This window comes from Oxyura jamaicensis, chromosome 14, assembly GCF_011077185.1.
Source record: "Oxyura jamaicensis isolate SHBP4307 breed ruddy duck chromosome 14, BPBGC_Ojam_1.0, whole genome shotgun sequence".
Lineage (NCBI taxonomy): Eukaryota > Metazoa > Chordata > Aves > Anseriformes > Anatidae > Oxyura > Oxyura jamaicensis.
In genome coordinates this window covers 3,995,907-4,060,981 of record NC_048906.1, presented here as the reverse complement: position 1 = coordinate 4,060,981, position 65,075 = coordinate 3,995,907, and the positions used below count along the sequence as shown (strand labels likewise).

The 65,075-nt window shown below is 45.8% G+C and overlaps 2 protein-coding genes across 4 annotated transcripts in view; both read left to right on the top strand.

The window, feature by feature from the left end:
- Positions 1-6,960: 6,960 nt before the first annotated feature.
- Positions 6,961-53,522, top strand: FOXK1 (forkhead box K1). Of its 2 annotated transcripts, none has more exons than XM_035340093.1 (9): positions 6,961-7,545; positions 32,160-32,357; positions 42,753-42,909; positions 44,110-44,256; positions 46,007-46,200; positions 47,143-47,309; positions 48,019-48,300; positions 50,069-50,296; positions 52,489-53,522. In XM_035340093.1, the coding sequence occupies exons 1-9, from the start codon at positions 7,106-7,108 to the stop codon at positions 52,719-52,721; spliced, it is 2,046 nt and encodes a 681-aa protein (XP_035195984.1). In that variant the 5' UTR covers positions 6,961-7,105; the 3' UTR covers positions 52,722-53,522. The 2 variants fall into 2 exon arrangements, with proteins under 2 accessions (XP_035195984.1, XP_035195985.1); XM_035340094.1 differs by having other exon boundaries at positions 6,966-7,545; positions 50,072-50,296.
- A 10,629-nt stretch (positions 53,523-64,151) lies between these two features.
- Positions 64,152-65,075, top strand: part of AP5Z1 (adaptor related protein complex 5 subunit zeta 1) — a 9,500-nt gene continuing 8,576 nt past the window's right edge. Inside the window, exons 1-3 of one of the 2 annotated variants that reach the window (XM_035340091.1) lie at positions 64,152-64,309; positions 64,433-64,570; positions 64,963-65,075. The exon at positions 64,963-65,075 is cut by the window's right edge and continues 74 nt beyond it. In XM_035340091.1, the coding sequence (XP_035195982.1) occupies positions 64,269-64,309; positions 64,433-64,570; positions 64,963-65,075 (292 nt within the window). In that variant the 5' untranslated portion in view covers positions 64,152-64,268. The remainder of the gene's footprint in view (positions 64,310-64,432; positions 64,571-64,962) is intronic. The other variant, XM_035340092.1, reaches the window with a different exon arrangement.

Genomic DNA, 65,075 nt, shown 5'->3' with positions numbered 1-65,075 from the left:
AGGATGCCCCAGCAATCCCAAAGGATGCTTGGAACCCACAGAAAGTAAATATATTTTACAGGTGCCTTTGCTGGCCCCTGTTTAATAACCCAGAGAGAGCCAGACCTACAAACAGGTCCCAGTGACTTCAAATCTCCTCTGTGGGATGCGGTGCAGTGGCTGGAGACCAGGGCAGTTCCCATGCAGGCCCCTGGTCACCTCGGCAGGTCGGTGTCAGGACATTGCACCCTTCACTTCTGCCCTCGGTTCCCTGGCCATTATTGGAGAGGAAGCAAAGCCACATGAAGAACAGCCACCACGTCCTTCCTCTAGGTCCGACCCAGCCGTTTTGTCTTTGTTTTTATTTTAAGGATGCTTAGAGCCAGCAGCTTGGGTGAGAAAGGCTGAATCCAGACATTTTCCTTTTCTCTTGGCATGCCTTTACCCAGTGTCGGTTTTATGTTTTGTTTTTGTTTTTCCGTTTCAAGGGAATCTTTTGGTGTCCAGCTCTTCACCAGCAGGCTGATGGCTGATTAAATTAAAAAGGAGGGAGCTGATTAAAAAGAAGGTTGTCCATTGCTGGAAGGGGGATCTGCTAAAGAAGTGCTTGAATGCAACTGGTCCCAATGCCTGGGGTAACAGTGTGGAGGTTGCTGGGTTGTTCACGGCAGAGAGGTCATGAACGCTTTCCCTGCCCATGCTGTGGGTCATGGATCTGATTTCAGATCACCCAGACCTTCCGTGTGGGCTCTGCGCCTGTAAAAATGCAGGAAGGAAGCTGGGATCAGGTGTGGCCGCTGTGGTTTGGGGCAGCGCGTGGCACCCGCTTTACAGAGCTGTGAATCACGAGGGACGTTGGGACAGCAAACATGCAGGCCCTGGCCTTTCTGTTTAAATGTTTTGTAATGATACAGGGTAAATTCTGTAGCTTTACTGGCTTCTCCAGCTTCTCGGGCAGGTTGTAAAGCAAGATACTTCAGCTCAGCTGCTTCCAGCCCTCCAGACACTGCACAGAGCTTGTTTTCAGCAGCAGACAGGCAGTATATGCTACAGTTGCTCATAAAAGTCCAAAAACATATTCCTTTCAGGCTGAAATGTTTCATGTTTGATATCAGGTTTTATATTTATTGGTTCAGTTGTTTTTAGCTGCTGAGGAGTTTGTGTTTTATTTTTCTTTCTCTGTTCACATTGATGGAAAGCGAGAAAATGAGATCACTCAAAAACGGACCAAAGCAAATAATTCAGAGCTGGCTTGTGTTATATATTTCACCGAGGCCTGAGTTTCAAGCCAAACTGAAAGAAAGTTAGCGGAGTGGGTTTAAAGCTCAAAACACACATGACAGTGCAAAGTTTATGAATTATTTTAACTGCAACCTGTGAAATTGTATTGCTTTTGTAAAATTATCTCGACAACAAATGGTCTCGTTCAAGGCTTTCCAAAATGGGTGATCGTACATCAGGCAGTCCCTGGCATGGATTCTAGAACAGCGACAGCATATCTGCATTGGGAATGAGCAGATCATATAATATTTTAGGCAACAGCAGAGTCTGGGCATCAGATGTTCCTGGGTCTTTATTGTGTTTCGGAGAACTTGCTGTGAAAATACATTTCTGATAAGTGTGATTTGAAAAAAAAAAAAAAAAAAAAAAAATCCCTCCCTGAAACCTAAATAAGCTGTGAGAGAAACATTTCCAGCATCATGGAGCTTACAGTAAATAGATGATTTAGAGGAAAAAAAAAAAAAAAAAAAAATATTACGATAGAAAGAACAACCTCCCTGGGTGGTGCTGCTCCCGGGAGGGAGCTGTGGGATGCAGCATCTCATCGAGCCCCATCTCGCAGGTGCTGAGCCCTGCTCAGCCCCCAGCCCCTCACAGGGGGCAGCCCTGGCTGGGGGGTCTGTGCTGTTCAAGGGGCAGGTCCCACGGTCTGCCCACCTTTTTCTGTCTCTGACACTGCTCCCTTCAGCCTAGCAGCCTGCTGGCATCAGGAGAAATGGCGTTTGGCACCCCTTGTGAGCTTTTGGGACCGTGAGTGTTCCCAGCACATCGCTGAATCACCAGTGTTGTTTGCTTCAGCCTTGTGCTGATTAAAAGCTGTGCAGGAAAAGAAAGAGCCCCTGTATCAATGTATCACCTCCTCCACAGGCAGGCCCTTTCTTATCAGCCCATCTGGATCAAACCCCAGCTCAGATCCACTGTGAAAGATTTGTAAAGCTGTTCTGGTTGAGGAGGGGTACCTGTCCCCGAGGCACTCAGGGCTCTGCTGCTGTCCCCAGACCCTCAGCAGCAGGTTGCATCTTCTCTGCAGAATTCACAGGTCAGGCATCCACACTGTGGCTGAAGTTTCTGCAGATGTATGAGTGCTGTCCCGGGTCAGGGCTGGGGGACATCACTGGGGAGGTGCGCAGGTCAGGGTTAAAAGCACAAACCACTCAACAGGATTGAGAAAACAGGTACAAATCCCATGGGAGGCTGGGGCAGGCACCATGCCTGTGTGTGGGACAGATATTCTCACGTGTTTCAAAACAAAACTGGCAGCCCAAATTCAATTTGACTTCTTGCAACAGCTTGGTTAAGAAGAAAATCCTAACAAAGGAGCATGAGAGCAAACCCCCTTTTGCTCCCATGTCACAGTGTTGTGATTTCAGAGACAGGAAAGGGAATTAAAACCCATCCAAGTGGAGAAAGTGAGGCTGCTCCCGCACACAGGTGTGTAAGGGAAAGCTGTTCCCCACTTACAGGGCATGGTGCTCATCACCCGCATCTGCTTCCAATCAGCTTGGACAGAAACCATAAAAGTGTTTAAAACCTGCTTGATGGCTGAGAGAAGGGAAAGGGAAAAAGGTTGTGGGGAGCTGTGCAGGAGCAGTCAAATTGGAGGGAACGCTGCCCTCTTCTTTATTTCATCTAGGTATGTACGATGGTCCCAAAGCGTCTGCTTGCTTGCTAACGATGCACGCTTTACATCCCCCTTAACCCGATCAGGTTGAGAAATGCTGGACTAGGCTTGCACGGAGACAGCAGAGCCTCTTTTACTTGGAGTAATTGCTTTCCTTCGCTCCTCTCCTCCTCCTTCCCTGGGTCAGGGCTGCACGCGTTAGGCTGGCTTTCATTGTTAGCATCAATGTGTTGTCTAGCTGCTGGGTAAATACATCAAGCGGCTCATGCCCAGCATGCAGTTCACATCTTTCCTCTCTGCTGAGGCTGCTTTTCAATTACGCTTTGGTCTGGGGGTAGAACAGATTTCCTGCAGTGTTGAAGCTGGGCAGATTCTCTGCTGAATTGGGGCTTGATAAATATGTATTCTGTCTCGTGCATCAGGATGGCAAGAAACAGCCACACAAACTGCTTGAGAAACGCAGCATTTAACTTACAGAAATTAAGTGTTTCTAAGCAGATGCCAGCCAGCAGATAGATCTAGAAATATAGTCCTTTATCACTGTTTTTATGAGATTTCTGTTTGTCCACTGCAGTGGTATCTGGGTGACCAGAACAACCCATTACATTAATTTGCTCACAACTGATAGCCCAAAGCAGATTCCTGCTGTATGTCGCTGCACGAAGACAGTCAGCAATGACACGATGCTATGCAAACATTTGACAAAGGAAAGTTGGGCTCTGCACGATGCTGGGTCTGTCCTCACTGCTTGCAGTCCTTTTCCCTTTCCCAGCTGCTTTGAGCATTTAATTTCCCCTCCCAGTTGGGGCTGGCCTATTGCACAGGGGTGGTGGCTCAGGGCAATGCCTCAGAATGGCTCACTGCAAAGGGTTTCACCTGCAGCAGGTTATTTCTGCCTGTGCACAGGCTGTCTGTGAAGGCAGGGTGTGGGCATCCCACATCTGGCCAGTCTGGAGCACAGAGAAATAGCTGGAGATGGCACATTCTTGGACAGCACCAGTTCCTGGGCACATCGCTGGGGTGGCACAGGGACCGTGCTGTCATCCCCCCCGCCCTGTCCCATCCCCAGGGGCTGCAGCTTCTCCCCCTGGTTTGTGGTATCCAGCTGGTGGCTCCCGGCCACCTGAACATTTTGGTATGCAACTTGTAGAGTCAGGAAGTTTGGCCACACCTGCAGACCTATCCGTCCAAAACCTGCCGAGGAAAATGAACCACTTTAAAGTCAATCCAGCCATACGGAATGAGATTCATTCAAACAATTCTGAGCGCATTTACATCAGGTATTTACACCGGGATAGCCGGCTTGACTTTAAGCAGGATTAGGCGATTGGAGGAGCGCAACGCGTTTCCTTGTCTGAAGGGCCCTCGGTTTGATGCTGTTGCGGGGTGGATTAGAGCCGAGCAGAGCGTCAGAGGCTGCCGAGCACAGCGTGCTGCTGCTCGCCGCGCAACGAGCTCAGGGAATGGATGCCGCAGGCAAGCGGGCTGGTGAGACGCAATGCGAAGCACAACCCGCCAGGCAGCCAGGAGGAATCCCATGTCTTCATGCCACCTGATTGCGTGAAGTTGGGATTTATCTCAGCGGCGCTTCCAGCGTAAGCAGCAGATTCCACTCGGAAGAAATTTTCAGGCAGAAAGAAAAAGATTTATCGAAAGAAACGCAGATGCACGGTGGCTGATTCATGCAGCGAGAGTGTCTCGGTGGTGGGGGGTGACTGTGACACGTGTGAACGAGCCCTTTGGCATCCCCAGCTCCGCTCTCCTGGTGCACAGATGCTGTGTGCGAGTTATTCTCTGACTGGAGCTGCAGAAATCTGTAGCCTATACCCAGTGTGAGGCAGGTAATGGGATGCAGCCCTTGCAGCGACACGTCTCTTGGCTGTACATCAGTTGTCCACGTGGGTCCCCAGGGCTGCTGGTACCTCCTGTGTGTGCAACCACTGCACCACAGCCCATTTTCCTATGCAGCTTTGGAAATATTTACTGACACTGTGCTAACTGTCTCACCCTAGTTCTGATATTTTCGGAGCCCTGCCAGATGAATGGCACAGTGCTGGGTTCTGGAAGAGCCTTAGACACGAACTAAAATCCACAGCCCTCCAGTGCTGCTTTTTCTTTCTTTGGGCAGCTCAACGGTTGCTCCAATATAGCGCCTGGTTTCACTTTGCCTGTTTGCACATGCACGCCTACCAGCTTGGGGCCATTTTTAAGCACACTTAGCAGTACTCTCACCCGGGTGCGAACAGACAACAGGCATGAGCCAGCTCTGATGTCAGGCAGCGTGTGACACTGGCTCTCACCTACCATGTGGCTACGTTACTTGGTGGCCACGAGCATTTGCTGATGCTGAGCAATCTGGGGCAGGACAGGAGCTTGCATGCCTGAGAGGAGCAGCTGCCTGCTGGAGCCCAGGTTACGCAGCACATGCCACTGCTGTGAGCCATGCCCTCATTTATTTGTTCCTCGATGTCTGAGAGTGCTATTTTAGCAGTAATTTAATTCCAGGCCTCCAGGGAGGCCACTTCTGTCCACCTCCCTCCTTTCCCTGTCCCCTCTGGGGATGCCTTTCCTTCTTCTCCTGCCCTGGAGACTGTGATCCTTTGCTGTGTCAGGCTCAGCTGAGTCCCAGAAAGCAAACACTGCTGCATAGGAAGTGATATTGGTTGGGTTTTTTTAGGTGGCACTGGTCTTTCTTCCTCTCTACTGGTATTGAACTGTAGTGGCAAAGGGCACTCTAGCTGAAGACAATGTCTCGGGTGAGATGTCTAACTCAGGTCCCGACTGCTCAGTAGTCATTAAACATCTCAGGGAAGATGTTCCAGGAACGGGGATGTTAACCTTGTTGTCCTGGACCAATTCCAGCTCGTTTAATTACAGTCTTCATATCTGAAATTTGCTCTGCACTTTTGACCGGTTATGGGATTATTTTTTCCCATCTCCTCTAAGCCGTTGAGCGGCCTTGCTAAAAGCTGCCACACTTCCCACGTGAGCCAAACCAATAAGTAATTATGGCTGTTCCGTCTCTCAAGATTTTCAAATGTATTGTATTTTCTGGTTACTTAATAATTTGGGATTCTGCAAAGTGTCACTGGTTTGCCTATGCAGAAAAGTTTTACCTTTTCAATCTCAATATCCTAACCAGTAGAGTATGCATGATCCAGAGATGTGGTGTTGCAAAGAACATGACCTTTATTAAGTAGGTAATATAAATAACTTGGGGAAAAATAGAAAATAAAAGGTAATTTTAATTAGTAGTGTAATGAAAGCTTAAACAAACCCCATACACACACACTCCCTTACACTGAAGAACTGTGTGTGTATAAAGCCTAGTTTTTAAACTCCCACCTCAGTGTACCAGGGATGTTTCCCCCTTGGCAGACAGTCCAGGGGATCACGATTGTGTTGGAATTAAATCCCCGTGTAGCTGTATAATGGTTAGGGGTGATGCCGGGCAGTCTCACCAGGTGTAAGCCAGCCTGAAGTGTGGCAGCCCTCTGGGGGCCCAGGGCCATGCGAGGCAGGGAAGGCCAGGGGGGTCCCCCCCTACACGGGACCTCTGTAGGAAACCGGGGGCCCCAAAATGGACATGGGCAGCCCCTCTGGGTGCTGCTTCAATGCACGGAGCCCACTGTTGGCGTTTTTTCCTTGTCATCCTCTCCAGGGGGAAGAAATAGGGGGATGAGAGCGGATGGGGGGTAACCTGAAGGAGGTCTGAGCTACCTGACGGGGGATCTGAGCCCCCTGGGAGGTGTCTGAGCCACCTGAAGCAGGGGGGGCTGAGCCCCTTTAGGAGTGTCTGGGCCACCTTGGAGGGGACTGAGCCACCTGAGGGGGGATTGAACCCCCTTGGGGGTGACAGAGCCACCTGAGGGGGGGGGTCTGCGGCCCCGCACCCTCCGCCCCCCGGGCCCTAAAGCGGGCCCCGGGCCACCTGCCCCGAATAACGGCGCTTCGGGGCCCTCTCCCCGAGAGGCACCAACCGAGGCCCGGCAGCGATCGCGCCGGGGCCCTGCAGGCGGCGCTGCGAGCCCCCTCCCGGCCTCCACAAAGCGCTGTGGTGCCGGGGCCCGGCCCGGCCGGCGGGGCTGGCGGGGAGGCTGGGGAAGGCAGGCAGCGGGGCTCGGCTCGGCTCGGCTCCCGCTCCGCCCCGCTTCCCCTCCTCCCGTCCGCCCCGCCGGCTCCGCCCCGGAGGCCGGCACGCTGGCTCGCTCCGTGCCTGGGAACATGGCCGAAGTCGGGGAGGACAGCAGCGGGGCGCGGGCTCTGCTGGCGCTGCGCTCGGCGCCCTGCAGCCCCGCCGCGGCGCCCCCTCCCGGGCCGCCGCCGCCCCCGGCCGGGCCGCCCGCTGCTGCCGCTGCTGCCTCCGCCGCCTCCTCCTCCTCCTCCTCCGCCACCACCACCTCCTCCTCCGGGCCGGTGCTGGCTCGGCTGCAGGGCCGCGAGTTCGAGTTCCTCATGCGGCAGCCGGCCGTCACCATAGGCCGCAACTCGTCGCAGGGCTCGGTGGACGTCAACATGGGGCACTCCAGCTTCATCTCCCGGCGGCACCTGCAGCTCAGCTTCCAGGAGCCGCACTTCTACCTGCGCTGCCTCGGCAAGAACGGCGTCTTCGTGGACGGAGCCTTCCAGCGCCGCGGCGGCCCGGCCCTGCTGCTCCCGCCGCAGTGAGTGGGGCTGGGCCGGGGGCGGCGCCCCCCCGCGGTCCCCTCCGGGAAGCCCGAAGGGTCGGGGAGAAAGGGGGAGAGGGAGAGGGGTCGGCCTCTGCGGGGTGAGCCCCCTTGGGAGGGTCCTGAGGGGGTCCCCGCCCACGTGGAGGAGGTGAGGGAGGGTGGGCAGGGGGCTCTGCCCCGCCTGGGGTCTGCTGGGGAAGGGGGGTTGGGGTGGTGATGAGAGGGGCGGCCTCTGTCCGAGGTGGGGGTCTCGCTGCCCGCTGAGGGGCTGCTGCTGAAGGAGGTGGTCTTGAGGCTGTCTGCAGCTTGCAGGGGGTGTGAGGGGGTGGTGAGGGACCCCTCGTGTCAATAAAGCTTCGAAGGGTGAGGGGCACGCTACGGGTGTCCTCACCCACCTGATGGGGGACACGAGGTGGCGGTGAGGGATGTCCACCCACCGAAGAGCCAGGTGACAGGGCAGCAGGTCTGCAAAGGGTGTCCTCGCCTTCCTGGGCATCTGCAAGCATGAAGGGGGACGTGCATCAGGGTCACTCGGAGGGAACCATGTCTGGGGATGAAGCATGACCCCGTTGTCGTAGGGTGCCTCTCCCCCCCATGGTGGTTCTGCCTGTCACCAGGCTCACGTTCGACCGCTGGCCTTTCAGGGTCTCCCAGAAGGTAAACTGGGAGGCTCTCACCAGTGGGCTGAAACTTGCTACGCTCAGGGTTTGTCTTCCCTGGAAAAAGTTCTAGTGGAAAAAGTTGGAAAACCGCTTCGCCTAAGTGCTTATTTTAGGGTTGGCAAGTTGTGTGTTGTTCTCCGTGTCTCTACGGGGCAACAGCAAAACAGGGAGTGGTGTCCCGTCCCACAGGGCTGGTGGCCAGGGGTGGTGCTGCCCACCGGGACCCCTGGAGAGCAGCTACCTCGGGTACCTTTGCTTTGGTTACAACGGAGAGAAGGCTGCAGGAGTGGTTTTGGTGCTAGCGGGGAGGTTGTTGTTGTCTGCGTTCTGTTTCAGATAAGCTTTCTTGTTTGGGGAAAGCACAGAAAGAAGGATGAGGTCGACGCCGATCTATTTCTTCCCCTGAAAACACTGTTTACGGTTGCTGAGCACTGTCCAACTACTGCAGCGCTTCACCCCGGAGGTGGCAGCGTGGCGGCGGTGGGTGATGTAATTCCTGCGTGCATCTCTTCAGGCCCCGCTGGGCAGGCTGTGTCTGCTGTGATCCCCGAGCAAACCCCCCCTTAAAGGCGGGGAGCGATATTTCTGTGCCTTTTGTTGCTTGTATAAAGCATCTGTTTTCAGCTGCCAGCGTTTGGCTTTGGTACCGCTCACCTCCAGCGCAAGGGTCCCGGAGTTATCCCTCTCTCGCCAGCCTGTTGCTCAGGGGAGGGTTTTTTAATTACTCATTTCCTCTGCAGGCTGCTTCATTTTGTACTTAGTAATTTAGTTATAACTCCCTAGCTGCTCGCTCTCCAAGGCGTTTTGGTTTGTAACGTGTTTCATTTTCTAAAAGAGATGTCCTTTAGTGTCTGTTTAATTAATCTTGCTTTGTAAAACAAGACCACCCAAAGCCCAGGGCAGTTCTGTTGTTTTGTTCCCTCTGGTCCAGGGTTTATTTGTGCAAGCTCTCTTCTCCCTGTCGTTCTGTTTCTTCATTTGGTTAATCATAAGCATTGTGCTCGAAAACTCTCTCAGGCAGCAAATTGGTTGCTTATTCCCCCCGCTTCCATTTGCTCACGACTTCTGGTGTGGGAATGGCAATTTTCCTTCTTCATCAGTTCAAAGGGAGGAGTTCAACGTGCAGTTAGGAACACTGCTCAGTAAGCCATCCTCTTTGCTTGGTCACTGTTTGAGCTACATAAATAAACTCCATGCCCCTCCCTTTCTGAGTTCTGGAGTAGGAAAATGTTTTGCATCAATCTAAAGGAATTTGCCCCCTTGCTTCTAGCAGGTAAACAACTCCTTTTCTTTTCCTGGCTGGGCAAGGGTTTGTAATCAAGACCAGGGAAAAAAAAAAATCCTATCAAATCTTGTAATACACAGCTTCTATTGAGGCTTAAACCTATTCTCCTGTCCAGTGCTATCCCGGTGTTTGAAAAATCAGACAACTCCCTCCCAGTCACACCCTCGCTCCCCCCACGAACACACACCCACCACATAAGCAAAACAAAGCATTGGTCGCTGCCATTTCTTTTCTGCAGTCCGTATGCTTGTTGCTAGCCAACTAATGTTGTCAAAGATAGGAGGAATAAAAATAAGGATGGGTCTCAGTACACAGACTTTACAATTCAAACTACACTTTTTTTGTGAGTATCGTTTTCTGGTAACATTACAGTCCTGTTTGGTGCAGCCACGTATCTCCATCTGCCCGTAGAATGTACAGTTTATATTAAATTTTAGAAATTAATGGCTGCTCAACTCAGTGACTTAGATGGGAGCCCCTTGTGATACGGGGAATGCTTGCTGTTGAACTTTGAAGAAATGCTTGTTTGAATAGCTGTCCCCTTTTTTTTTTCACCTTCTAGTAAAGGATAGCAAAAATACACAAAGTCCAATTTCTTCTCTGAGTACAGCCATTGCTTTGATATTACAAGCAAAGGAGATGATTGTGGATCACGAGATCATGAATGGAAGCAGAGGATTCCACGGAAAAAATGTCTTTCAGATGTAATTCATACTATACAAAATAAATCCTGGACTCGCAAATTCTGTTTCTTTCCATTTCACTCACTCTGCATAAACATTTCTGTGCTGTCAGCCCTCTGGTGAGTCTAGAAGTAATTATTCCTGAAATTTACAGAAGATTTTGCAGGGAGGAGTGGGGAAGGGAAGAAAGAGGAAGAGTTCTGAGATGTTTCTTTCTGAAGACTCTCCGTACCTCCTAAAACAATAGACCCGTTCGAAATCAAGGGCCTTGGAAAAGTTTCGTATCACTTCCTCCATCCCCGCGCTGTGTACGTGTAATAATCTGTGAGCAGCATTTCACTGCCGGGCAGGAGTGTCGTGTTGCACAGCTGTGTTGTTATGGAAGATTATATTTCGCAGATGTGATGACATAACCGTGAAGTGTAATTAAACAGTAACGACCAACAAGAAGGGCATTTCCTAGAGGTTAATGACAGATAGAAACAAAGCGGGTAGAAGAGTGGAGGGCCGGCAGTCCAGCCAAAGCCCCCTTCATCTATTTAATTAACATGAGTGTCGCACTACAGCAGGCATTACAAATAAATCAAGATGAAATCATGGAAGTACTTACACTGAGAATAAGTGCTTTAAATAAAAGTAAGGATCGCTAGAAACTCCTTTTAGCTATGCTAGTGGAGGCTGGAAATCTGTAGAGAAATGCTGGTGATTTTTATATTAAAAAAATCAAGACTATCAGTTAGGGTAAGCACTGGATTTTTAAACTATTGATACAAGCAAAAACTTGAGATAAAGCTGAAATCACTGGCTGGAGTAATTTTTCCTGCTGAGGACAATAATATTGTCAAAAATAGGAAGGGAAAAAATAAAGATAGGTGTTAGTGCACAGACTTTACAATTCAAACTGTACTTTTTTTCTGAATATTATTTAATGGTTACACCACAGTCCTGTTTGGTACAGCTTCAAATTTACCGTGTAATCATGTGTCTGCAGGATCAGGCTGACATTGGATTGTTTAATTTTTCTTTGCAATCTTCAGAAATGACTCAATTTTTAAAAGAAGTGACAGTAAGAAGTTAGAGACTTCCAATAACTAAAATAAGCGTCTTCCACCCCAAGAAGCGAAGGAACTGAAACAGAAGTTGAAAGTTTAAGCTTGCTAACCTGAATTTTAAGCAGCTATGGGTCAGGTTTTCAAATGCTCCGAAGTACAAAAGTCCTATTGACTAAAAACTGCAAATGTTGATCGAGCGTAGCCCGATAATAGCACTTGAGCTTTCTGAACTGGAAGCTCAATAGATTGGAAAATGGTGCTTGTCTGCGAGCGTTTCATGGGGTATTTGCTTATTGCTTTTGCGCCCGTTCTGTAGCTTTGCCATAGAGCTGTTAATGGAGCTGCAAGTTGGTGTTTTTCGGTGTAAGCTGATATTTTCAGCCTGAGATTTATAAGCGTAAAAAAGTTTTAAAACCTGAAGTTCTTGTAGCATTTAGGAAAGGGTGAATGGAGTATTTTTTTATTTTTATTTTTTAGTCGAAGAGTAAAATACAAGGGAAGTAAATATATGGATGTATAAAATTAAACCGTGGAGTTAAAAATAAAATCTATTATGCGGATGAGCCCCATTATAAATTGAAAACTTACTCTGCGTGCTCTTCGCATGCTGCTTTATTTATAATGGCATTTTGCTAGGCACTTAATAAACTTGACACAAATAAATAGCGCAGTGCTCCGAGCAGATATCGAGGTGCTGAGCCCACAAAATGCTGTGGGCAGCGGCGGTGTTGCTGCGGTTGGGGTCCAGGAACCAAAAACTGAGAGCTGGATCCAGCAGTCTTCCCATTCCCCCTCCTGAGGGAGACGGGGCAGGCTGTTAGCCAGGAACCCGAGGCTCCGGTTCAAGTAAAAATTGACCCGATCTCAAAAAATGGAGATGTGCACAGCGTGTCAGTGTTTTGATGACCTCACTAACCACTCGGCCTCCATTCTTGTGGTTAGGACGATGCCATCACGGTGGGTGCGAGTGTGGGTATCCTTACAGCTCGGAGGGAACTGCGAGCCCTGCGTTCGCGTGCCAAGGAAGTGCTTTGACCACATAACCACGGCTGCAGAACTGCTCGTTTCTGAAATGCTGCGTGTCTGTTGGCTCTGTTAACTCCTCATGCACTTTTAGTTCTTAAAGATTGCGTAATCTGCATTTACAACAGTATTTTTTCCTTTGTTCTAAATGCATCGTTTGCTTTGCTACAGCTAGTGGATGGTGGTTTTGCTCTTGCTAGAAATTCTTAAAAGGTTTGCTGTCTTGGTTCTTTATCTGACATTTCTCATGTGCTGATTTCAAAGACGGAACAGGTTTTTTTTGTTGCGCAGCAAGGCTGTGATAAAGGGCTGCTTTATTTTAATTACGGAATTAATGTCGAGTAATAATTCCTAGCTACGCGCCTCAATTTGTCGTGGGTTATATTAAATGTTTAAGGAAAGTTTCTCATTAAGTGAGACTGGTGCTCGATTTGTTGATTCAAAAATAGCAGTGCTGGAAGTCAGGCTGCGAATGTAAACTAATGCCATGCAAAACTCGGTGTCTGCTCTCTTGGGGATTCCTTTAAACCAAGCTGGGTTCAGTTTAGCTGATGTGTTGATGATGAAAAGATTAATCTAACCAGAACACGCCGCGCTTGTCCTGTGTGTTCTTGTGCAGATCTCAGCTGTAAAGGCTGAGGCTGTAACATGGATTGGAGTTGTGCTGGTGTAACTTCTGTGTTCGCAAACTCTCGATCCTGACATGAACGCTCGGCTGACTGGGGGATGCTTCCAGTTGCCGTCTGTGTACAGACGTCTAGGGGATGAATGAGTGTAAGGGGTTTTGTTCTTACAAACACTGGAATAAAAATCATGAGATCTTTAGTAATTCACATCTTAGTTATTTTGGTGCCAGTTGTGTGAGCATCCCCACTGCAGAGTTCCTGTTTTGACTTCAGGCAACAGATCAGAAGAACCTTTTTTTTTTTTTTTTTGTTTAATTTCAGAAAATGGGACACAGCCTTCCACCGACGAACTGGAAGTATAGATGGGGACCAGCCTGACATGGTTGTTTTCTTTGTAAGCAAGCTCCTAGTAACAGTGCTCCGATAGCCATTTGGCGTCCGAGCTGTTGTGTGCAACGCCAAATTCTCTTGCTCGGTGTTGCAGTTTCCTGGAGGAGTAGATGTGGCAACAGGATGTTGGTAAAGAACAGGAAACTACTTGAATTTACTACTCATGACATACAAATAAACTCTTATTGCTGGCCCACGTGTAGCACTTGGTGTCTGCCATCGACCCGACTTTCTGCAGCTTCTGGAGGCTGGAGCGGGGCGAGCTGCAGTGTGCCTTGGGGGAGCCGAGCTCTGGTGCTGGGGGAACAAGGACACAGGCTGCTTGGTGCTGGTAAGGGACTTGGTGCCTGTCTGCGATCTGACACTTACCTCCAGCTGGCTTCGCTCCATGCATCAGCCCCTGAAGGTTTTCCTAAGGCTGCAGACTTACGGCTGGGATATCTGCTTCTGGATTCCTGCTTACAGGGGGAGCAGCACCAAACAAACAAAAAAAGGAGGCTAAATACGCTTCCCAGAGTGGGTTAGGTGGTTAAAGTCTTTGTCATTTGACAATTTTATATGCCAGGGACAGGCGCTAAATGCTGTAAGAGCTTGTTCAGTGCTTTCTGGCCGGTTAGCTTGGGCAGCTTTTAAATGTTGGTTTAAAACATTTAAAATAGAAGTGGCTGGTGGGCCCTGATGTAGCAGCCCGAGAAATACGGGGAGCTGGAGGTGTGGGGAATTACAGGTTTGTTTAGTGGCCATGATCCAAAGGAATCGGTAAGGTGAAGAGGTTCGAGCAGTTCTTTTGTCTCCTGATTGCGTGGGCTATGACAAGACACCTTAACGTACTTCCAGATTATTTGTTTAATTGACTAATAGTGAGTACAAAGGATTTTATGGTCTTGATGCATTTGTTCACTTCAGTGGCTAGTTCCATATTAATCACTGAATAGCTTTTTTTTGAGTATAAGTTTCCCCACTCCAGTTGACTGCAGGCTGCCTGTAATTAGACGTAGCACTGATCTTAGGTAAATGAGTGAAAATTTCTTTGCAGCAGTATATTCTCTGTTCTCATGATACAGATGCAGTTCTACTAACGTCTGTTCACTCTTGTCCATAAATGTTTTTTTGCAAGTGATTTATGTCTTTAGCTCCTTCAGAACAGCTCAATAAAATGCATGTGTGCATTACTTTTGCACGGCACTTAATTTTTATGAAATACATATTTTATTGGGCATTTAAGGGTCTTAATGGCCTAATTAATACTCTGTATTCACTTCTGGCTTGTGTGTTTTGCTCTTCATTAGACTGCTGTGCCTTTTTTCTCATCTTTGTACATTTCTTATCATAAAAATTTCAAGCAGTCTTTGGAGAGCCCTCTGTCAGAAGCCTGTTCTTTGAATATTCAGCAACTCTCAGTAAGATGTGATTGATAGTCCCTTCCCTCCCTTACCCACTCTATTTTTAGTGATTCAAAAGGGAGTTTAATTTCTCGGGCTGTCATTTGTTGTGTGTGCGTGCGCGCTCCAATTTGTTTCGGTGTTTTTCTCCCGCCTCTCAGCGCAGCAGATAGGTAATTTTCCTGTTGTTTGATGACACCCTGACAGTTACCGAGAAATAACGCAGAGGGGAATTGGGAATTCCACCTCAGCTGAGGGAGCAGAGCTGAACAGTCTTTGGTTCTGTTAATACGTGCTGCGTGATTAGCAGAGGAGGATAAGTGGAAGGAAACTTAAGGCACGTTATTATCACTTAGCCTGTATCAAGAGCCGTCGAGCAGAAGAGCCTGCGTCTCTCCACGTGCACCTACAATGCACTCCATCTTCTGGGGCAGAAAGGGGACACAAAAACGTGTGGCATAAGCGGAGTGGTAGAGGCATCCCTCCCCTTCTCTGAAACGCGGTGTTACAGCTATGCCCCTTTTTTCTGCTTCATGCCACTTTAAAGAGAGCCTTGGGAAGTCTTCCCACACAAACTGTTTTAATCTTCTGTCTCCCTTAAGGCCACGGACGGAAGCCACCAGCATTTTGACTAAGCAAGACCAGACTCCCTGCAGAGCCAGTTTGTGCACTTGCTAAAGGATTTGTTCTTGAGCAACTGAAGGCCTTTCCTCTCTCCAGGGCACAAGAACTCTGGACTCTTTAAACACTCAAAATCCTGATGGTGTGGGAGGAGAAAAGAACCAGACAGAGAAAGCAAATTTTGTTTCCACCTGATGGGTAGGCCAGAAATGGTTTTGCTTTCCGTACTCAGCTTGAGCGCAGTCCAAACCAGCGAGGGCAGGCTCTTGGTGTCGGAGATGTGCCAACTGCTATTTACTTATTGATCTTTTTTTTTTTTTTTTTAATTGTTTCACGGCTTGCGTAAGGTGGTGTATCTTGGCTTGGCTGCCAGCCCATCATGTGTAAAGGGGTGTTGACTGTCAACAAGCCTGGCAATTGGGTGGCTTTGCCTCCTTCTGTCTTGGCCGTTTGGCTGTATAATTATTATCTCTGTTCTTCTACCACGTCTCCCTTAGACACTGGCTAATGAAACAAGCCGTAATGAAACTCTTTTGTGCCCTGGTAAGACCTGCGAAGGAAGTCAAAGGCTGGCACGTGCTTTGCTGCTGCTGCCTTTCTTTATGGAGTATTAAAGCAAGCGCTGATGTTTTCTTCAGGTGCAGGAGGTCTTAGGAGAATATTCCTGATGTGCACTGGTTCAGTACATGTGCTGCTAGCACAGTTATTTTTTTGTGAGTGTTTTGTGTAAACAAGGCGTCTGCAAACCGGCTGTTAGAAATCGGTGCAGTCACGTAGTTCAGACGTACACGTGGTCTGTTTACAGCCGAGTGGCCCAGATCAGCGCTCTGCTGCAAACTGAGCCTCAAATGAACTCGGGAGACAATTTTTTTGATGAATGGCGATACTAAATCTGAGGTCTCTGGGTGACATGTGGGTGCATCCTCTTTTCCACGTGATTCGGTTTCTTCTCGCTTTCATCTTGCTTTGTGCTTCACCAGAAAGTAAAGCAAGTGTGAGAATCGACCAAATAATCGATAGCAGAAAGAGGCTGTAGTCCTCTTCCTCAAAAAGCTGGTATTACAAGCTATGAAGTTCGTGTGAAGCTTCCAGGTCAGATACATGCACCAAAGTAAAACGTTTCCTTAGCCCTATATACTATAGGAAGCAGGGGGACGGAGGGGTGCAGCAAAGTATGCTGGTAATAGGACAAGTTAACTCTTTAAAATGTCCTGCTTTAAGGTAATGAAACCCTCGTGGGGGCAGCTTACCTATGTCCTGTCTTTTTGCGCAAGTCTGTCACTTTAGTAGATTAAATTATTTTCAAGGAAGAAACTCCTCAGTATGGCCCTATTTGCTGTCAGGATTTAAAATACTTGAACATTCTTGGGATTATTTTTTGCTGTTTGTCATCTTGGCCGTGTCCTGCTAGGTGGTCTTTCCCAAGCCAGTCTCCAGTATACCTTTTCCTTAAAACAAGCCACAGCAGGAGGAATTTTTTCTGCTTCTTCAGTAGGAAGGCTTTGTCGTACCAAGCTGTGCCTGGGATCCTCTTCTAACCTTCATTTCCAATGTCAGTATTTACAGAGGCTGCAGGTGGGTGTCACTTTGTAGACATATGTGTGAGGGATGCTCTCTGATGCCCCAAATGCTTATTTGGCTCCGAGTCCAAAAGATGCCAGCTTTTAAAACATCTAAATTACCCTCGGAGCAGCCTTTAAGGCTAATCCTGGCTTCCTCTACTGGGCATTGAATGGGTTGTGAAATGTCTTCGGAGGGAGAGGAACGGACTCGAGTGAACATTTTGCAAAGTCTGAGTCCATATGGATCGTTTTTTATAATGTACATAAATAGTACATTATCTCCTTCCAAATCACTTTCTAAATGAACTGAACCAGCCTCAAAGGAAAATACATCATAGTCATGCTCTGTGTGTTAGAGCCCTCTTCGAGAGTCTGACTGCATTCAAAGGTTAGCAACATCCCACACACGAGTTTTTTCTGGCATATGTATGTGGGAATTAAGATCTTTTCCTGAGCTTTACTGAGGTTACTTTGTTTTGCACAGCCTTCGCTAATGTGTTTATAGGTAGGTCTTAGCTTTGGAAATAAGTCTCCTAGGTGGCTGCTGAGACCTTTCAAGGAGACCAGCTGGCTCCTTGAAAGCAAGCCCTAAGATGATGAATGGCCCATTAGAAGAAAGTTGATGGCATTGCAAATGAGATTTACATGAGAATCAAACTGCTTGAGTGCGTCCAGCAGAGATGCTGAAACAAGTGCCCCTCTCCGGGATGGTTACTGAGAGATTTTTATGAATTGATCTTTAAAAATGGGGCGTTTCTCCTACTTCTCCGGGATATAAAAATACTCAAAAACCTGTAGTAATAAAGGAAGAGTCTTACTGGGAAGCTGGGAAGGGGCATGAAAAGGGGGATAGGACACAAGCTGCGTGCTGTGCATGGCCAAATTTCTGTGGTGGAAGGGGCAGGAGCTGCGGCAAGCTGGAAATTCCCCAGCAGTTGAGCAAAGTTTGAAAAATCTTGGTGTTGAGTTAGGTATGGAAATGAATAACCAGCACGACTTGTCGAGGCCAGCGCTGGCACTGCCACTCGTTCCATGCTGTCACTACATATTTAATTCTCGGTGCGCTGCTTAATTTCTTATTGAAAACAGAACTCTTTGTAGAAGCTGTTACGGGGAAGTTCCCCAGAGCGTGGGTGCAGGTGGGGCTTTTTTTGGCACTGAGGTAGGTGTTAATTGTGGTTTATGATTGAGGGAGAAACGTACTTAGCCGAATGTTTCTGCCAAGATGAGCAAAGAAGGAAAATAGTTAATATTGACCTTTTTAATTTTAACCGAGATCGGTGTGAGCGGCAGAGGCTTGGAAAGCTGCTCAGAACGGCTCTCAAGTTTCGCAGAAGCAGGGAAGAAATGAGAGGTACTGGTCGTGGCCGGGCTGTGCTGAGTCACCCCTTGTGGTCTGCGCTGCGGTGCAATTGAAGCCAGGCTCCTGCTCTTATCTTGAGGGCTGTCTTGGAGGGGGGAAAAACTCTGCCCGTGATGAATGAATGGGGAACAGGCAGTCCTTTCTGCGCAGAAACTCCCTGCGGGCAGGCGTGTGTATGTGTTAGGGAACTGGGGCTCGCCGTTGCTGCAACACCTCCGAAAACAAACCAGATGTCGGTCCGGGTGCTCGGTGCTGCCCCGATTTCATGCTTGAGGGTGCTGAAGCAGCCGGGTGCAGCGTGTTGGTGCTCCTCAGCCTGGGAGACGTGGTTTGCCCGTATATCCCCGGTTGTAGGACCTGCAAATTCCTGCAGGAATGGCTGTGAGACCTCGGTGAATGCTGAGCCAAACTTGCTCATGATCCAAGGCTTGTTGCAGCGTCTACCATTAAGCCTGAAGGCACAGGGCTTGCCGCTGGCTGAGGGAGGACGAGGGTGGTGGCAGCAGAACACAGGCAGAGCCATTGGTGTGCCCGAATTTACTTCGTAGGGCAGCAGTGGGGAAGGGTGGAATAACCTCGTTTGCCATCGTGGTGTGTATTGGTTTTTCTTCTTTGTTTTTGTTGCATAAAGCCTTGGCTGCTGACAGGCACACCGTTGAAGAATATTTATTTTCGCAATGTTTTCGTTTTTTTTTACTTCTGTTCCATTTTTCTGCCAATTTGATCTGTACTTTAGTTTAGTGGTTATCTGATAGGGGTTGGGATTTTATTTTTGATTTGGCTTTTTTTTTTCCCATTTGAAAAATCACATTAGGCTCTAAAATGGATCAGCTCTAAAACTGAACAGTAGGACAAGATACTTATTGCTGATGCTGTCGGAGAGAAACCCCTATAAAATGAATTTCTGCGTCCCGAGAAGATGCCCCAAACTTCACTGTTCCAGGCCAATGAAAAGACCTCTGAGGCTTTGTGGAAATCCTGTCTTAAGGCAGATGTCCACTCTTCAAAGCCAAAGCAGGAGTGACAGGCGTGGTGTTGGTTCTTCTGAGCTGGGCCCTGGCTTAGCAGGATGGGAGCGGCCACTTCCACATGGCCATCAGAAGAGGCCAATATTGACTGGAAGGTATTCAGAAATATTTGATCGGGAGCTGCCCAGCCCCTCAAAGTGGCGCGGTTAAAATCCCAGGAGAGGTCCTGCGAATCCCGAGCACGCCTCGCTCCCTAAAGCAAGGTGCAATTCCTGCCCCACACTGCCGTCGCCGGCGTTAGCACGTGTGGTGAGCAGGAGGAGAGGAGTTAATTTTAGCTTGATTGGCAACACAGAAGGGAACCGAGCTGACTGCGCTGGAGATGGCAGTGGGATGAGATCAACGAGGGGAATTTATTTTCATGCATCGAAGTGGGTGTTCTAAGCAATCTAATTATTTTTTAAGGGAACCAAGACTGTTAACACATTTAATCCTTGAAATGCTCCTGTGGTAGCAGTCCTGCACGCTTAGTGTTGTTGCACAAGGCTGGCAGAGATAACACCAGGTGCGTGCCCCATTCCTCTGCAGTTCCCAGTCTCTGCGCCCTGCTGCCTGGCTCCACAGCCGCGTCTCGGGATTGGGCTCCCCGCTTTTGCTCCTACTCACCTTTGTTTATGTTCTGGAGCCTGTTCAGAGCTGTTTATGATTAAACATTGCTCAAACAGCCAGGTTAAGATTTATTGACATAAAGGAGGCTGGGAGGAGGGAGCGGCTGGCTGGACATCTGCGTCTATTTCCAGCCGCGGGTGATGTTATTGGAATTGCACACGTGTCTGAGGCCGTGGCGTATCAGACAGGCTTCTGTTCAAAGGCACAGTGGCGAGGGACTGATCCCTGTCGGCACAGCACGGTGTGCTGAGAGCTCAACTAAGGTCGTGCATGCTGCTGACGCTCCTTCCTCTTGAGCTCGGGGCGCGGAAATCACCCCGCTGCTCTCGAGCAGGGGGCCACGAGCTTTGTCGAGGTGACGAGAGAGATCCGGCTTTAAAACATGCCAGTGGGGTGAAGGCCAAGCTAGGTACAAACCCCTTAATAGGCAGTGCTGGTGTACAGGTGGCAAGGAGGTTGAAAATGGAAGGCTGGTAGGTGAGCGCTCTTTTTAGGAAAATAAGTTCAAATGAAAATAGAGAAACATCAGAGCTAGAAAGAGGCAGGTTCGTAAGAAGCCATCCATCTTTTCTGAGCTAAAGCAGCGTTTCCTAGCCTCTTTGTTACGTGCAAACAGTGGGGTTAAATGGCTGTTTAGCTTTTGAGGAACACTATATGTAGCACGTCAGAGTTTCTTTGTTTTAAAAATTACAGATATTGATAATTTTCAGGCTTTAAACTTAAAAATAAAATACTGGTAGTACGGTAAGAAATTTAATTGACTGATCAGCCCAGCGTGGAAAGGGACTTTTGCAGTTATGAGACTGGATGATGAAAGAGACAGATGCCCCCCCCAGTACTGCACATAATTTACATTTTCTCTGAAGATCAGATATTTAGTGTTTGGTAAAGAAATTGCTGAGATACAATCTAGACCTCTACAGGCTAAAATACCTGATTACAGCAGCAGTGGGCACACAGAGGCTCGTGCGTGTTGCACGGAGTTTCTTAACTATCGTTATTTTTATGTATACAACCACACACACAACAAAACAACATAATGGGTGTGCTGTGTGTTGCAGATCGTATCAGCCATCTGCAGCGCTGATAGCGAAACTTTCTGGGGCCGGCAGCCAGCCTTGTTTAAACAGAGGCTTCGCCTGCACCTCGTGCCAGCCCGCTTCTTCGGTGGCAAGCGTTCGCACCAGGTTCTGAGGTTTCCTCAGGCCGCTCTTTCTGACACTTTAAACAGCTCCTTATTGCCAGGCTTCAAAATAAACAGCAGCTTTATGGTTAATTTTAGATCCGAAAGACAGTTACCTAGATGCCTTCCGCAGGTAACTGTTTGCACACGAATGCAAAGGTTGTTTTCTGCGCTGCCTTTGTACCGAGAGGCCCGGTAAAGGAGAGAGGCTCTAATTGACACGCGGGGCGGTGGTGGGTTGAGACGTGGCTTCCCATCTGACACGCACAGGAAAAAAAGTGCACTGTATCTTAGCAGTTTGCTCAGAAACACCGAGCTGTTTACAGTAAGGTGTACCGAGGGGAACAGAGCAGCCTCTGTAGCTGCTAGAAGTGGGGCCAGAGCTCACCTTCAGAGACCTTGAAAATAATACAAATAAAACCCTCCAGTCGCTGTGACTGTTGATGCTGCAGATTAATTGAAAGGGATGTAAAATCACAGCCAAGTTAGACCTTCAGATGCTGAAGGCTGGCCGCGCTCCATGCCATCCTCCCTGCGTGCCACTGAGCTGCAGCTTGCTGGTTTCTAAAGGAATGGGAGTGCTTGGGAGGGGAAGAGGAATTCGTCTTCCGATAGTGAGTCCCGTGCCCGGCGCTCCTCATTTGGAGTGAATGGCATATTTTGAAGCTGACTCCAATGTTTTGAAATGTGAAACTGACTGAGGTACAATTATAGTATCACCTCTTTGTTTCTCCGTTCCTCGTGGATAGGCATCAAGTAACTTCCATCTTTCATTGACGTACGTATTTAACAAGGTTGTCTTGGTGGTGGGCTTTAGCAGAGTCGCTGACCCAAGCACCAAAAATAATCTGCCTTAATGGTATTTGTTAAAAAAGCCTGCTGAGGATATTCTTTTGACTATAGCAAGGCTTGATTCTTGTTTTCTGATATCATCCTGCATATTTATAATCAGTCTGGAAATATTTGTCAGACCTACATCGGGATTAGTTTTACAGTAAGTGTTCATAGATTTTTTAAAGAATTATTATTTTTTATATGTATAGATGAATTCAGATCCAGTCAGGTGTGGATTGACCCAGTCAGATGCTCCACTGAGCTCAGAAATAAGTGGTAATTATGGTTTTTCAAGGTTATCTTTCAGCTTTTTGCAGGCATGAAGAGACACAACGAGCTGGCTTAGAGTGGCTTCTGCTGGAGAAGTTTCAGGAAGGTTATTTTTCAGAAACTGCAGATTCTTGTCCCTTTGCACTCTGATAGCTTTCTGGAGGAGATCAGAGCAGCTTCTGGTAGATTTGTTTTTAGTATTGGAGCACCTTTAATGTAAGACCTGTCCCACGATGCTGGGGATATAGGATCTGGACAAGACCCATCCATAACGTGGGCAGGGTGATGACAACAGGAGGAACCTCCTACCGCTCCTGCTGGCTCTCCACCACCTGATTGAAACACCCTTTTCAGCAGTTGCCATGATATTCTTCCCTGCTCTTCTACGAGATTCTGTTTTCATACTCACTGAATTTATTCCCTGACCTTGCTGTGGTATTTCATTACACAGAGAAAAAAAAAAAAAAAAAAGCAACTGCAATATCTTGTGTTTTGTGTTGTTGTTGTTTTGTTTTTTTTTTCCTTTCCTGTACTGTGCTTTATTCTTGAAAGGGGAGAATGTTGAAGTAAAGCTGTGCCTGACATCTCAAATAATTTTCAAAGAATAAAACCAGAACATCATTAAAGAGTTGTAAGGGATGTACAAATAAAAATACAGCCCTTGGTTCTTCGCTATTAATTCTCCAGTGTGGAAGAACCTAGCGTGTTCTCACTTGAAAAATTAACTGCCATTGTTCCTGGCGGTGTTGTTGCTCGTTTTATCAGTTTGCTCTCTGACAGCAATTAAAAGGCTTGCTAGAGAGCCTATCAGAAATTGTAGGGAAGCTGCGTAGAATAAAACGATTGTTTTTTAAGTTGCCCAGCATGGTGTTTCAGTGCAAACCCTCCTGAAGCTTTTGCTTTCAACATCTAGTCATCAGAGCCTCAAAAAAAAAAAAAAAAAAAAAAAAAAAAAAAAAAAAAGCAGCCTATTTTCTGCATGCTTTTATGCTTTTAAGGAAGATATATGTGAACCAGAACAGTATTTTGATGTTCGTGGGGTTGGGCTTCTGGTATCTCTTTTCCTTTTTAGCCTTCCTGATCCGCCTGGGGGTGTTTACCCTCTCCCCCTCCGCCACCTGCCTGGCTCCGTTTCCCTGGGATGGGCAGCAGCCACCTGGGATGTCTGCAGAGGCCGGAGAGGGGTGAAGATTGCAAAAAAAATTCTGTTCATGTCCGTCTGCATGCACAGTGCTGGCCATGAGGGGAATCCCAGAGTTTGCCCAAACTTTCCTGCAAACATGACTTTCTTCAGAGGGGCTTGCTGAAGGTTTCAAAATGTGCCTGTGTGGGGAAGCGTTTCTCGGTGCGTTTGCGAGCCTTGATGAAATGGCATAAAGGGAAGCCCTGTGCAACTGAGCTCAATAGAAACAGTCATTATAGCTAATTTACTTGGTGCTTTTAAGAGGCATAGCTATTCATAAGTTGTGGTTTTGCCTGATGCTGCTGGTAGTATTTGTTTTAAATAGATACACTTGCCCGCACACGCTCTTTGCCCATTTGAAATCTTGTCTGGCTGTGTTGGAAACCTCATTTTAGACACGGTAATATGCAGTGTTAGGCAAATCCCGGTGTAACCTGTGGTGCCTTCTCATTAAGGAAAAAATCCCTTACCCGGTGTATGGTGCCAAGCAAGCGGTAGCGTGAAGCCCAAGGAAAAGGTCGTGTCTGTGACCAAGTGGCAGTTTTATTTTTTTCTGATGTGCTGTCCTTGTTCAGCCATTTAATGTACTTGCTTCCCTCGAGGACAATGGGTGAATAAACTCTGGAAGTGTGGAGGTGCTGAAAAGCACGTGTCGTACAGCGTACGAAGCCCACATGTCCCCTTTGAGGCGACAAAACCCACTCCTGGAGCCCTGACACGCTGCTTGTGAGAATTGCCGTGGGTACGGGATGCAGGAAACACTTCCCGGCTCTGTTCCTGCTGCTGGTGTCTTGCCTCAGCTGACTGGCTTTGGGTTTCGAATAATTAAGCTGAAATAAGGAAAAAAAAATGACTTTTCAGTTTCAGGAACTTTTGAAAATTTCCAGCCTTAAAGCATCGGCGTGGTAGCTGATGGGACATACCTGATACAAAGCAGAGTTTCTCTCAAAATGAATGAGCTGCATCTCGTCCTCTGAGAGGAGAAGGTGCTGTTTGGATCATGTGATGCTCAAATCTGAGCCTGTGGTTACGTACTCTGTTTTTTACTTATCTGCCAGAAATCTGCAGCACTGCTGCTGGTACCTCCTCCTTCCCTTCGTCCCCTCCGCCTCCTTCGTGTCGGTGCTGCCACGTGGAGGGCAAGGCCAGGGGGCTGCTCTGCCTGGCAGTTCCCTCCAACGAAAAAGAGAATGAGTATCAGCTCCGCAGGTGTTTGGATGGTGCTGCTGGCACAGGGGTTACATTAGGAGGAACTGGCCAAGGAGAAGGAATGGCAGGGGGGAAAAGGAAAAGCCCCTTGCAGCAGAGGAACAGTTTCAAGTTGATCTGCATGAGATTGAGCGGTGTAATTAGTGTCATTTTGGGAGGTTTTCAGGGAAGAAGGAACCAGTGAGCCATCCACGAGCCACAATTTCACCAAGCTAGCCTCATCCCAGTGAGCCCAGGGTGGCCAGAGGAGGATTTCTAGCAACCTCAGCTGCCTTGTGGGGAAGGACAGAAAATCCTTCCAGTAATCCAGAGCTAAAGGCTAGTTGCTGCTAATGCCACTGGACTGGTTATGAGGAATGCTCACTGCTTTCCAGTGAGTTTGCCTTTACTAAAAGCAGTTTGATGGTAGGTCTGGTGCAGACATGGCAGCTAGGAGGCAGCTAAATGCCAGGACTGGGACAGTGAGGTTGAGTTACACATCTGCTGTCACAGGGCAATGGAAGTGGTTGCTGGCATTTTTCTGGAAAAAGTTCCCAACAGAAGAAAACTGAAATTCGTGAAGTAGAATTAAGATCGCTCTCTCTTGAATTCAACTCCTTATTTCAAGCCTGACCTCAGTCCCGTGGGCACACAGACAATTACAGATCCGTCCCAGCTGGCATACCTCCTTCGTGTATCTGTGATGTTAAGCAGGACAATACGGACAACACACGGTGATTGTGTTACGAGGCATCCAAGGCAAGTGAATTGTAAACTTGTGGTAACTTTAAAGTTAGAAACCAGTCCTCCTGGATCTAAACTCCTATCGTGCCTTACAGAATAACTATGACCAGACATTTCAATGGGTTGCTCGGTCTTTGTGGTGGTTACGGAGGTCACTGTACTCCTTTATCTGCAGATAAGCTCCGTGCTTTGTGATCCCAGTTTTCCATCAGTTATGTTAAGGTACAGAAGTCACTGTTAGTGTTTTTTCTTCTAACTAAACAGCAGTGGATAACAGTAGAGGTGTGTTCACAGGGAGTTCCACAGTTTTTCCTTGTCCTGGTGCTGTCTGGCAACGTGCTCATCTTGCCTCATCTTGGCTTGAGTTGGTTCATCCCGGGAAGAACAAATGTACCGAAGTGTCCCCGTGGCCTTTGTCAAGGAGCAGTGGATTTGGGGCCTCACCATTTACCTAAAGGCCCCTCGGTTCTCTCTTTGTAAAAGCAGCAGGTTATTTTACCAACAATCACATTACAGATACTTCTCTGGACTCTGTGGGTTAGCTTTCAGTAGGATTTCTGTGTTAAATCTGGTCAGACCAGTAGTGCAGTGGAAAGGGAAATAGCAAACGCTGAAAACGTCATTGCTCTAAGACTGTGGTAACCTCCAAAATGGACGAGGCAGTCTTCACAACCTGGCAGTTACACTGCCTGTGTCCCCTAGCCTAAAGAGATGTGAAGAAAACAAACAGAATGACTTTTAAATTGCCACGGTGATAGGTGCATGCCTGTTTTGTAATGTGTATTTAGACTTAGGAGAATAAAACCTATTTGTCTTCACTCCTCCAGAACTCCTTCTGTAGTTGTGGTGCAATTAACTTTTTCATTTGGGATCCAGATAGCACCAGCCAAGTAGACAATAAAGCAGGTTTCTTACTGGTGTTGGCCAGAAAATGTTATTTAAAAAAAAAAATAAAAAATCCCTGAGGTGTGGGGGGGAGAACAGGAAATGTTGGCTGATGGTATTATTAGTTTGTTGTAAAGGAGGGGTGAGTAGTACATAATCTCCTGTGACAGCTAAGACAGCTGTACAGAGCTTGTTGTATGGTTTCATGACATCCCTTCAAAATAATATTCACTATAATTCACTCGCGATTGAAAGGTGGTTTTGTTGCTCATGCTTTTGCTTACCTTGCTGCTTCAGACAGCTGCAGTTCCAGCAAAATAATCATTGTGAGCACAATGCTGCTGATGATTATTGCCATCGGGGAGCAAGGGGCTAGCTTCCTTTTGGAGAAGCTGGAGAAAATTGATTTGGCTATTTCCCTTACTGAAAGGGGTTGGGTGGAGGAGGAGCCCTTCTAAGCATTTTGCAGTTGAATTTTTTGTGTTTCGTGTTTTTTTGTTGCTTTGAAATGTGTTGTTTGTGGTCAGGCTCCCCACGGTCAGAGCGAAGCATCACAAAGCAACAAATCCTGTTGTGCAATGGTCGTAGCAGTGATTCGCACCTTGTTTTGGAAGAAATGTGAATCTGAGGTAGTTGCTCTTGGGTCAGGTAGTTTGCTTATCTGTCCACGGGCAGGCCTTCAGGGCTTAGATACGTGTTTAGGTAAGTGAAGCAACCTCTTATCTCCTTCTAACCAAATTTAGTTTGATCTTGGGTAAACTTTCCCAGTGAGTCTTTTCATGTTGGCCAAGGCACCTCCTTTCAGACAGCTTCAAGGTATCGCAGGAGCAGGGAGTGGATTTATGACTTAATGGGAACGTGATTTTCATAGATGGTAGCGCGTTGTTCTTCCCTTAGCTGATTACAGAATACCAGGAAAATTAGCTGCAGGAGGTAATGGGGGCACTTCTCTGTGGAGGCAGCTGCATGCACTGCCTGCACACTGAAATTTTGGTGTTTACCTACACCTTGCATTAAAGAGTGAGAAGTATCTCTCTTACCCTGTGGTGATATCAAGTCAGCTTGAAATAACTAGAAATGGTAATGGCTTAACAAAGGTGACTGAAGGCAAATTCTCACTTGAGCTGAGAAACCCGGCGTGTGTTTGGAGCTTTGTGCATGGGATTAATATGATGTTCTTCTGGGTGAATGGCATGGAACTGGTGAGGAGTTGGTTTCAGAGAAGTTAGAGGGGACAGAGTAAAGGCTGGTGTGTGCGGTTCGGTTGGGGATTTTAATACCTCTTAGGAGGGCTTTTGTGGGGCTCCTCAGTCAAATTTTGGCTAGTAATGACACGGTTCTGTTTCACCATGGCAATTGGTGCTGTAGTGAGAGCTCTGCCTGTCAGTGTTTGCTGGATCTGAGCAGGGCACTGGCTGGGGACGTGACCACGACCTCGTAGGGTATGGCGTAGCTGCTGTCCCCTTGTGTGGTGCGGCAGAGGGAAGGGTGTCAGGGTCAGGGGGTGCCAACGGTAGCTGTGAGCTTAAAAAGAAAAGGTGGCAGTTGCAGCAGAGGGAGACCATGCCTAACTCATTTTTCTGAATGGAACCACAGTCCCGTGTTTCAGTTCTGATTCAGATGGCGAAAAGCGTTACTCTCAATGAAGCATCTCACGAAACGTTTCTTGCTCAGCCTGTGCCCTGGCACTGCTCCTAGCACGGGTGCTCGGGGCGTGTTCGCAGGAGCAGCGGCTTCCAGAAACTGCAGCACGATGGAGGAGGCAGACGTGGTGCTGGCTCAATGATGGCAACTCGAGTGACAGCTCTTCTGGTTACTCCCCTTTGCATCATAAACCAGAATGATGTTATTTATATATATATATATATATAAATACATGTGTATGTGTATAAGCTTCTCTATTTTACCTTGGCTTCTTCCTGGTCTTTGTCTTCTCCATTTTGACACCGTGCTTTTGTGCAGTGTAAATGCACAGCCCTGAATCCAGCTCCGTTTCCTGTCTCCTTTCTAAGTCTCTTCAACAGCCTTTTCTTGCCCTTGTGAAACAGATTTTAGCAGAAGCCATTTGGTGTGGAGCAGCACGCAGGGTGCTCTAACAAAGAAATCAGTGAATAGCCTCCATTTCTACCGATTCTGGCACTGCCTTTTGCCAAATGCACCTCGATTCCCTTTGCATCTGTGAGCAAAAGGCACTTTGAGGAGTGGGGGGGCGGGCAGGAACATTTCTGGTTTTTATGGTGTCATGCAGGGTATGGAGTTGTCATGCAGCCTTTTTTTTCCCTAACCATTTTCCCCGAAGCCTGCATTAGGGGTGAATGTTTATGTAAAGTCTAGTGTTCCCTAGCGTTTTATTTTCAGGCCTTACGTAGATGAAATGCTTGTGGTCACTGTCACTGGTTCACCACATGAAGGAAGCCTAATAGCATGGGTGCTGTGTTGTCAGCGTGAGGAGCTTGTCCAGGAAACTTTTGAAATTCTGTCGTACTTAAAGCAAACAAACATTTCTAGCAATGTTTTTTTTTATTACGTCGCTGTAGCAATGTGTGGCATGTGCACTCCTCCTCCTGCCCTTGGTCTCCGATGTATATATAGCGTGCGTCCAGTGAGCTCAGGCATGCAGCAGGGAGCCAGCAATCCGTTTGCTTTGACTTTCTCCTGCCTGCAATCTCACAAGGCAAGAATTGTTTCCATGCAATTTATGGAGCCTGGTGCGTTCATGTGTTCTTGGTTTTAAGACAGATACTCTCCCTGCCTTGCAAGGATCCTAGAGGAACGGGAATCCTTTTCCCACAAGGAATTCAGATGCACTCATACACAGTTACATCATGTTTTATACAATAGGTGAGGTTTATATGGCCTGGGACCGCAGGTTGGACCTGTCTGGAGCAGGTTATCGAGGATAGCTCTGCACTTCTGCAATCGAAGCAGGCTGCCTCCTGCCTGCAGGTCACCGAGAGCTTTTTGTGGACCGTTAATTTATTGCTCTGTAATCAGCTGGGAATTTCCAAGGTGATTAAAAGTGTTGCATCTTAAGACACCTTTGGAAATAGCAGTCACCTTCATTATGCTTTGTATGTTGAGTCTAACCGGTGCTTTCACATTGATCGTTTTCTCATGATGGAAATGTTAAGCCGTGGTAGTAATTGCTGTGCATCTTTGATAGGAATCATGCGACATGGATCAAATAGTCTAATTCAGCTTAAATAACTTCAAATATATACAGTAATCTTAGTGAGAGCGTGCTCGGTTCTGCTTGGGCTGCCTGTCTTGTCCTGCTTATCTTCTGGAGAAGTACAGTTCTCATAGGCTTCAATCCTGCACTGATGTGCCTCGGTTTCTAAATAGGATTACCTGATACAATTTGCATTTATCCTCCTTGGTAGGAAAGAGGTTAATTAAGGGAACAATTAGAAAAGCTCATTAAAACTGCATCCAGCTTTAGTGTAATGAAAAGCAGCCCTCTGTGACATGGTTCAGAAGTGAGGCTGTCCCGAGTTCTCGGTGACACAGCTCCCTGGTGTCAGTGCGTGTGGGCTGACCTGGGGCAGTGTCTCGGCCGTGCGGAGGCTGTCCCTGCTGGTATTTCTGTGGTTGTTGTAACAGGGACTCCAACAATAACGCTAATCCCAGACACCTTCCCCCTGAGGGAGGGGAGGAGTTGTGCAGGAATCTGTGCTCTGCGTTTTGCATTGCACTTCCATTTCTTGCATCCCAGGTTTTTACAGCACTGAAAGCATGCAGGCTCTGAGGACCAGCTGCCCTCACGCTGGCTGTGCTGGCAGCAGGAGCTAGCACAGCCCAGGCTGCAGAAGCCTTCTGAAACCATGCCCACCCTCGCATACATCCACTCTCTGCTTTTTGTGGGACTGGTTCTTACAAAAGGGCCACGTACGTGCTGGTTGGCAAATCGTTAAAGCTAGCTGCATGGCCTGGGTTCTGCTCCAGTGGGCCGGGAGGGCTGTCTTTCTAAAAACGAAATCCCAGCAGCCAACAAATTGTTTGCCTGCGGAGCCAGCCCAGCCCAGCCCAGCCTCCCCGTTTCTCTCCCTCGTTCCAGTGCGGGTAAATCACGTGGCTGAACCCGATAGCTCCGGGGAGGGCTCCCAAGGAGACGCTGTGCGAGATGGGCCTCTTCTGCTGGGTCGGCGTAGACTTCGTCGTTGGGCTTGACTTACGATTTAGGAAAACCAAATGTTAGCTTTGTAAAGATTGTCAGTGCTCCTGGACTGGTGGCAGCGGCCTGGGTGCAGTTAGCAACTTATTGATGTTGTTAGAGCAGCAGAAAAGGAAACAGAGCTGAGGAGCTGGATGCATGACCTGGAGGCAGTGACAGGAGGAGATGCTGGCCTCACGTTACTCGGCTCCTCTGAAAAGCAGAAGGCGGTGGCACTGGGACAGGGCTCCCTGCTGCTGTGCACCGTGGTGTGGGTCTGGCCTCAGCCGTGCTGCGGAGCTGCCGCAGGGCACTGCAGCCAGACCTGTTGGGATTGCACCCAGCACTGTTAACGAGGGCTGGTCTGTCCTGGGCTCGGTTAGAAGGCCTGGGCCTAAATATGGCCAGGCTGCATGGCCAGCAGTGGTGTTCTTATTTAATGCATTAACAAGCGCGGGAGCTCTGAAGGGAATGAAATGCAGTGCAAGCTCCTGCTGCTCATAGCAGAGCCACAGTGATTCCATGCTGCTGGATGCTGAGCCAGCTCACTCGAGATGAGATGGGAGATGAGGAGGAGCTTCCCATGCCAGAATGATAATTTTGCTCTTTTCACAGCAGGTTTCTGAATGTTACCTTACAGCAGAACTAGATTGTGTGGCACCAAGAGCAGGAAAGGATGTTTTTAGAGCAGCAATAAAATGTTTCCCTGCATTTCTCTCACTAGCAGAGGTGAGATGAGGCAGTCACAAACGCTGATTTACTTGCCTACCACTTGGCTCTGTTACCTGCAGGATTCAATAATGCCCTGGTTAAAGGGATTGTGTTCAGCCGTGCTCGTGGTGCTCGAACAACACTGCCCACGTCCCTTCATTTCCTTCTATAGGCGAGGTGCTGGAAGCCAGCACAATCGCTGTGCTCTGCTGGCCTTTCCCACGGTGAAACCTGGTTTTTATTTCCTGCTTCTTTAACCTCAGTATCAGTGAAATGATCCCTGGAAAGCTTGTATTGATTGCACATTATTGTCTAATTAAAGCGCAATAAGTAGAACTGCAGAACACTCGCTTTTACGGCCCCGTGCCTATTGTAGACACTATAAATTAGAAAGCTTTCTGTTCAAATACGGAAAATGTCAGTGCTTATTTCCTTTTGAATTTCACAGCATCTCTTGAAGGCTACACATGTAGATGTGTGATTATTTTCTTTTTCTAAGTAACAATTGGAACAAAATGTTTTTATATAAGAAATGAAACCCTACAGACTTGTAGGGGCCCTGTTCTGACCCTCTTAGCTATAATCCATGCCGTCTAAAGGAAGCACTTGTAAATAAATGTTTCTTTAATAGGAAACCTGCTAGATGATCTTTTAGCATCATGTGCAGAGATATAAAAGGGTATTAGTTTTACAGTGTGTAGAGGCCGGTCTCTAAATGGTGCTGTCTGGTCTTCCCTGGAGGCTGTTTGGGCTGGCTGGTCTTTATGGCTTTTTTGTGCAGTGCTACTCGTGGCCTGATACTTTCTAGTAACTTATACCTTCCTGAATTAATGTGCAAGGAGCTAATAAAAGATAAATTCTAGACCTTGATAAAGCAGGAACCCAACAGTTTGTCTTTGTAGTTCTACGTCATGCTTAGTCATTGATGGAATACATCGCCTTGGGGAAATCATTTAGCCTACCCAAGCCTTCAGCTTGCATCTGAAATCCCTGTGATGTATATGCAGTGATTTGTGAAGGATGAACAGTTCCTTTCCTAGCAGAAAGACGCTATAGTCGGTGGTGGATTTTTATTGAATCATTAATATATACATAGCATAGTTGCATATAAAAACATTCAAACTGTTTAGCATCATGTGTGACAGTGACTTTCCCTTTCTTTCCTATACAGGTGTACTTTTCGATTCCCTAGCACGGTTATAAAGATCCAGTTCACATCTTTGTACCATAAAGAGGAAGTAAAAGAAGAAGCCTCATCGCCTCCCCTTCGGCCACTTTACCCTCAAATATCGCCTCTGAAGATCCACATCCCGGAGCCGGATCTCCGGAGTGTGGTCAGTCCCCTCCCGTCCCCCACAGGCACTATCAGGTAAGATGTTACCCATCCCCAGTCATCCTGCAGTTCTTCTCATCTTTCTCTGCGCATTATGGAAACTCCATCTCTGTTCTGACACTGGCCTTTATCAGCCATGTGTTCTTTTATCCACTATACTTGATGCATGAAATGCCCCGTTAAAAATAACTTGTTAAATATCTGATGTTCAGACTGATGGAACACAGTTTAAAATTTTGTTGCCTAAATGCAGGGCGCAGGGGTTTTGTTTAAGAGCTCAAAGGGCGGGGGCTGGCCTCAGCATGGAGCTGTTTATCTTTGGCAGAGGAATTAGAGAGATCTATCAAGAACCACCTATATACGCGGAGAAAAGAAAGCAGGCAAATATTGTTAGGACTGCCTATTTTATTTTTATCTCAATAACATTCTGCTGTTGCTGGGTGGTGCCTGTGTTATCTGGAGCTAGGGACGAGGGTGGCCATTGGCATGTGGTTTCCTGGGAATAGAAGGAAATGGGGAGGATGCTGACCGTGTACCGAGAGGCTGTAGCGTTTTGAATGGATGTCTGTGCGAGTATCCTGTTTTGTAAGCTAACTGATTCAAGAATGTGCAGTAGACATAAGCTGAACATCAAGTTACTGTCTCGACTGTTTTCTCTCCTTTCTCAGCAAAGAGTTGATGTTACAGCTTTGCAGTGATCTCTTTTAACATTAAAGTTGTTACTTAAAGTATAATGAAGTAGTAATAATTAGTTAATAAAGTAATAATCAGTATCTGATGGTATAGGGTGATGTATTACAGTTTTAACAAGTGCAGACCCCAGAATAACGAGAGTGTACCTGGTAACAGTAATAGCTGTTGGTTTGTTTTCTTGTCCATAGATTTGTAAAACATTGTAATAAACAAACATATTCTGTCAGTTAGTGCTAATTTGGTGAGTAGTATTCAAATCGACATGGCTGAGAATGACTTCAGGGTCACAATGAAGCCCGTTTGGTTTTGCATAGGCCTGGAGGCCCTTGCTTGTTTGGGTTTTTCCCCCCTCTTGCAGAGCTGCACAGATGTGCAGTGCAGATATTCTAGAAAGAGGGGGCTGGAGGTAGCTGTGGTTTCAGCCCTCTGTTCAGGCACTGCTTTTAGTTTATATTTAACCTTCTCTTTTTAGATGAAGCTTGTTGCTGGGAGGGGAGGGGGATGGTTTCTTTGCCAACATATGGTATTTAGTTTCCATTCAGTCATCCTGTGCAGAGCAGCACAGTGTGGTTTATGTTACTAACAGAGGCTGTATCTTTTGACTCTAGCATATGCCTGCAACTGATATTTGACTCCCCGAGAATGTTTCTTTTGCATAAGGAGAAAGTGGAAATAGTGGTGTTGAATTGTGCTCGGCCCCTAACGGGGTGTTTACTAAAGATGATTAATGAGTGCATCCGTTTGTCTCGAGCAGAAGCAAACCCAGCAGAGTCTTCAGAAAACCTCAAAAGACATCTGAGGTTTCACTTGCCAAATCCCTTTCGTTTCTGAGTTCCTCTTCCAGAGGAGGGGCTGACACGTTTGTAAACATCCCTGCTCAGCCCCTTCGACCTCCCTCTCTCCCTCCGTGGGGTCTCGCAGCTCTCGGGTACTGCGGGGCCATGATCTGGGACACGATCTGGGTGTTTAGCCCTGAGAAGGGGAACATTGCTCTTCAGGACCGTGTCGATGTGCACTCTGGCTGTCTGTCTTGGTGTCTTTCTATCAGCACATGAGGCTGGCAAGGTATCCTCAGCCCCTTCCCCAGGGCAGGGCTGCAGGGGGCTCGGGGCTGGGACCCTCACCCCATTCCCCGGCTGTCTCAGGAGGCGTTTTCACAGGCTCTGCTCTCATCCTCCTCCTCCCTCTCCCCCTTTCCAGTATTTACTTTCCTAATTTGGTTCGTTTGCCTCGCTCCTCCCTGATTGGCCCATGGAAAATTAGTGCACTTTGGAAATCCTTGGCCGGGTGAAATTTCCTTTTTGGAAAGCGGCTCCCGGCCTCCTCTTCCTGCCTCCACCCCGCAGCAGGCCACAGGCCGGGGCCTTACCTGCGCTCCCTGCACCCGGACGCCCCTTGGTCCCAGAACCAGCCCTGCCCTCCTGCCCCCAGCCCTGCTCTGCCTCCCAATTCACACTGCAGCTTGCTTCGCTGAAGGTTCCCCCCCCTGCAAGCTGCTGGGTTTCTTTCCAGCCTATTTATTTTCCCTCTGCGAAGTGCACCGCCTAGAGAAGGAATGAGCTTTAGTTAAACAAAAGCAAACCTGCCACCCTCAGCAGCTTTGCAAAGCAAGATTCCTGCTTACTCCCAGGGAGAAGCATTTCCACTGTTTTCTTAGCTAGGTGTTTTATCTCCAGGAGGGGCTGTTTTGCAGATGTTTTCAATGCTGTTGTACAGCTTTAAGGGAAAATGTTGGCTGGCAGCATGCTTTGTGAGGCTTACACACAGGCAATAACTTATTTCTTCCTGCTTTGAGTTCAAAAAAACTTTAAAAAAATCAGACTTCCACGGTCTGAAATGAAAAGGCCACTGTGGTTGCAAGAAACTAGTAGCAGCAGCCTGTCCATATTACATCATAAGAAAGGGCAGAGTAGCACCTGGATTCAAGCACAAATCTCTTTCCAGTAGACTCATGGCACTGCAAAGCTGTCTGAAAGCCACGTGCAGTTTGGCTAAATTCAGTTCTGCCCATTGGGAGACATCTGATGCTCACAATCAATCTCAGAGGTTATGGGACTGGCTTTCAGTACGTGGCTTTAAGGGTCTGCAGTTGCATCTGGAGCATCCTCTTCTGGTGACACTTACTGATGACCTAAATTCTTCACCTGTGTTACCAACCCCTTAACTTTGCCTGGGTTTTGCTGTAAATCCATAATACCTACATGGATGCGTCTCCATGTGTGTTGTAATCCAGTCTTCAGAGCGGTTTGTGCTTGGATTACAAACAGATCCACAGAGACAAGGTATGATGCTGGAGCTTATTCCTGGTCTCGAAGCGATGCTGAGTTGGAGTTCAGATTTATAGTGTTTAGTTGCCTTTTTTTTTTTTTTCTAATCTTCCAGTTGGTGTTAGTGACCTTGTAGTGGTAGCTTAACTCTGAAGTAGAGCTCACACTCTGAAGTTCCCTCTGAAGCAGCAGCATCTCTCTGAAGTACTGCCCTTCAGGGTTATTGGCTTGGTTTTTGGGGGTATTTCTGAAACCTAATTTCTCTGTATGCGCTTCCCTATTCTAAACAGTAAAATGTTCACACTAATAAAAACAAAAAAAGCTACAATAAAGCAATTCAGAGTGCTGCACTGTGGAGGTCAGTATCAATATTCACATTTTCCAGCAGTTACTTCTGGCTTATCTCTGCCCCAGAATGACTGTGGGCTTGAACACTGTCTTGTACTCCCCTTGTGCTGAAAGGGGATGGATATGTAGCTCACATACACGGTCTTTATCAGTAAATAAAAATAAAAATTCTTTGGCATATAGCAGGAAGAGCCCTTAGAGCCCTGTGAGGAAGCATCTGGTGAGGTTCAGTGCTAATAGTTAAAGTGGTCCGTATTTGCATTTGGGCCTAAACTTACATTTTAGAAAATTTTTAGCACTTAATGTGCCTGCCCATGTTCAGTCATTGCTAGAATAGTCAATACCTAGTTCGCAGTGAAATTAATGAGATGAATAAATGAAAGATCAGCTGACATCCTTCTTCACTCTTGTTTTATAGTTTTGATTAGCAAAACAGAAGACGTGAGCTGAACTGTTATAGTTCCAGAAGCTATAAATTTTTCAACCTTATTTGCTTCCCTGCCCCCCTACACACGCACTCCCTTTGTTTTCACGAGGCAAAATGAGCTCAGTAACATGCTGCATGCCCTGATTGTGGGTTATTCAGAGGCCTGCATTTCAGGAACTGCAGTTATGTTGGTTAAGTCACCAATGGGTTTTGTGGCCTTTAACAGGTCATTTAAATTCATTGGTTGTTTTTTATGCATGTGGAGTGTAATAACTACTTTCCAAGACTGTGTAGTAGATAAATTATGTATTGGGCTTTTATTCTGTAAAGCATCATGGAAGTGTAAGTTGGCAGGGGGTGGTGTGTATGTATATGTTCTTACGAGCCATGTTATATTAGATGTGTAAGTGCTGGATATGCTTTATTTCAGACTTGGCTTGCTAACGAGGGAGTGCTTTTTCCTAGGCTTTAGGACAGCCATACAACACCGTTTCAGAACTCTGGGTTCTTAATAAGAACTTGCATGTTTCTCGAAAGGCATGCAGTGGGAAGTTGGATGAACCCTGACTTCAGTGGTTGCATGCACTCAGTGGGACATAAATATTGCATGTTCCAATTCATTTAGGCTTTCCTTCTTCCTACAGCACTATTAGCCATGTAACTGAAAAGCCAGTAAAGAGCTTGAAGGCAGGATTTTTGCAGGCTCTTCTGCATTGTCTCGGTTATCCATTACTTCCTGCATTTGGGCAGAATATATAGCTCTGGTAACTCCCACAATTGGACTGAATGGTGATTGTTCTTAATCGCCCTTGTCTCCAAACCACAAGCCAAGTAGTGCGATGTATATACATCACATAAGAAATGCAGCGATCTATACCAGGCTCAGGAGTTCCTACGCATGTTTATGTCAGATAATGGGCCATGTGCTAGTGGAGATGCGCCAAGCCATGTGCTGGAGGAAAGGCTGCAGATGTCACCAGCTACATGAGCACTTCCTCTTCCCTTCACTTCCCCTGCTCAGCGCTGGTGTAAAACGCTCACTGAATCCACAGTCAGAGTGAGCTCACTTCCTTTCTAAGAGGGGAACCGCTGGAGCAGAGACAAGTAAAAACAATTTGAACTTTTGTGGATAGCTAACTTTCTCTCACTGTGGCTTGTTCAACAGCTTTGCGTTTTTTTTTTCAGCATTAAGCAGGCAGAGTAGCTCTCATATTTCCCTTTTCACATCAAAATCCAGCGTGGTTTGGCAATCTCACCACTTGTGATTGTTTCTGAAACCTGTCTGAAACGTGCAACGTGCAAGGGCTTGCCTTTCTTTGAGTTACGTTTTTGGGGCTAGGCTGGGGAAGGAGACAGTGGCGGAGGATTTGCACCCATTACTTCTGATTGGTGCATCGTGGAAATGCTTGTTTCGCAAGCTGAAGTGCTGTACTTTGACCTGGTTCTTGCTTATTGCACATGGAGAGGAAAAAAAAAGTAGTCCCTATATCTTTTGGTATCCCATTTGTAAGCACTTGAAACGGAGTATAGGAGTAGTAGAGATCCGTGGTGTTTCTCTAACATAGTCCTTGTGTGCAGGGAAACACACCTCTAATTAGAAAAGGTCCTGTTAAGAAATGAGGATTCTCCCTTTGTACTGACTTGGGGCTTAAAAAAAAAAAAAAAAAAAAAAGCCTGCTCAGACAGGAATCTTTGTGTTGGCAGTGTTGCCAAGGTGGTTTCTTATCACTGCTCTGTCTTTGTACCTGCCTCAGAAATGTGCATTTAGGCATTTTTCAAAGGCACTGCTCACGTGAGTACCATATCCCAAACCACAAGAGGGTTTTTTTCTTCTCTTTAGCGATGCGGGTTCCAAGTCAGGTGAACAATTTTATGTGGAATCCCGGTTAATCTTTCCTCTTTGCCATTAGGGAGGGAAAATACTTTATCCATACACCTGGCTTAAATTAAGCTTCCATAGCTTGAGCCCTACAGATATCTTTCTTGCAGAAAAGAATGGAATTAAGTAACAGCAGTTTTCCTGCAGTCCCCTACTGCCTGTCCTTCTGGGGAAATTGGCACTGGAATTTGGGAGTGTTTCTGTTCCCAGCTTGCTAACAGACTTGTAATATGACCATAAATAAATCATTTAAGCACTTGTTGCTCCCCCGCCCCAAGTCTTTAAAATGTGGTTGGATGGAGAGAGTCTGGAGATCTTTACATAAGAACCACTGCGTGTGTTCAGGCAACGAATCCATCTAGCCCGGTATTCTGCCTCAGACAGGTGTCTTTGGGGTAAGCTAACAACACAGAAAATACCCAGTAATGCTAACTGGTGTTCAGTCTGCCTCCACCATTTTCATGGTTCAAGGACTGCCTTGGAGCAGTGACTTCTTGTCTCATAAAGCCCCTGATGATTCCATGTCTTCCTCCTTTTCCCACAAACTTTTATAATGGTCTTTTGTGTTCACATAAACTTAGCATCAGCCCTGTCTTACAGCATGTTGTTCCACAGTTTGACTACAAACATAGAAGGACTTCCTCTTGGTTTGGACCCGCTGTTAGTTTCATTTCATGTTCACCAGCACTTCAGTTAGAAGAAGCCGGGAGTTGTACACCTTCTGTTGGCTGTTTTTATAGGCTTCTCCTTGCACCTCAGCTTTTTGTCTTCAACTATTTCTGTATGGAATCCATTCCCTGTCTCTGATCATCCCACTTACCCCAGTCAGTACCTTCTCTGATCCTGCTGTGGTAATGGTGGTGTGATGATTTTGTTTTGTTTTATTTTTTTTAACGAGATGGGACAGAACAACATCCAGCATCCTGGGTGTGGATGCACCATGCACACAGTGGTGCATCCTATTTTTGTACTCTGATTCTTCAGTTAAAACAAACTGATTTGGAGCATTCCAGCAGAAATGCAGTTAAGTTGTACATCTCCAATAGCTGGTATTTAAAGATTTTCTAGTTGTTAAAAAGTGATGTGAACTTAAGAGGCTGGATTCTTCTTGGCAGGAGTCAAAAGTGAATCATGATGCTACAAGATCTGTTACGTTCTTAACAGCCAGAAGTAAGCCCTGTGTTTATGACATTCTGCCTGTTACACGGGTGAGTGTATTGCAGATACTGCTTTCAGCCCTCCTCTTCTTGGCCCTACAACCAAAGAAGGGTTAAGTATTAAATGGAAAACATGCTGCAAAGGGCTGTTGTGATTCAGCACGTGGTCACGGTCTGGTTCTGAAGCTGAGTCTTGGTGTGATATTTGGGGAACTGTGTCTCAGTGGCTGCCTGCAGTAACTGTTTTGAGTCGAGATGCTGAATCCTCGGTGGATATTGAAGATCTGTGGGATGTGGGGCGTTAACCATGGTGTCATGGGGTTAAGACTGTGGGCAACTGCAGCTGGTTTGCTTACATGCTGGGTGCCTTTCAGTGGCATAAAATGCATGCTTCTCCACAGTGTGCCCTCTTCCAAGCAGACAAGTTTAATGCAAATTAGCTTAGATTGCTTGTAAGCTAATGAGTATTCGCATGGACAGTAAGCAGGGATCACAGCAGTGTGTGCGGGTGGCTGAGGGCTGGGTGAAATTGCATACCTGGCTGTAGCTTAGCTCAGTAAATGTTTATAGTCTTAAAATGGATCACATTATCTCTTCAAGCATTGAGGGGATGTCAATATCCAGCAAGTTGTAGTTGCCATCCCCACATTTGATTGTGTATTATAGCACAAGCAGGTGTTCGGAGGAAAAAGTCTTTGTTTCTTAGTATTTCTTAATAAGGGGGGGGGAGTGCATGCAGCGTCCCTGGCCAGCCCCTGCTCTGGGTGGCGAGGAGAATTCCAGGAACTCCAGGAAACTGATGTCACTGCATTGTGTTTGCTTGTTTTCTTTAAACTCCACTAATGTTTAATTTTAACTTAACCCTCAGGAGGGTATTTTTAGTAAAACAATTTCTTCACTCCTTCTGTCCTGCGTTTGGGGGGGAACAGATTGTGTCACCTTGTTTTTTCCCCTAGTCAGCTCTCTCTCCCTTCCTCTCAAGAGCTCAGCGATGATTGACGGAGAGCTTGAACACTCAGCAGCATGTTACCCTGTCTCTTTGCATGCAGTGGCTAAAAGATCATGGTGTTTGTTCTGTACCGGTGTCTCTTGATCTGATGATTGATGCAGGCTGAAAGGAGGCAGGTCCACGTGGATGGAAGCGCACCATCCTGGTGAAAGTCCCATACTTCTCCCAAATCTTCAGATACTGCTGTGGCTGTCCCAAGGGACAGCTGCTTCGTTAGGGGACTATCAGGCTCTTCAGCAGCTATCAGCTGGGAGAGACGGGCTTTTCAAGGAGTTAACAGCACTTCAGGTCGGAGGGACTTTGTCAGCACTCTTAATAGAATCACAGCCCCGCAAGGTGAGGGGTTTTGGTTGGTTGTTTATATATTTATTTATTTGAAGCAAGAAGTTATACTTAATGCTCATGATCAGCTTCAACAGTTCAAATTTGAACAGTAAAAGTGGGGCAACTTCATCTTCCTTCTTGAAGAGTTGGATCAATTCCAGTGCCTGAACTGCACGGGACAGTGTTTTGAAGCCGTAATAGTTTAAAAAAAAGAGCGGATGTGAGGAGGAAAGAAATATCTCTGAAGTGTTTTTTACTGGAAAACTGCTGTTTTCAATATCCATGACCTAAGTTTTGGATGCTGTTTATATGGATTGTTTTTCATGTATTTCTGCAAATGAAGAAGCAGCAAACTGTTTCATGCTATTCCATTCCTAGTCTGTGTGTTACAATAATTGCTCACGTGCCAAATTCTAAGATAAAAAGAATTGCCATGTTTTTGATTTGTCATTGTTTCATGTATGAAAATTACTTTAATTTGTAATTATCTACACTTTATAAGAAGTGTGTATAGGGAAAAGCTGTTGAAAAATGACAGCAAAATAATTAAATTCACACCAGCTCTGCATGTGAGCACTAAGATATCAAGAGTGTCTTCTGTGGTGTGGCATTACTCGCTTCCAAAGTGGGCTCAAAGCATGGAATAGCAAACTTGGATTAATTTTTCTGCACAAACAGGTCTCTGCTTTTTGAAAGACTAGGTAAGAAATGCTTTTATGTCTCACAAGGACAGATTTATGTATGGGCTCATTGACACTATTTACCTTACACCTCCTGCAAGCTTCACCTCCTGCCATGCTTCAGAACAGCATCACACAAAGGACCATCAGTGGGCTCTGGAAACATTACCAAGCCCTGTGCAGTGGTTTGTATGGCTCACCCTATATGCCAGACGGGTGAGCTCGGGTTTCCTATTGCAGGGGTTTGTTGTGGCTGGATTATTTTTGTTGCCCTATTTCTCACCGAGCCTCCCCCTTCGATCCTGTAATTCCCTTTTAAAAGACAGCAGTCTTAGTTGGTGCTGAGCTCAGCACCGCAGCCATTTGCAGAGGTGTCACAGTGACAGGAGAAGCTGCACTTCTCAGTTTACGGGGTGGACTGCTAGGAAACGGTCATTCTTCACCCTGTCACATTGCTTGTGCACAGGAGGTGTTACCCACTGAGCAAACAAGGGCTGTCTCACAGTTTCCTCTCTGTCTGCGTGTCTGTGTGTATGGGGAAGGCTGTTTGGCCAGCCACCTTAGTGAGGAAGGGACCGTGTTTTGTGTTTCCCATGCAGCACTTAGCACAGTGTGGGTATCACTGCCTTTATTTGTCAGGTTTAGCACTGCTGTTGGGCGTTTTACTGGTAAGAGGATTGTTTATGCCAGTTTTCCTGAATGCTGGTTCCAGCTGTGGGCTTCATTTTGCATCTTGTCATACAATTTGAACCGCTTGTTTTGCTATGTTAATCTTCTGTGTATTGTTTTGCTTTCTTGCTCATTGTTTCTCAGCTCTTATGCAGAAGATGTATGTAATCCTGGGATTTGGCTATATGTCGTGCCACTCTGGCTTTGCACCCCTCCCTGCAGGGTGGCACCGAACGGAGGAGAGATGGAAGAGGGGAACTTCAGGTCTTAAATTTCCCAGCCTCATCCTTCTCCTCCTGTCCTTTGTACCCTGCCAATCAAGGATGTGTGATCCCTAGACAAGTCTTTCTGATTAGTTCTCATCTTCTAGCACTCACTTCTGTGTGCCTGAGTGGTGCTGCAAATTACAACGACCTTTTATTTGTTTGTAGGTTTTCATCAGCTTTAGCGTGGTTCTCCTGCTCTGTAGTTGTTCCTGTAATGCCATCTCGTGGTCGTCCTGGGACTCAGATGTCTCTTCCCCGCGCTAACCAAAGCTGATGAGATGAGCTGCCTTCTGTAGCAGTGACTGCAGCTCCCTTTTGTTAGCTGCGTTTGTGTGCTTGGTGAATCAAGGCAATACCTGTCTCTAGCTCTGTAGTTAGTTATTCATCCCAATTTCAGTGTGTATTTGTCTAAGTCCCATGCATAGAGAAGCTGTTCAATGCTTTGAGACTGTTTTCTTGTGATCGTGGGAGGGGGGTGATGGTGTCAGGATTTGTAGGAATTCCACATTATTCTCTGATTGTTTCTGATTATTTGTATTTACTTCACATCTTTCTGTGCTTTGGCTAAGCCACAAAGGAAGAAATAAATTCAGGGCATATATGCTTCTCAGCAACTTGGGAGCTTTCCTGTGCCTTAGGAAGTAAGAACCATGTGTCTTGTTAATAAATAAGGTAATGTTTTATTTTGTTTTTTTCCTTTTTGCCTTTCCAGTGTTCCCAACTCTTGCCCAGCCAGTCCACGTGGTGCTGGATCCTCAGGATATCGTTTTGTTCACAACATTACCTCGGATCTGCAGCTGGCAGCAGAGTATGCTGCAAAAGCAGCATCAGAACAGCAGGCAGATGCATCTGGCGGGGACAGCCCAAAGGTTCAGAGAAACATTACTTACCCAACAGGGCTCATTGGGAGGCTTATTAAGACCTGGCAGTTTATTGCCAGTGCTGAATGCAGTTAAATGAGTCTAAGAATACCCTGGCCATAAGGGCGCTGTGTGCAATATCCTCCAGGGTTTTAAGACCATGACTTCAAACCAGTGTCTTGTTTGTGGTAGATGATAAATCTGCTTTGTTTAGCTGCCCGAAATGTATTCAAGTCATTCACTAACAGGGTTAAGCAAGAATAATTTGTCTTGCTTGTTTGATAAATCAAGAACCCATAAAGAAACGGACCATTAGAATTCAGTCTCATTTTCTTCTTTTAATTAATGGTATTTTGCAAAACACAGCTGAGGAAAAGGGAAACAGGAAGAAACTAGATCCTTGTCATGAGAAATCTGTAGTCAGACATTAAAACAAACACCTGTCAAGCAAGCGTTAAATGAGGAGAGTCACAATGGAATTTAGATTAAAAAATAACTGAGTTGCTATGATAAAACTTAATTTTGGTGAGCTGATCTTCAGATCAAAGTTAAAGGTCTAGATTCAAAACCACCTGATTTGAGACTTTTGGGTGGAGAAGCACAACACTAGATGACTTCTTTTTGTAGGTTGAATTCTCCCTTGAGACAAGAAGGGCTGTTCTCAATGGAATAGTATGAAGGGCTGGGAATATCAGATCTGTAAAACAAATTGAAGTTCCTAGAATGAAACGAGTCTTGCTAGAGACTGAAGGGAAAGGATCAAGTTTCATGTTGGGCTTGTGGCTGGGAGAGAACTGGTGCCATGCTTGCATGAAACTTTCTAACAAAGTTTTAGTTGTAATTGGGCATAATTCAAAGCTTTAGTTTCATGAACACTGAAAGCACTGAGTGTGCTCTATACCCTGTAACTCTTTGCTTCCAATTGCTTGTCCTTGTTCTGTCCCTTGTGCTGACATAAGCACATGTGGCAAATTCAGTGGAGAATGGAAGTAGATTAAAATTAGCATTTTTGTCTGTGTTTGATGGTGGGGATGTTGGGGGGAGAAGATAATTTAATCTGTCTTAAGTTCTGTTTGTGCACAAATGCTTGTGCTGAACTGGGAGGTGGCAGTGCAAAGCAGGAGTGAAAGGGAAGAGAAGGACTGTTTTAATTGGGGTTGCTGGTGAACTTTAGCGTAGGAAGTTACTAAACTTTTTTTTTTTCCTTAGGACGAGTCCAAGCCACCCTACTCTTACGCTCAGCTAATTGTGCAGGCTATCTCTTCAGCACAGGACAGGCAATTAACACTAAGTGGGATCTATGCCCACATTACCAAGCATTATCCATATTACAGAACTGCTGACAAAGGCTGGCAGGTAAGTTTTTGATATGACAAGCTTTTAAACTACTTTGTCAGGTCTTATCTACTTTATAATACATTTATTAAAGATTTGGAGCACTGAGAATAGAGCTGCTTTGACTATTCCCAGAATTAATTTGTTTAACGTAAGCTAACTAGTTTGTTTGTGGGTGATTAGTTTGTTGAAATACTTTACAGGGCAATGTAGTGTTACCATTGGGCTGTTTTCTGAAACTCTTCTAATTCCACAGTCAGCTGTCTTTCATATTTGTTTATTTTTCCACATCCTTCCTATGGGTAACTCCCCTGCCCAGATACTTGCCTGAATTTTGCCTAATCCTGCACGTTGTCTTTCTCTGGAGTAGTCTGTCCAAGCAGATGTCCAACCTAAAACTAAGGTTCCGTTTTGAAATCCTAATATTGCCTTAAAACATCACAGGTGTATTATTTTCCCAGTTTATCTACTGCGTTGCCTAAGTCAGTTTCCAAGTTTTGAATCTCAGAATGGGAACTTGAGGAAACTTGAATCTGTGCCTTCCATGTGGTATTAAAGGAAATCTGACCAGCTTCACTGGAGGGTTTGGATGTAGCTAACACATGCTAAATCAGACTAAAGTGATCACTTGAGGGCTGTTTTCAAAGTCTCAGAAATTTCAGTTCCACCTGCTTTCAGACTTTTTCTTGGCATCACACCTCTGAAATGGGTGTTTTCATTTGAATATAATACACCAATGCAGCTGAAGAGTCCCTTGCAACTGCTGATTTCATTGTGTTCAACTGGCAGGAGCAGTATGGCTTGGTGCACTTTGAGTACAATTGGAATAAATGCATTCTGCCTCCCTGGCTTTTCCCTGCAGTTCTAATTAACTGTGGAATTCATTTCCTGCCTTAACCTGCTCAGCAGAGTTGTGCTTTGTGAACCAGTTGCTGCATCCTGCTTCAAAGATAGCTGCGTTTCAGTGAAGGGTGAAGTTGCCTTTTTTTTTTTATTTTCCCTAACACAGAATAGGCTTTACTTCTGAAGAGCTTGTTTAAGGCTGCTACAAAAGCTCTTCCTTTGAAAGTGGAAGAAGAATGAGTTGGTGCATACCTGGGCTTGCTGAGCCTTTCCCCTGGCCTAACAGAGAGTGCTGCACCCAGTCAGAGGTGGGCTTTTTCAGTGGAGAGGCTAGTTAGTCTTGTCAACACCTGGAGAGCCTTACGGTGCTAGACTAGTGCCACATAAATAATGGATTCTTCTCGGAGCTAGATGTTTGAGGGCACGTTGGCTGGCTTGCATTATGATTACCATGAGATGCGGTGTCCTTTAGGGCATGTTTGGGCACCCCAGTGATCATCTGCAAGTAAGCAGTTAGCACAGGCTCAGACAGCTTTTTCCGCTTGCCTAGAACAAAGCCTGTCTTGAGAGAGTTCTGATGTGGTTTGCACTGCTTTCCCCCTGCCTCAGAAAAAGCTCTGCTTTCATTCATTTCCATAGAAAAGCCACCGTATTCCAGGACTCCAGATGTATTTAAGTGATTGTACAGTATCGAGTAAACACACCTTTCTGTGTGGTTAGGAGAAGCTCTGTCTCACTAATTTCCCCAGATTTTCTCTCACACTTCTGTGACTGTGGAGCTCTGTGAGTTAAGTGACTTGTTTCTGTCTTCAACACCAACTCTGGCAGTACGGATTTTATTTTTCCAAGCTGTGCAGCGAAACCCGTCCGTCTTTGTTACATGTTTCCTCATGGCAAAATAATCATCTCATTCCTCTGCTTCCTGCAGAATTCCATTCGGCACAACCTCTCCTTGAACCGTTACTTTATTAAAGTCCCACGCTCCCAGGAGGAGCCTGGAAAGGGCTCCTTTTGGCGAATTGACCCTGCCTCTGAAGCCAAACTAGTAGAGCAAGCATTTAGAAAACGAAGGCAAAGAGGAGTGTCCTGCTTCCGAACACCTTTTGGGCCTCTCTCCTCCAGGTAACTTCACCTTCCTCTAATCTCTATGCCAAACTCCTTACAAAGAAAACAAACAAAAACTCCATCTGAAGTACAGTGAGCATGCTTCTGTTTATAGTTTTTGAGTGGTTATGTAGGTTAGGTAGTCCCAAGGCATAATCTGAAAATTGTTCCAACTTCTTAAGTGTTTACAAAAAAAAAAAAAAAAGGCAGAACCAAACTAAAAATGCATCAAATACCATATCTGTTTTGGCATCATTTCAAAGAAATTCAAAACGTTTATCAGTGAAGTAAATGTTTTCAGATGCCAGCCTTTCATTTCAGGAAAGCTGTGTTTATATGTGGATTAGATCACAGTGGGAATACTTTTTGTGTTATTTAAAGCACTCTCCTATAGGGAACATCACATTGATCGTCAGCGTGAGCAGTGAAACATTGTGGGGGGTTGTTCTGTGTAACTGCTGCAGTCAGCAGTCAGCGGTGCAACTGCAAAGAGGAGCTGCATGCAGTGGACCCAGGTGGTGGGGGGAGAGGGGCAACAGGGAGAGGGGGTAGCAACTGCTTTGTAAGTGTATGTGAGGCCAGACACTTGGATCTACACTGTATCTTTCTTCCTCAAACACTGACAAACATCCCTTGAGAATGCCCTGAAATTATAAAAACTGATAATGAGCATGAGGCACTTTTAGCATCTCCATCAGCCATGTGAATCTCAAAATGAAATGCTAACTGTGCTCTGAAGGGTCCAGTTTCCTTCAGCAGGGAATAATGTGACTGTATTTGGTACTAGATGGTTTTGGGCCTCACTGTGTATTCTTCCCAGCAAGACTACAGTGGGTAACGTGGAAGAATGGCTATCTTTCTCCCTAGACGATCCTCTGCAGAAGATAATGCTCGGTCTCTACTGCTGTCTTGTGGTTGAAACACATCTACACCTGCCAATTCTATGTTCTGGTGTTTCAGGAGCGCTCCTGCCTCCCCTACTCACCCTGGCCTGCTGTCCCCTCACTCTAGTGGCCTACAGACTCCAGAGTGCCTGTCACGGGAGGGCTCACCCATTCCACATGATCACGACTTTGGGTCAAAGTTAGCCTCAGTTCCAGAGTATCGGTATTCACAAAGTGCACCTGGTGAGTAGCTCTCCTTTCACAGCAAGTGACTGTGCCATTGCACTGAGTGCAGTGCTGGAGACACTGCAGGGATGCTCCTACCAGTCTGCTACAGGAGGATCTAGGTCTCTTTTTCAGCTTAGTTGTTGGAGACTGATGGTGCATCACAACTTCAGATCATTTTTCTAACTAGTCTTTGTATTAAAGGGCAGGAGATAAAGGAATGTGTGGACACACACGATCTAACCTTAAACTAGGTGTCTCTAAGGAACTGACAGCAGAGTAGCCTTGATAGTGCATAGCTAATTCACTAATTCACCAGGCTTTTTGATAAGATCAACTTGTCTATGCAGAGCTCCATGGTTCTGTGGCCTTGATAATTTGTTAAGCCTTGGTAAGTACCTGCTTGTCAGCTGTGCTATAACTGGCCTGATGTAAAAGGTGTTCCTGTTGAAGTGCAAAGGCAAAGCTCATAATGCAAAGCCTCATGTTTTGGGGCATATCATGGTGTTTGTTCATAAAAACATGCTCAGATGGCAAGTACTTTTTTATATTAATACATAGAAGATTGAAGGTGGCATTTTTTGAAGCCTTACTTTGTATTTTAACCTACCCCCACACCTTGCTCACGTTGAGGTATTGAGTACTGAAGATTTAGAAGTGTATAAGCAAAACAAATGGTGGCCTTTTTTGCCTCTCCTATTAATGCATGTTTCTCTTTTCTATTTAGGATCTCCAGTCAGTGCCCAGCCGGTGATTATGGCTGTTCCTCCCCGGCCATCGACTCTGGTGGCAAAACCAGTTGCGTACATGCCCGCATCAATAGTGACTTCTCAGCAGCCTTCGTGTCATGCAATTCACGTAGTGCAACAAGCTCCCACTGTTACAATGGTCCGAGTTGTGACCTCCTCTGCAAACTCTGCAAATGGATACATCCTCACGAATCAGGGCACAGCAGGAGGAGCTCACGAAGCTGCAGGAGCAGTGTTGGACTTAGCTGGTGACCACCGAGGTAGCTTTTCACCTCCCTTGCTACTTCACTGATAAGTCTTGAGCTCTGTTGGAGTGGGGGGGAGTCAAACAGTTGTTTCACTCAGTGGGTGCTTAGTTAGCCCTTGATGAAAGATCTTCTCTTGATAAAACTTAAAAACAAATAAGAGTTCATCCAGTTGTGTTGCACCAGCAGCAAGACTGGCTACTCTGACTGATGATATATGGGCAGTGGTGCAAAGGTTCTTCCTCTAAGGGAACGAAGAAATGACAGACCTTCCCCTACAGCAGTAGCAGGACCATTGGCATTTTTAGTTCTTCACTGGTTATCCTGCTTGAATTTCATTCACATTCTCTAGAAATTCCTGTCTGGATCCCATTCACATTGTTGAAGCACTAACAGTTGCAGCTGCCTGTCACCTGCTCCTTTCTCTCACTTACCAGTTCTTGCTGTCTGTCATTTGCTCTTTCCCTACTTGTCCATTTTATTTCCACTTTTATTTCCCTCTTTTTTTTTCCTTCCTACTCTCCGAGCTTTCCTTGCTTCTTTTCTTCTTGCCTCCAATCATCCTGCCTGCAAATCTCAGCTCAGTGCTTAGGTTCCATCCATCTCTACTCCTGTTGTCTTCTGGTGTTAACATGGAAGAAGTCTTCCCTTCCTACAGGATTAATGAGTTTGTGCTTCCTGCCTACCTTTTCTGCTTTGAGACCACAGAGCCCCTGGAAGAGAAGAGTGGCTGTCCGCTCATGCATGCCCAGCAGGAGGCTGTCCTGCAGCTGTTCTGTACCTGCTGAATTGAACCTTTTTACTTGTCCTGGGAAGTGAGATAGGCAGCCGAATGCTCTAAATTATTTCTCTGCAGGATTTCAGCCCTATTTATTTATTCATTATTTTTTAGTTAGTTTGTCCTTTATTATTTATTCCCTTCTGGTTTCTTCCCATACCTCCTTAGCTGGCAAAAGCTTGTGACTGTGCAGAGTCCTTGTAAATCAACCTACGTGCAGGCCTGACAGCAAGCTGTTGCAGACAATGCCTGGGGCATTGTTTGAGATCTTAAATGGCTTCTGCTGCTGTGTGGTGTCAGAGTCAGGCCAATTGGCTTGCAATTGTGAATATCTCATAGCTTACTTTGTAGTGGCTGCTGTCCATACCACAGCTATAATGTACAAATAAGGGAGTTGGTGTCCGTTTAGGACGAAGGGTCAAATTTATGGTCTTTATTTTCAGCTGGGTGGCTTATGTTGTAATAAAATATGTTCTTAATATGCATAGAGTGTATGTACAGAATTTAGTGTTTTCAAAAATTCATCCCTAGACTTCTGATATGCTTCAAAATAAGCATTTCAGAGGGACTAATATTCTCTGTTCTTATGTCCCTGGTTGCAGTGTTCTTCCTCTAATGAGCAGGGTGAGTGAATTGTTACCCTCTCAGAGCTGACTACGCTGTATGAGTCAGCCCACAGAAAACCTGTGTTTAGAGCCTGATCCTGCCTAAAGTGTTCTGGGCAGTTTTCACAGGGTTAGGCCTCTAGGAATCCTCTGAGCTCCTCGGAGCCCAAATACTTTTTGTTACTTTTGTGACTAAGCTGCCTTAGCCTGAGAAGCAATGCTTTCCACTCCCACTCTGTAAACCTTGTAAGACACATCAAAGGCAAGTGACTTTGTGGTGCTGAGGTATTCACGCATCTGTAGGCCTGGGGTAGGTATTACTGCTAAAACGTTAATGAGAAGAAAGCCTGCTCCTAAACCAGCAGGGTGGTAATGGTGGTTGTCTGTTCTTCTCTCCAAGCAGGCATGGATGAAAAGCCAACAATCGCATTTGCCACAATACCCACAGCCAGCCGTGTTATTCAGACAGTTGCCAGTCAAATGGCACAGGGTGTTCCAGGACAGACGGTCACGATCCTTCAGCAGGCAGCTCCAGTGGCCATCGGGCAGCATCAACTCCCCGTGCGGGCAGTCACCCAGAATGGGAAACACGCTGTCCCCACCAACAGCATCACAGGCAGTGCTTACGGTAGGCTCTGTTTTGATTGCTCTCTGAGCTTCTCAGTTCAGTTGTGAAGTTGTGAGTTCTTTGTCTTCTTACCTGTGCAAGTTATTATGCGTGTTCGATTCCAGAGGTTATAAGTTGTGCAACTTCTGTGTCTGTAAATGTCGGTGGTAGATACCCTTCTGCCCACCAGTTTGTTCAGTTCTCCTTGATGGGAAAGTTTTCCTATTTACCATGGTTGCTGAAAAGTCTGGTCTCTCTCCTTGTCCTTGGCTCTGCATGTATTACTACTTATGCCTTTGGGGGTTACTTGTTGAAAGCGTTCTTGCGTTGAGTCTGCTTTATCATTTGTTTTCCTCTGACAAACAGCATTTGCTTTCAGCATGCTAAATAATAAAATTTCAGTGGTGCTCTTTAGATCTTGTGAAATATGACTCCATAGAGTATTAAGGAAGTAACATACTTTTCCATCTTAAGGTCTTAGAGCCTGAGAGAAATAAGATCTATTTCATCAGGTGAATGAATGTAGGATTGTTTATATACAGGATGTGTTGTAGTCATTTGTCAACCCTGATTTTTAAAATCTCACACTAGCTATGTCTTGGCAGCCTCTTCTTATGCTTGCTCAGCACCTCAGGTTTGTGCAGTTAAGGATGATGACTGAGGGTGGTAATATCCCGGCTTCTTACTGCCCTTCTCAATGAGATGCTAAGTGCCTCTGCTGTCCCAGGCTGGTGCTTACAGGGAGTTTGAAATGAAGGACATTGAGGTTTTGATGGCATTCTTAAAGCAAAGTAGGAGACTTTCAATGAAAAATTGATAGTGATAAGGTTTTTATGCATCAAAGACATTTAATAAATCAAATAGGTGCAGTTGCTATTACTCTACAGTAGTGTTTCTCTAATATAGAATCTGTTTTTTTACATTTACTTTAAGACACTCTAATCTTACCAAGTTTTTTGTAGCTCTTGCTTAACATTGAAAGTATTCCAGGTGCATCCAAGTTGGGTGGTTTTCTTTTTTTTTCTTTGTGATAGGTAGTGAATTTTCTACTTGACAAAATGAGTCTCTTGACTCTTCTGTATGAAGTTAACTTCTCTTCAACTGCAAGGTTTAGGTTCTTTGTCAGTCATTGAATAGTAATTGGTGACTGCCCTCACCCTTACTCTGTTTCTTTCCTTCATCCCCTTGATACTGCATAGCCTCCTTCCCATGCCTTGGTAGAAGTTGCTGGGCTTTGAGGGCCTTTGTTCTGTTTCCATTGTTTGTTTATCTTAGGACTTCTTTTTTGATGCAGTTAGCAGTGAGCACACCATTAATGTTTTGTCATTCCATCAAATCAGTCTGGAGGGCAGAGGATGTACTGTCTCCTGAGTCCCCTTTGGCTGCTTCTCCTATTGATGCAGAGTCCAAAAACTGCATGTGTTTTGTTTTTCAAGTGGTGTTGTGAGCCAAAGCCAGTGTGTAAGCACATTCTTTGTCTGGAACTAGGAATTGTAGACATTTTTACTCCGGGTTGCTACTTAAACCTTCTTTATTTTCTCACCACTTCTATTAATGGGAGGGCAAGAGGTTTTTGTCAGTACTAAAATACAAGATTGGGAGCCAGAAATTCTTAAATTTGGATTCCAGTTCTGATGGAGACCCATTTGATTGACTGGGGTAAGCTGTTAAACCTTTCTGCCCATTTTACAAGTGAGATGTCAATACAGTCAATATTTGGTTTGTAATCTAGTGTCCCAACAGGCTGGCTGTTCCTACTGTGCAAGCTCTGCCCCAGCTTGCCTTTTTCTTTTTTGGCAGTCTCAGCTGGGGCTAAAGAGGGCCCTCTAAAACAAAGGTGCAGCACAAAGCTGTTGCTTGCAAAAAAAAATAATTGTAGGTGGTGAGAGAACTACCACTCCAAGAGGCATGCTGTAGTTTTAGCAGAGGATTGGTTCTCCTTATCTGGAGATGAATGCTTAGCTGGCAATGCCTTGTTTGACAGCGTATAGAAAAAACTGAGTTCTCCTTTGAAGGAGAACAGTTTGCCAGTTTGGTAAATTTGGACAAAGCTAAGATTGCTGTGGGCCTTACAAAATGGATGTGAACACTACAGTTGAGTCCGTGCCCAGGTGTTGCATTTGACTATGGTGTTTTCCTGTTTTCTGGAATGGCAAACACATGTGTTACTTGTCACATTAATTCTATTTTCATTCTTTTGTCCTTCTTGCCAGCTCTTACAAATCCATTGCAGCTTCTTGCAGCCCAGGCCAGCTCGTCCACTCCTGTTGTAGTCAGCCGGGTATGTGAGACAGGGACCGAAGAGACAGCAGCAGCCTCCAGAAGTCAAGACAGCAGTGAACCCGAAGTCAAAAGACCCCGGATAGAAGAGTCCAGTGGAGCAGTCCCAGCCCAAACTGGAGTCATCACGTCTACAGTTCCACAAGGACAGGCAACCAGTGAATGAAGAACCGGTGGGAGGAGCTGGAGTGGTGCGGGGTGGGCATGGGATGGCAGCAGCCCCTAAAGCAGCTTTCAGAGAAAACAAACCACAACTGTAACAGCTCGAAACATAGCAAATAAAGAGCTTTTTAAAGTCAGATTTTTATAAATGGGAGGCCAACAGTTGTTAGAATCACAAGGTGCCAAAAAGAAAAGAATGGAAATCCCCTCCCAAGAACCCATACCTGGAACTCTGTTCTGTCTTTACATAAGGGATACTTCTCCTTTTTTCTTCTTTTTTTTTTTTTTAAAAGATTCAAAAAAATACAGACAACTGATTGTATGACTGCTGGGATTTTTTTAAACTGTCTTTTCCCCTTTTGGCTCCAAGGGGATGGTATTTGCAGTTCAGCATCTAGAGGAATGTAACACAAATACAGTCTGCTCCCTGGAAAGAAAACTCCTCATTTTCTATGCCTTAAAACTGCGCTTCTCAGAGATTTGAAACAGAGGACCATTTTTAAAAGGCCAGCTAAGGCAATCAAATTCTGAAAGATGGGTGCAGTATCTCACAATAACAGCATTAAAGAAACATGGTACCAAGCTTAAAGAAAAAGGCAAATGATTTTTTTTTTCTAAAAACGGAAAAATTCTGAGTATGAATGAATGTTTATTTATGTGGGGATTCAGGAGGAAGAGTTAAAGGGCTCAACCACCTGGATTTCCAGATGCAATTTCTCTCCATTCCCTCTGAGGGAGAATAAGATGACAGAGGAACTGTGTTAATTTGGTTCCTGTAAAGATATTAAAGGGTTTTGTACCTTCAGTGATTTCTTACAATGATTCATCACTTGTTCTGGACAACAGCCGAAGTATCTCAATGTCTGAGGATTGCGTGGGGAAGGGTGTCTCCAAAAGGTTGCGTGCGTATTTCTTTTTTCTGTAATCACATACTGTGCTGGAGCACCAGGGTTTGTTCCAAGCACTGCAGATCAGAGGCATTCCCACTCTCTCAGTAAACCTGAGAAAACGTCGGTTGTTAACTGCATTAACGTGGTCTGCTTTCACCCTCTGTTGGTAGTGTGGTCCTCAACTAAGTGGATGATGTCCAGGAGGCCAGAGGTGGGTTAGAAGTCAGTCCCTGACCCTCTCCCGTGGCTGGAAGACGCTAACAGCAAGGCTCCTGTGTTATTCTTCTGAGAAGGAGGTTAAGGGCTATCACGAGAGGCAGCAGAGTTCATACAGTATTTCATACAAATTCTGTGAGTGTGTAGAGACCAAGGCAAGAAGACCTTTTATTTTCCTCGTGACAAAAGTCATTGGAGGTCTTAAACAGGTTTTCCAAAAGGAATTCAGAGGTTTCCTTTCATTCCTCAGCTCCCTCTCCTATCTCTCCTACCCTGAGGGCTGTTTGGGTTGGCCAGTAGAAGGAGGCTTTTACTTAAACTGTGTTCCAGGCTCTTCATGTAGTACAAGTACATCTTATGAGTAAAGCAGACTCAGGTCACTTTCACCACGTGGAGGAGTGTAATGCTTTGGGACTGGCAAAGAAATCAACTTCTGCATAGCTCCAGCTAACCCCTGTGGGTTTACACCTGCTTGTGATTCCCTTGGCTGACTTGTCTTTGGCAACACAGCAGAGATCTTATAGCTCAGAAAATGTTCCAGCTTTGTTAATGGCAAAAGTGGCATAACAGGGCTGGAATGTGTCTTTGGTAGGTTATCCCTCTACCTGTGCTGATACATCGTCGGGTTCCTGTCTTGTAGGATCAGAACACTGCCACAGAGAAGAGACACTAGCCCACTGCATAAACATTTTGCAATAAGATTTCCCCAATGTGCAGTAAATTATACATCCAGAATGTCCATGGGGGCTAGGGGGTAAAGCACAAGTTAATGTCTAATAAAATTTGGGGAGGGGGGAGAAAATCTACAAGGTTACAGCTGGCATCACTTCGAAGTTTCCTTTCTATTTGCCAAATCCTACTCAATAGTTAAGTCCTAGCACTCGAATAAAACCCAAGTGTGTTTTATTCTCAAGCCAATTGTTTTGTGAGAAATATTTCCGAAAGAAGGAAAGAATTTCTTGGTCTTGTGATTTGCAGTTACAGTCTATGGTTACAGGCACACAAAGCGTTCAGGACAGTTCATTCATCTACAGCTAGGCCTTCATAATTTAGGCGTATGCCTTTAGTGACAAGTTATTAGATTGGATTTTAGTACTTTGAAATCATTTCTGTGAAGGAGGATTGTTACAGACCACAAAGTAATTGAAGCAGGCTGGTTTCCAGCTGTCACGTTTCCCGCTAGGAAGACGAGGTGCGGCACAGTGGAAAAAGCACATGGGTGAGTCCTGTGTTCTCTGTAGCTTTCTCAAAGCCAGAATTCAATAAAACAGACTTCAAGGAAGAAGGCACAAGTGAGAGTGCAGCATAGCTTATCTGTGATTAATCATTACTTCTGGATGAATGCTGGTTTAGATCCAGGCACGCCTCTGAAACCACCCCGAGGCGAGGGAGCTTTCCTGCAGCAGTCTTTGGTTTTCCAGGACGTTAGGTGAGTCAGCACAGGGTGAGCAGCCAGCAGAATGCTGTTCAGGGTGTGAAGCTGCCAAAGTCGGGGGGGTGGGGGGGGGCGTTCTTTACTGTTTCTCTTCTTTTGGAAAGTGTAAGTAATTAGGACCTAAACTTGTCTAGCACCAGAGGAATACATAGTTGAACCTTGGTGTTTCCACAAACCAGCTGCTACTTTATAGATACCTCTCAAGTCCATCCTCAGGTTGACTGTATAGATTTGCCTCCTCAGTATTTCAGAATGGAATAATACGTCATCAGTCTTCCCTCTGTGGCTTAGTGCCTGGTGGTTAAAATGCAGGTTTGTGATAAGCAAATAGCTCTGATCTGCTCGCCCATTCTTCTTGAGGTGCCTGGAACCCATCAGTTCATCCTATCGGGATTTTTGCTTTATCAGTCTGGCACATTCCACTGCTACCGTAGAAAGCAGCCATGCCACTTGATTATTTTTTCTTTTTTTTTCTTTTTTTTTTTTCTTTTTTTGTAGGCTTGCCTATACGTTGCCTTATATCATTGCTTGATACTAGGTAAAATATCAGTTCTTACAAAATCCTGCTGAGAGCTGTGGGAAAAATGTTCTCATCTGCAGCACACGAGGGATGGCACATCGTATTTCAGGCTTCCAGATGAATTGTTTCAACACACTGCTCAGTCTGGAAAGCAGCGTGCTTAGAAAAACAGACCAGAGAAGAAGAGCCTCAGAAAGTGGCAAATCATAAAAATGAGTTTGAATCTTTTGGCTTGTTTTTGAATCACAGAATAGTTTAGGATCTCTGGAGATCATTTTGAGCAGATAACTTCTTGGCCTCTTTTAAAATGCCTTTGCAGTCCTTTAAAATACAAGATCATACATTTACACAACAATAAAACATTTGTTGATATTTTTAAAAACTTATTTTGAGCTCATAGTTGAAAATAAATGTTAACTGGAACAGGCAGACATTGAAATGCACTGTATCAGCAAATCTTAGCAGTTTGTGGATGGAAGTATGAGGTGACAGACGTTCCCAGACGTTTGTTGCCGTTCTAGGAGCAGCTGTCATTTAAATAATCCCCCCTCGCCCTGAGGATTGCATTCAGTATCATGACCAAAAGACTAGATTAGTCCTACTTAACGGGGTGGGGGCATGGGGGTGGAATTGCTGTCAGTGTCTAGGATTCAAGCAGGAGGTTTGGGGCTACTCCCTTCACTTCTCCTCTCTTCAGCTGGCTGTCGTTCCTGCTTCACTTTTACTTGACTTGGTTCTTCTCTGATTAAATCCAGTGCAATCTGAAGGTCATCTTGAAAAACAAGTGACTTTTTCCGCACTACTGTGTTTGCATGCAGCTCCATTCCAGTGTGCTGTCACCTGATTTCCTTCTTCATCTGTTCACAGAACGGTGATGCTGTGGGGATGGGTTTTCCACGCAAGAAAGGCAGTGTTGTTTCCCCAGAGAAACCATTACGATCTTAAGAAAAGTTGAATTGAAAATTTTTCATCTTCTGTTTCTAAATGATTGTTGGTACCATCAAGTGCTGTGCTGAAGTGAAAATCCTAAACCGAATCTCTGGTTTGAAACTTCTGTTTCCATTTTGCTTCTTTTTAGTGGCACTGCTCTTCCTCATACATCCTGATTCCCCAGGCTTTCAACTCTGAGCACTGCAGAGGAATGAAAGTTAATGTGATGGTAGAGTTCGGCTTTCAGCTACAGAGAAAACGCTGCCTTAACGGGTATATGCAGTAGAGGGATTGTGTTAAATTAATTCTCTAACTCTTTTGTCTAAGGAGTTGGCATCTCATGTCCTCAATTAATTGACTGAAGGAGGTTTGATGGGGAGAGGAGTAGGAGGCTTCAATGCATCTTCTGCTATCTGCATAACAAAGGTCAAGGCATGTTGAATATTTAACCTGCTGTAACTTGGACATGGGAAGACTTTAAAATTGGGATCATAAAACGTGAATTCTCTGTTCACTGTAACGACTTTTTTTTTGTCCTAGGCAATGACAGAGAATTTTACTTTGATTGTGGTCAGTTTACAGCAACTTCTCTTGCCTCAATTAGCAAAAACTGAATGCAGTAGTTCTTGGTTTTATTTGACTGAATTCCTTATTTCTTGGTTTTATTCGACTAAATTCCTTAGTTACTGTTTTGTCTTGTCTTTGTCTCTTGTGATACAGGAAGTTTTCTGCAGTGATAACACAGTGCTGGACCCAGAAATGAGTTTTTGCAGTGATAACAACACAGTGCTGAACACAGAAATGAAGTTCATGATTAGCTCATATATTCTTTTCTAGGACTCCTTCTTCCCATATCCCTCCTTCCCCCATACAATTAATGCTGTCGCCTGTAGCATACACAGTCATTTTTATCCAGTAGCAGGAGCAGCACCTTGCATTAAATTCTGCCCAAGGACTTGTGGATGAAAATACCTGTGGGGATACGTAGGGCTTGAATTGAATAAGGTCACTCTAACTTAATTTTCATGATGTATTTTAGAAATGTTACTGCTGGAAACAGCCAAAGAGAGGAGTGTTGGGCACTCTCCATCGTTCAGGAGAGTGTTTTTGGAATTATGTTAAAGCTTTGTAAGAGAGGAGCAATAGTTAAATAACACCTGATGTCTTTACAGTGTTTCTGCAGTCAATGGCATGGTCTTGCTCCAGGTTTTTTGTAGGGTGTAAATTTGGTTTTGCACATGTCTCAGACATCTGTCTTGTGTTCTTAGACCTGTCATTCAGAGTTGCCTTCCACATTTTTCCCCCTTTTTTTAGTAGGGAAATGCCTGCAGTAAAACAAAACTGGAAGCACTAAAGGCTAGGGTTACTATGTGTAAGCAAGTGAGGGAGGCTGACCTGAGCTTTCGTACAGTGGTGTATGAATGATGCTCATTGCATCCCTATTTCTGCCTCTGTATCACTGCACACCTGAGAAGAGCCTGGCTCTGCCTTCTCAGCATCTTCCAAATAGGTGATTGACACCAGTAAGGTTTCCTTCTCTCTTGCTTTCTCCTCTTAAGGCTAAACCAACCTGGTTGTCTCAGTCTCTTCTTGTGCATCGGATGCTCAGGCCTCCAAGGCATCAGGCGGAATTGCACCAGGAAATCCCTGTTGTGTACCAGCAAGCCCAAAGCTGGACACAGGTCTCCAGGTGCTGAATGGAGTGGAAGAAAAATCACTTTCCATGGCCTGGTGGTTACATTTTTGCAAGTACATCCCAATGCCAGCATGGCCTCCTTTGTTGTAAAACACACTGCTAGCTCATAGAAAAAAACAGGAATGATCAAGAAACAGTCTGCATTGCATCTGTACACATTTAACCATCTTGTCTAACAAAGAGTGCCGGGAGTTCTTGTAGCTTTTTGAACAGGAGGCGGCACTGAGGGATCCTGATCACTTTTAAGAATACCTGTGCTTCACCCTAACAAGTGATAATTCTGTTCCAATGTGGGTCTTACCTTGAGCTTCTACACTGATGCAGAATTTCACAGGTTTGCTAGTCCTGCTGCTAGTAAGTTGTACTTGGGCATTAAGAAGGAATTTCTAAAGGAACATGACTTGGTTTCATAACTTTGTCCTTGCCTCGCACTGAGCTTTTGAGGTTGCAAATGCCATCCTGCAGCAAACGATCTGTCTTCCCTTGTCAGCCAGTCTCTTGGGCAAGCTCCTGCTTCTGTTCCCTGTCACAGTTTTCCCCCTGTACTTGTAGTTGTTTCTATCAACTCCGGGGCCCTTTGAAGTTAATGCAATTGCTTGAAGGTCTGCATCTGGCGAGAATCTGTGCGTTAGGTTGCAGTTACACAACAGATTGTTCAGTCGTGTACCTTCTTGTTTCCTTCTGGGTAAAAATTATGCCAAAGCTGCTATTACCGTAGCATACACTACTGCCATAAAGTGTAGCTTACAATGGAGCCAGCTGTGCTGCGGAAAACAGTCATACTACAATGTCATTGGGGTTTCTGGAGCTGATGTGGCTGGGAGGTGATGCTTTCTTGCAGTTTGGTCAGGACCTGATCTAAATGTAGCTGTGGCTTTGTGCTGGAGCATCCCCTCGCTGCGGCTGCCTAGCAGCTGTTGGGCTGTGATTAGTTAGCTCAGCAAGCTCTCTCTCTGCCGGGTGGGTTATTTGCAGGACAGTGCGTTTGTGCACACACGTGGATATGTGCATATATAGTAACATGGTACAGTGGAAAATAGCTAGCTGTGATGGTGGGCTTTCTCTGTTAGATTGTTTTTCACGGGGCAGTAATAGAGCAGTGAGCATTTCGCTTTGGACTGAGCAAGACATTTGGGAAAAATACTAGGTTTTCTTGGAGCACTATTGTTTAGATTCCAAATTTTTAATCAACTTGATATTTAACCGTTTGATACTTTTCAATTCACAAACACTGAATTAAATTCTTCAGAACGTATGGCTGGTCCTCTCCTTACGTGTCACTTTAAGCTGCAGGGGGTAGTTGTGCCACGTCTACCCCTTCACTCTCAAGGTAGAAAAAACATCGGCAATTCATGGGTGGCAGCTAAGGTAGAAACCCTTTAAATATTTTTTTCAGAGAATATTAAATTAGATCTGTGTAAACATAAAATTTATATTTATTAATGTGTGTGTGTGTGTGTGTAAATATAGATATATAAATGGTCCATGACTATTTCTTTCTCTTAAATGGTACTTTACACAGGTTTTTTATACAGTATGTTGGTAAATTCCCGCACCAGGCACTGATTCTAAAAGAACGATTTTCCTATTTTTGTAACAGATGTGGGCAGCCTGTAGAAGCAGCTTTACTTCAGCGGTTGCTTTCATTCCTCTCACAGAGCAGAAGAGATGATTTGGTACTTGCATCTTCCTCGTGCAGGAGCCCTGCTGCTGGCTTTGTCGTGCTTTCAGCAACCCCAGTCTGTGCTGCTTTTCTGGCAAGAAAATCCCCAAAATGGCAGTAATGAAAGCTGGAAGCCTTTCTAGTCTCATATTATCTCTAGATGCGGTGTCAGGGAGCTCTTTACAGATTCTGCTCTGTAAGTAATGGGACCTTATTGCAACAGAGGAAATTGATTGAGGGTCCGTGAGGATGCTGTGAGGTTGAGGAATTCCTCCCTGTCTGTCCGTCTGTCAGGTGGATAAGCTAGCACTGGCGCACTGAGAAAGAGTTTCTTTTCCTCCATGGTGAGATTATTCTCCTTTTGCAATACTTTTCTCTCTTTATGGTGCATGAGGTGTGTGTATACCCTTAAAAGCAAATGTGCAAGGATTTTCTGATGTTCAGATTCACAGAGAGTAAATTTTACCTTACCGGTCAAATTTCAGTCCTGGTTTAACTCCGTGCATTTTTACCTACTTGGGCCTTTTGAGAACTATTCTAAAAACAGATCATACTTGGTTTCCTGACCCTTAGGGCTCTTACAGAAGTAGCAGTTCCTTTGTAAGGACCTGAGTGAATGCTTTGCCTCGTTTTCTCCTTACTTTCTGGTGGTTGGGCTTTGATATTTAAGGGAGAACAAGATATTAAGGTGATAGGAAGAGTAATCAGAATAAGGCATCAAAAGGAAACAGCTTTCCTCCTCAGCAGAAAAACAAATACCCTTGCAAGAAACAGATTTCCCCTAGTATTGGATTCTGTCTGCCACTAGATTAAGCAATGCACCCAGTATCCCAGACCTTGGCACCCTTGCCATGATCGAGACCATTCAGTCTCACTTCTACCCCACTCGGTTTCATTTAAAGCAGTCCAAAAGAGAGCCTTCCCTAAAGCTAAGGGCAATGTTGAGGAGAAACGTCTGTTAGCTGAAGAAAAATGAGATTTAAATGGAGCAGAAAAAGTGACATTTCCTTCTGTTTCACTGCCTTGCTGCTAAAAGTCTGGTGCAGAAGATCCTGATGTTCTGCTGATCTGTGTGCTGCTCCTCGGATGTGGACAGGCTGCTAAGTAGGCAGGTTGGTTCTGTAGCAAATGGCTTGCTGTAAGCCTAAACTCACTTTATTCCTCCCCTCCCTGGTGGTCTTTAAGTGAGGGGAACCAGAGTATTGTTGTTTGTAAGATCTTTTTAATGGAAAAAAAATGTTTTTTTAAAAAAAAGTATTCAGATGTACCAATATAGAATGGTTTTACAATACAAAAATCTTACAAGACAGTAGGTTGTCTTGGTTTCTGGACGTGCTGTTTGTACCGCGATGAGACTGTCCTTGTCCAGCCTTCCAACCTCTGCGTAGCTGAGAAGTGTGTTCAAGAGTCTGCAGCTATCCAAAGAACTGTTACCCAAAGGACTATCAAAAGCTGTTTTAAGATGAATCAAAAGATATGTGAGCAACGGATGGTAAAGCTGGAAGTCCTGGTCAGATTCTGCAATGTTTGCTTTAAAGAAAAAAAAAAAAAAAAAAGGCAAAACAACCAAGAATTGGAGTCTTCACCTGTTCTGTGTGAATGCATTCCCACCGAGTCCTCCAGGGAAGGCTGCAGTGAGACAAGGACCTGGAATACCTCAGTGGTTTGATGGACGTGTGACTGGTTTTGCTACGGAGATGGAGAGGCAAACCTTACCCCTCTCTCCTAGATTTGGCACTTAATTTAAGGAATCGTGTGATGGGGCGGGCTAAAGCCATGCTTGCATTTCAGTTCATGGTTTTGCCTGTACAAGACACCTCCAACAGTTTTTGTTTTTGTTTTTGTTTTTTTTTACAGCCGATATCAAAAGTATTTTTTGTGACTTGTTTTCATTATCAGTGCTTTTTGCAAAGCAGGTGCGTACCCCAGAGGGGAAAGCTCCAGCTGGGGCAGTGGATGTGAAGTCTGTCTTTACCAGCCACATTGCAGCACTGCTCCCACGAGATGCTGAACTGCGCGGGCAGACCGTGGCTCGCGTGAGGGGGTCGGCTGCATCCCGGTGGTGCTGAGACGGCAAATACAAGCATCCAAGGAGCAGGACCTGCTTTTTCGCATCAAATGGGATACAGTGGTTATGTTTTTGTTTTTTTTAATATGGAGCCATACTTTTTTTTTAAAGTAATTTGAGATCTGAATGTGATTTCTAATGTATCAAGAACGTTAATATTTTAAAGCTATAACAAAGTTTTAAATTTCTACTATTTTTTTTTCATTTATTTTAACTGTTCTGTTCTGTTACCTTAATTTTGATGTATGTGGTTGGGGAGTGTTGCTTCTCCTCTTAGCATTTGTTTCTATAACCAGAAATAAAATTATATATGAAAGAGAAGATACCCTGAAATAGCTTGCTGCTTTTGAGTGACAGACTTGCATGCTTCCAGGGTAGTTCTGTAGGGGGGTTAAGATTCCTGCAGCCGTCGGTGGTCAAGTCTGCCGCCTTCTCATGCTGAACCACATGCAGTTGAACCTTCTGGAGACAGCACTATCTTAACAAATTGTGGTTGGCTTCAAATGAGATGCAAACCTTCGTAACAATGCAAAGCCAATGATTTTGGCAGCTTACTGTTCCACTGGGACTGAGCAAGCAGGTATTTTTTCCTATAGCAGATTTTATTGGGAGAGAGTATTCTTGCATGTTTTCCCCTTCATTACCTTCATTGAATCGTGTAGGAGGGAAGTGTGTGTTTGGACAAGTAGCTGGATTTCAGAGTTTACAGATACCAGTACAAGTGTTCGAGATGCATAATCCTCACCTTGGGGTTATAAACCATTCCTCAAACTCTAGGTTTCATTTCATCAGGAACCAAAACACGGTGGTATTTTGAAAGGTAAACTACTTTGGTTTATTTGCCTGGAATTGATAATAATTGTTTTGTTCAAGTATATGAAGACAAAATATTTCTGTACCCACTCTACCCAGGTTAAATAGTTACCTTTGTCCTCCCTTGTCTTCTTAAAGGAAGTAGAATTTAAGTTCTTGGTTTATTTGACTAATGAAAGTCATTCTGAGTTCCAACATTGAATAGGATTTTTTTAAGACCACAGTTGACATAAAGTAGCTGCATATGACTTAACATTTCCAAATGCTTAAAACAGAAATGTTTGCTGTGTAGCAAAGATATTCACCCAGAGCCTTTTTCTGGCATCTTAAAACTGTCCTTTCATCTCTGGCTCCCTGTGCACATCAGGAGTCTTTCCTAATGCAGCCAGAGGAGAAGGCGTTTGGGAAAATCTGAATCTTCTGCTTGCTCCCCTCTGTGCGTCAGCCTGCTGCCTCTAATAGCTTTGACTGTTAACAGCTGGAATGATGGATGCTGCTGCTGCTGCTTCTGAGGGCGAATGGGAGCTGATGCTTCGGTGGCTAATTGCCAAGGTGCACTGTTAATGAACTTTTATGCTGGGGGAACCGTAGGGCAGAGAAGTACCAAAGGGCAAAGCGCCAAGCTGCCTGGCGCAGCATCCTCTCCTCCACACAGGCTGATCCAGAGCGCTGCAGTAAGAGCTTCAGGCTTATTAGCAGTCAGGAGGAAAGATGTGTCTAATGGGGAATTGTTAATGCCTTTTAACCTTTTGGAAGCTGGGAAGACCACCTGCTGAGCAGCTGTTTTTATCATTTCTTGCCCTTTTTGGAAAGCATCATTTCTGAACGGGTCACAGAAAAGGCTAACGGCATCTTCTGCTGTCACACTTTTTACCGTGTCTATGCCGTGCTTTCTTGTAGGTTTGAATCCTGAGAGCTCCTCTCCTTAATGCTGTGCAGGGTGGCATTGGAGCCAAGCTTCACTTCGAGCTCCTGAGCATGGTGCCTGACATTCAGGCTGGCTGGAGGCCATCGGCCGTTCTTCTGTAGGACTCCTGGCCACGGCGAGGGCTGCGCTCCCCGCCACATGAAGAGCCCAGAGCTGCCCCTCTCCCACGCGGGGAGTAATACCAATATAATCTCAAAATAAATTTATGCAGTGTATTTTGCCATCACCCCTTGTGCTCGCGTGCAGAGTATTTGTCTCAATTTACACCCCCCCCCGGAACCTTCCCTCCGGGCGGAACCTTAGCGTAGCAGCACCGCGTCCCCCCCGGAGCCGTCCGCAGCGGACCACCCGCCTCTGGGGGACCGCTTTGGCCGCGGACCGAGGCGTCCGCCATGTTCTCGGCGGCGGCTGAGAGCTTCCTGAGGCAGGCCCGGTACCGGGGGCACGGGGCTGGGGGGGGGGAGGCACGGGCCGTTCCCGGGTGGTCCCCGGGTGGTCCCCGGTCCCTGTGAGGGCCGGAGCTCGGCCCTAACCCCTGTCCGCTCTACCCCCGCAGGGAGGCCCAGCCGGAGGAGCTGCAGAGGTTCGCCGCCCGCGTCGCCGCCCAGCTGCAAGGCCCCGAGCCGGGCCCTGAGGCCGCGGCCTGTCTGCAGAGGCTGCACCTCGTTGTCGCCGCCAGCAAGTACCCCCGCAGGTCGGTGCGGGGCCCGGCGGCCCTCAGCAGGGCCCAGCGGCTCTCTGGAGGCCAAACGTTACCGTTTGGGACAGAGCGGGGGGCTACTGCTTCAAAAAACACCTGCTCTGGTTTTAAAACACTGGGATTGATGTAAAAATAAAACCCGTTTGCTTGCCTTTTCCCATTCCAAACTGGAAAGTTACAACCTCTTTTCGCAGTTTGTAAAGCGAGTGTTTGTCCCCATGCTCTTTCAAGCTGTGTGAAGGAACAGAATTCAGAAGTGAAGATAATAATTAACACATTAACCAGGGTGTCTGTCAAGGGAGATCATCCTAAGGCCATGAATATGCAGGAAATAAACGTGTGAATCTGTTGTTGCCTTGCATTGATGCGTTACTGTGATGTTGCAGGCTAGATGGCGAGATTGTGGGACTGTTGCAGAAGGTGCTGTGCTCCTCCAAGTGTCCTGAGCAGATTCAGTTGTTATGTGCTGCCATCCTGAGAGAGATGTCGCCTTGCAATG

Bases quoted from the DNA above. Each gene is read 5' to 3' on its own strand.
- FOXK1 (XM_035340093.1), top strand. From the start codon at position 7,106: ATGGCCGAAGTCGGGGAGGACAGCAGCGGGGCGCGGGCTCTGCTGGCG. The intron at 44,257-46,006 runs GTAAGTTTTTGA...TGCTTCCTGCAG, and splicing joins CTGCTGACAAAGGCTGGCAG to AATTCCATTCGGCACAACCT. The intron at 50,297-52,488 runs GTAGGCTCTGTT...CCTTCTTGCCAG, and splicing joins CATCACAGGCAGTGCTTACG to CTCTTACAAATCCATTGCAG.